Source organism: Equus przewalskii, chromosome 10, assembly GCF_037783145.1.
Source record: "Equus przewalskii isolate Varuska chromosome 10, EquPr2, whole genome shotgun sequence".
Classification (NCBI taxonomy): domain Eukaryota; kingdom Metazoa; phylum Chordata; class Mammalia; order Perissodactyla; family Equidae; genus Equus; species Equus przewalskii.
The window spans coordinates 52,744,236-52,816,324 of NC_091840.1; the positions used below are offsets into that span (position 1 = coordinate 52,744,236).

General features: G+C 39.0%; 1 protein-coding gene, 1 long non-coding RNA gene and 1 pseudogene across 2 annotated transcripts; 1 reads left to right on the plus strand and 2 right to left on the minus strand.

Moving 5' to 3' along the window:
• The first annotated feature begins 6,944 nt into the window (after positions 1-6,944).
• LOC139074154 (uncharacterized) lies at positions 6,945-37,417 on the plus strand. The gene is made up of 3 exons (XR_011523673.1): positions 6,945-7,069; positions 26,774-26,864; positions 34,779-37,417. It is a non-coding gene; the product is annotated as an uncharacterized lncRNA (long non-coding RNA).
• MYH8 (myosin heavy chain 8) lies at positions 12,480-41,432 on the minus strand. The gene is made up of 40 exons (XM_008528749.2): positions 41,369-41,432; positions 41,115-41,158; positions 39,384-39,619; positions 38,406-38,549; positions 38,160-38,316; positions 35,712-35,739; positions 35,504-35,612; positions 35,325-35,417; positions 35,130-35,193; positions 34,385-34,483; positions 34,190-34,293; positions 33,871-34,009; positions 32,557-32,675; positions 32,291-32,440; positions 30,714-30,884; positions 29,484-29,793; positions 29,307-29,374; positions 27,595-27,682; positions 27,391-27,508; positions 26,901-27,024; positions 26,667-26,803; positions 24,914-25,169; positions 22,964-23,206; positions 22,696-22,872; positions 22,471-22,616; positions 22,295-22,385; positions 21,818-22,207; positions 21,253-21,379; positions 20,535-20,653; positions 20,211-20,407; positions 18,897-19,080; positions 18,648-18,813; positions 18,426-18,550; positions 16,945-17,253; positions 16,068-16,271; positions 14,959-15,084; positions 14,700-14,870; positions 14,411-14,515; positions 13,752-13,847; positions 12,480-12,765 (listed from the first exon to the last, which is right to left on the minus strand). Exons 3-40 carry the CDS (start codon positions 39,591-39,593, stop codon positions 12,616-12,618), a joined length of 5,814 nt encoding a protein of 1,937 aa, XP_008526971.2. The 5' UTR covers positions 39,594-39,619; positions 41,115-41,158; positions 41,369-41,432; the 3' UTR covers positions 12,480-12,615.
• A 22,713-nt stretch (positions 41,433-64,145) lies between these two features.
• The window catches only part of LOC103556587 (myosin-4-like), a 20,283-nt pseudogene continuing 12,339 nt past the window's right edge, over positions 64,146-72,089 (minus strand).

Consider the following 72,089-nt stretch of genomic DNA (forward strand, 5'->3'; position numbering starts at 1 on the left):
ATTTGTGATTTTGGATGTAGGAACAGCTGTACATATAGAAGTTAGAGCCACTTACAGTAATATAACCTGACCAGTTTAAATTGTATATGATCAGTGTTTACTGAATCAAGGTTTCCCATCCAGGCTTCCAGTGGGTAGTCTCTGGTAGGTGGAGCATTTCCAAAGGAGAGTTTGTATTAGTCAAGATAAATTTGTGGGCAGAGGAGGAACAGATAGGAATAGGACTTCCACATAATGTTTTGCAAGGTAGGTTTGACAGAATGCTGATTCTGAGAGAAACTGTGAAATAAATGGTCCCATGGTTAAATGCATTTAGGAAATGTGGCAAGCTCTATTCCCTGCTGTTAGAGATTCCCTGTAAATACTAGTATGTCAAGGGATCTGACAAAGCTTTCAGTAAAGAAATATGAATAACTTCTTTGTACCTGGTGACTTGATGTTGGAACACCATCTTACTCCCTGTTCCAGAAAACAAGAAGGGAAGGCTGAAGTCTGTCACCCATATGGAAGTTGTCTCTGTTTCTCAGCACCATTTGTCCTAGAAGAAAGCAACAGAGAGATGATCAGGCATAAATCCAGCTGCTTTTATTCAAGGAACAGCCTTTTGTACATAGCAGATGCTCAATAAACGTTTGTTCTGGTGAATAAACGAGTCAAGATGATTCATGGGGAATCTGTGTTGAAAGAGGACTGAAGTGATAAGGGGGAAAGAATGGGACCAGACTCCATCTCACTTAATGGTAATAGTTTACGTTTATTAAGAACTCTCCACACGCCAGGCTTTACCCACACTGGCTCACTGAAGCTTTGTGAACAGTGCGGGGAGGTAGGTGCTGATATCATTCCCATTTCACAGTCAAGGAAATTGGGCCACTAAGAGTTTAAGTAAGCTGCCCAAGGCCACACAACTAGTAAGTGGCAGAAATGAGATTCAAAGTTCTCTGGCTCCAGTGCCTACGCCTATCACCTTTCACTTGATAAGCATGTCATTTTTGAGCACCTGCTCGGCACAGGGCTCTATGCTGGGAATAGGGAATGGGATGCGAAATAGGGTCACTGCCCCAAAGGAGCTGATAATGGACGTGGGAAGAGAGTACATAGACATGAAAAGGATAAATCACTTCTCCAAGGTTAAACTAAATGTCAAACTGCCAAAATGAGCGGGATGCACAGTGGATCAGATGTGCGCATCAGGGATTTGAAACTATACATAAAATATTATCACAATTGCTACAGATGATAACGACACTACTTTGGAAGAAAGAAGAGATCTAGAGGGGAGTGGTGACTGTGGAGATAATAACGACCTTTTTGTAGTACTTTCCAGTTTACATAGCATCTTTGTATATTTTATTATGTTTAATTTTCTCTGCAAGCCTGAGGGGTTTCTACTATTTATATTATCATTATTCCCATTGTCCAAATGGGGAAACTGAGGCCCGAGAGGCTTAAGAGATTGGCCAAATGGCCCTACAGCAATAGAGCCAGAATTGAAATCCAGGGTTTCTGATTCCAGAGCCTCACTTTTTCCTCTATCTTCTCCACTCTCTTTAAGAGGGTGGGCCTGTATATGGGTGAGAGGAACAGCGAGGGGGATCCAGTCTTGGGGAACTGAGGGATCATGGCTTTGAGACAAGACTTCCCAGGGTGTGTTTCAGGAAGGTCGACCAGGCAAGCCTGGAGTGAAGGGTTGGGGTGGGTAGGGGGCAGAATGGCGGTGAAGGCTGGAGAAGTGGGCCGGGCTTGTTTGAGATGGGCTTCCAATGCCCAGCGAAGGAGTCTGGACATTATTCTGAGATCCCTGGGGAATCACTTGAGATTTTGAGCAGAAAAGTGAACATATATATATATTTTTGAACATGACTCCAGAATTGATGATACGATATAATGAAGAGGGGAGAACCTGGGGGCCTAGAACCATTTAGCAGCTATTTAAAAATTCTTAGTATAAAACTTGTTGAGATGATCATACAGGCTCTCATGACTTGTGGGGGCAGCTAGCAGTTAGAAGGGTTAAAATTAGCTCCTGGATGCCTCTGCAAATTCAGATCTGTGTTAAAACTCTCCGGAGCACCAGAGCGCTGGCCTTCACAATGGCTGTGCCCTGTGTCTCTGAGTCCATCCTGCAGAGTCGAGGAGAAGTGCATTGTGAGGATCAAAGTTTTTCTGCCTCACTGTCCCATTTAGATGTAGCAGAAGAGAAAACTTTTAAGCCCCAGGAAGTAAAAAGACCTCTGTGAGTTGCAGGCTTATTTTCGGAGGCCCTATCTCATGTTATAACAATACCTTAAAATCCACTCAACATACATTAAAATCTACTTTCATTGAATGTAAACAATAATTGTGGTGTAAAGTGAGGAGGGCCTTGACTAAGCAAGATAGAAATGAGATTTAAGAGGAAAGGGGAAACTCAGAGATAGCCGGAATGCAGGATCCACAGGACTTTGATGACTGCCGGGTTTGAGGCGGGAGGAGGAATCAGAGAATCCTGTCGTTCATCCAGCCCTCATTTCAGCCTGGAAATCTAGGGGATGACACCAGCCCAGAGGAAATACTAAAGAGGGGAAAGACGAGTTTAGGTTTTAGATGTATTGAGGTCAAAATGATGGTAATGTTCAGCTGGTAGAGAGAGATAAGGGGTCAAAGTTTAAAGGAGAAGTCAAGGCTGAAGATGTAGGTCTGTGTGTTTTTGTGTGTGTGGAGGTGTCACCTGTATAGAGGTGACACGAACTCATTAAGGAGGTTGAGTTCTCAGAGGAAGGCTGCATGTTTAGGAGGTGGGAGGAGGGAAGGAAGGCAGAAAGAATGGGGAAAATAAAAGCTCATTCTGCAGGGAAGCAAATACCTGAGTGAGATCTTGCTGGAGCCCAAAGAGCCAAGTGGGTCCATATCTTACTTCTGCCCTTTACTGACTGTGGCTGGTCACATCACCTCTCTCAGCAACTGTGGTGTTTTCCCTTTCAGCCGCAAAGTCAGACAAATAATTCTGTTTCTGCCCAAGTCACGAGGATGGTGTGGGGGGTCAAATGAGATACTGTCTTCCCATGTATATGTGGCTGTCTCTGCATGCAGTCTGTTTCCAGCCCATGCCAAACAGTGTGTTTTGATCTATGTCATCCTTGACACAGACTTTAGCAGATAATGCATGACTGCCAAAGACGGAAGCCAGCAATGTGGACTTTACTGAAGATTTTGTATGAAGAAACATAGAAGAGGATTATATTACACACCTTGATGCTAGTGGTTCATTCCTTTCTTCCCCTGAGGTGTATCTCCCCCACTCTTACTGGCACTCAGTTGTTACTGTATTATGGGGAGCCTTTTAGCTCTGCCATAGACCTGCATTCCTATTCATCATGGTTACTCAAGAAAATAAAAGTCCTCAAGTAAAGAAGACCACTTTCATCCTTGGAAAGTTTGGTGACCACCTATTTTTACTCACATATGCCCTTTTGGGGGACTCACCTTACCCTGCCACTACCCCCTGTAGTCCACAGCTCACATCCCACACTGCCGTCCCATCTCTCTCTAACCTGAGAGGAGTTCTGTGAGTGAGGGTTTTCTCCAGGCTTGTTACAAAATTGTTTTGTCAGCTCTAAAGTGAAAGGAACTTTATTATTAGTATCAAAAGAAGTCAGGGGAAGCGATATTTTCAAGAGAGAGGACAGAATGAAGAGCACTAGAGAAGCTGGAGAAAAGGAGGATCATGAGAAGGATATTGGACTGGTCAGGGAGGTGATCTTGACATTAATGTCAGCAGGATGGTGGGGGTAGAAGCTTTGACGGCCAGGGATTAAGGAGTGAACAGCTGGTAGGGAGGAGGAAAAGTTTTCCTGATTTTCCTAGGAGCAAATCTCTCCACCAATCACGATATAAGATGCCTTCAGAGGAAGTGCAGATTCGGGTGGTGCAGAAAGACAAGGCAGTAGCAGGGCCAACGAGAGAGGACTAGGAAAAAGTGTGATCCACGTCAGTCCTCAGAGGGCTACTTGAGAAGAAAGGGCAATTAGCTGTGCTGATAGCGGGATCACACTCACCCCTCACAGCTCTCTAAGAGCTTATGTAACAGATGAAGTTTCAAAAAGCAGCAGGAAGCTCCCTCGCCAGGAACAGAAATTTCTAGGTGAAAGTCATGGGACAGGTACGTTAGTGAGCGACGTGAATTTATATTTGAATGCCTAACTAAAGATTTAAGAGAGAATATTAGATTCCAGAATGAGAGAGGGCCTTCAATATGATCTAATCTAACCCTAAACTTACAGAATCAGAAATTGAGGTTCTGGACAGGTTACCTAATTAATACTAAAGGTAGAAACAGACTCTCCTCTTCTGCTCTCAAACTCAGGAGAGCTAGTTCAGAGCTCTTTCAAACGCAACACACAATCTTCTTCACTGCTAGCATTTATACACTGAAATTTTGCAAAGCAGAAAGTTGATAGGGGATTATCAAGAGAATTATTTAAATGGACTCTTCTTAAATCTTAAAGAGGAAATAAATTTGTCAGTTTTATATGTTGGAAAACTGAGGCTTCGCAAGGTTAGGTGCCTGGTAATACAGCTAGCGAGGGGCAGAGTGAGAACTGGAAGAAACATCTTTGATTCCGAGTCTGGTTTGTCTTTTCACTACAATTCAGCTGCTTCTGGTTTTGCAAGATCCTGTAAGACACTAATGCTCTCAGAATCATACATGCATCTCAGAATTACACACAAACCAGGCGCCCTTCTCTGAAACAACTTGGAGAGATGTGTGGATGGCCTGGGAACATTATGTTCAGAGAAGAAGTCCTACCAGCTAGGTCTGCTCAATAAACTGGAGACTTCCCCGCCTGGCCCCATCACCTTGGCTGATACCTGCAAGGGTCAGAGTCTCTGTCATTTACCTTTTTTTGTCTATTAGTTGTGTTTTGGTTATTTCAGTTGCTTAAAGCCTCATTAGAACTAAGAAAAGAATAAGCAATTCCTTTTACTTACTGCTATTGGGTCTTAAAAGATGTGTCCTTAAACAAAAAAAAAGATATATCCTTTGCTGGACATAGCCAAAATATGCATTTATATTGTTAAAATTGCATGACAATGTAGTAACTAAGAATTGACCTTGACCGTCAGAATGCTGGGATTCAAATACTGACTTTACCATTTAAACTATGTGAATTTGGGTAAGTTATTTAACTTTTTGGAGCCTCAGTTTCTTCATTGATAAAATGGTGGTAATAGCGACATGAGATTCTAGTGACAACTCAGTTAATGAATGCACAACAGGGTACTATTTAGAAGTGATGTGATAGTTTGGAAAAAGGAGAGTGGGCGGGACCTGAGATTTAGAAACCAGGAGCTTTCAGTAGAGAAAGCACCAACCCCTGCCGGTGCCAGAGGGCCCCGGAAGGCAGGACAACATCTATGATGTTCTCTCATGTCTTGTTTGTTGCTGTTTGGTGAGACTGCCAGCTGACTACAGCCTGACCATGGTCCATCTGGTCCCTCCATCCTACCTGCCATGTGTAGCCAATTTCCTGTTCAGATGGCCCAGAACACTCTTAGGTCCACACCCTCACCCTGCCTGCCGATACCTCCCCCCACAACAATAAAACAAAAGGAAGATGGAGCCTGGATACCTGAAAGTAGGGTGACCAACAGTCCTAGTTTGCTTGGGACTGAAGATGTTCCTGAGACCTTTAGTTTTAAAATTGGTACAGTCCTGGGCAAACCCAGATAAGCTCCTCATTGAAAGGTTGTTGGGAATATCATGGCAAAAGCCTCAAATCTGATCAAGCCAGGGCTAGGTGAAACTAGCTTGAGATCTTTCACCAAGCTAGATGGTGAAGAAATTCACACCTCAAACTGCTAATTTTGAAGCTGTAATGCACAGAGTCAGCAACACTGATTCAATTGTTTATTCATCATTAATTGAGGGCTTACTATGCTCTGGAGGATTTTAAGTGCTGGGGAACAACACAGGCAGTCTCTCTCCTCATGAAAATTCTATTCTAGGGGGCCGGCCCTATGGTCTAGTGGTTAAGTCTGTGGCACTCCACTTTGGCAGCCTGGGTTTGGCTCCTGGGTGCCACCTACACCTCTCATTGGCAGCCATGCTGTGGCAGCGACCCACATACAAAATAGAGTAAACTGGCGCAGATGTTAGCTCAGGGTGAATCTTCCTCAAGCGACCAAAGGAAGATTGGTAATAGTTGTTAGCTCAGGGCCAACTTTCCTCAGCCAAAAAAAATTTCTATTCTAGGGTGTGTGTATATGGGGACAGACAACAAACAAACAGATATCTAATGTCAGTTAATGATAAATGCTCTGAAGGAAAGGAAAAGCAGGATAAGGAAATAGTGGTTGTGTGGTGTGTAAATAAGTTGATCAAGGAAATCTTCCTGAAGAGGTGATATTTGAAGTGAAGGAGGAAGCCATAAGACTATCAGAGGGACAGTATTCCAGGCAGGGGAAACAAATGTGAAGGCTCTGGGAGGTGAGCTGCCTGCACAGGGAAAGGAAAAAAGGCCAGTAGGGCAGGGGTGAAGGGAGCGAGGGAAACAGGAGTAGGGAATGAAGCGGCAGAAGTGGCCAGGGGCCAGATGGTCAGAGCTTTGCAAACTAAGGTAAGGACTTCAGGCCTTAAATGTCAGCTATTGGTAGAAAGGCGACTTTATTCTTCCTTATTCTGTGCTGCGTGTTGGCCCGATTATCTGCTCTTTTTCTATTCAGCTTTGCTTCATTCTGTCAGACAGAAAGAATTTACTGAGCGCCCCTCAGTTAACAGGTGGCTTATGAAGACACCGTTCCAGGCATCGTGGATAAAAAGTTGGTTTTCTCCAGCAGCTTATGATCTAGTTGGGGGTGTGCGGGTGGATCGCAGTACTGATAATGGAAGAAAGCACAGCAGTGCCCACTTGAAGGGACCCACCCAAAGTCCATTGGAAAGAAACAAAGTTTCAATTTGCCAGGGAGGGGAGGATCACTTCCGGTGCGCCCCAGGGCATCATGGGGGAAGCCAGGCTGAGGGAAGGAGAGGCCGGAAGTGCCCCGCCCAGAGCAAGACCCGCCTGGAGGCGACAGTGGGACATGGGCGGTGAGTGAGGCTGTGAGGGTTTGCGGGCGCTGAGGGCCCAGCTGGTCCCCCGGTGTTCCCTGATCCCCCGGTGTTCCCTGAGCGTAACTGCGGGAGGCAGAGGGCTGCCGGCGGCTGTGAAGCTGGCCGTGGGGCGGGAATTTGAACGCAGGCCTCTTGACGTGACCGGCCAGAAGGAGATTTTGGAAAAATTTTTAAGTCGCCAGTTTCCATTTGAAATTTTTCATTGCCTGTGTAGGCACGTGATTGTACTGTATATACGTAAACTTATATAATAGATGGTGCTCAGTCCATTTTGGGTCCTAAAATCTGTGGCTATCAATTGAATCATTTTTCAGAATCCTGGAAAAAATTATGATTCTGTTGCTCAAAAGGCACCACCTTTGCCATCCATGCTCTTATCAAAATTCCTCATAATTTGAGCCCTCGCGCTGCATCGTACCTCAGTTTCCCCAAGAGAGAGCCGTAAGCCATAGTTTCTGTGAGGAGGGGAGAAAAGAGTCCGCCCTCTTGTGAAGGTCAGGCTACTATAATCTAAGAAAATCCCCGTTTTGGGTGGGTCCCCAAGGGGAGTGTTTTCTCCTTCACCCCCGGAGAGGCTTTCTTTTTCCTTGTGGGCTCCGGAAACGGCATCTTGGTGGCCCGGGGAGCCAGGAGGGAGGAATCAGGCTGGTACATTCCAGCCTTAAGTAAGGTTCTTTCCATGTGCCCACAGCTGATTCTTCTGCTTCCCACTTAGGAAAATGTGACTGATACAGTCTGCAGCAAAGGTGCCTGGGGACACTGGCATGTGTAGCATGTGCCCGGGCCTCTGCGCGCACTGACAGCTGCCGTGTTAGCCCTGGAATGTTAATCCCCCCTGAAAGCGCAGATGAAAGGCGACAGCTTTCAGCAGCTGTGCTAATGGTTTCATCCATCAAGTGACCCTCTCCTCTTCGCCTTTCTGTTGTCACTCATGGCCATGTCTTTGATGAGGGTGGATATGAAATGTTGTTAAGAAGCAGGGTAATTTTATTTATGTATTTAAAAACTATGAGCCTTTAAAAAAATTTCAGAGGTAATGTACACGTTGTAGAAAGATTGAAAAATCTGCTGAAACATGGAAGGCAAATTTTGAATCCCTCCTAAAATTGTAGCATACATGTCATCTCTACCTACATTTTGGTTTAAGTCCTTTCTCACCTTTTTTTACATGTTTGTGAACATGTATGCAGTTTCTTTAAACACATGTTTTTAAACCGTGCACAGCTGGGATAGTTTTTTGTTCTGTCTTTAAAACTTAACAGATTATGAAAATTTTCTCATCATATGAACTCTTCTTCATCATGCGTTTTCATAGTTACATAGCCTTCCATCCTATAAATGTACCATCATTTATTTAACCAGTTTTCTATTGTTGGGCATTCAGGTTGCTTTAATTTTTTGTTCTTTTACATATTCTAGTAAACATATGTGTATGTAAATGTTTATACATGTCTTTAATTATGAAATTTATAGACTAGACTTTCTGGACAAAGGCTTATGGATGTTTTAAGATTCACAATAGTGGCGTGCCTGTTGTTGGAGTCTCCACGGGAATGATACTGCATAGGAAAACAAAAAGTATTCACTAATGATTGTGCTTATCGTCCGATGTTGTAAATATTCAATAATCAACGTAACATGACTGCAAAATAAAATGACGGATCTTGTAAAAGTTGCAGAATTTAATCAAGTTGATGAAAGTGGTATTAGAAATCTGCTTGAATTTTGCAAAGCCGTTGACCACTGTGGATGCAGCAGCGCTGAACTGGCTGAGAACAGAAGAACTGAAAATGGACAAAGATGGTGATGCAGTAAGCATTTCAAGAGAATGAGTTTCAGGATCAAAGGATGAGGAACAACTTTAAAAATATCACTGAAAATAGGGGCCGCCCTGTGGCCGAGTGGTTAAGTTCCCGAGCTCTGCTTCAGCAGCCCAGGGTTTCGCTGGTTCAAATCCTGGGCGTACATGCCACAACTAGAAGGACCCGTAACTAAAAATACACAACTGTGTACCTGGGGGCCTTTGGGAGAAAAAGGAAAAATAAAAATCTTAAAAAGAAAAATATCAGTGAAACCATCACACCCTTTTTGCAAAAAGGGACATTTTTAATGATTGCATTGCAAAAATTAAACATGAAGGATGCCGTTTCATATAAGATTGTGGGAATTATGTCTCTCTCCTCCCAACTCCCACATTAATTCATTCTCTAAGAATTAGCGGACAGTTGTAAGTATAATCTAAATCTTGTGCAATATAACGTAAAGTAAACTTATTTCAATACTTTGGCTTTATTTTTAAGATAAAATCCCAATCAGACTTTTTCCCCCCAAATTTACTATGTAATTTTGGACTTCATGGTAATTTAGATTCACTTTAAGTGGTGGTTTCCCCAGATGATGTGATTGGCCATGTAGAAAATCCCAAAGAATTTACAAAGAAACTCAGAACTATTAAGTGAGTATAGTGGGGTTTTAGGATCTAAGATAAACATACAAAAATCAATTGTATTTCTATGTGCAATATGCTAGCAATGAACATGTGGACACCAAAATTAGAAATACAGTACCATTTACAATCACTTAAAAACGAAAGGAAAGAAAGAAAAAGAAAAATTTAGATGTAAATCTAACAAAACGTGCAGGGCTGTATGCTGAAAACTACAAAATGCTGTTGAAAGAAATCAAAGATCTAAATAAATGGAGAAATATACCACATCCATAATTTGGAAGAATCAATATAGTAAATATGTTAATTTCCCCCAAACTGATAAATACATTTAATGTAATTCCTATCAAAAATTATAATTCTGGCTTTAAAGTTTGACATACAGTATTCTAATTATTATGTTCACAAAGCACTATTATTGTAGTATTTCCCACAATGAAAAATTTTAACCAGGGTTATGAAGTTATGACTGACATATAATAAGCTGCACTGTGTAAAGTGAATTAGACATATGTATACACTGTGACACCATCATCTAAATCAAGATAATGAACATGACCATTGTCCCCCAAAGTTTCCTCCTGCTCCTTTGTAATACCTCCTGCTGTGCCTCTGTGCTTCCCATAAATCCTACCTCTCCATCTCTAAGCAACCACTGGTCAGCTTTCTGTCACTATAGAATAGTTTTTATTTTCTAGATTTTTATATAAATGGGATATTAGAGTCCACACTTTTTCTTTGGTCTGGCTGCTTTCACTCTGCATAATTATTTTGAGATTCATCCATGTTTTTTTGTGTGTTGATTGTTTATTTCTTTTTATTGCTGAGTAGTATTCCATTGTATGGATTTACCACAATGTGTTTATCCATTCACCTGTTGATGGACATTTGGGTTGTTTCCAGTTTTTGGCTATTACAAATAAATATGCTGTGAATATTTGTGTACAAGTTTTTGTGTGGACATATGTTTTCATTTCTCTTGGGTAAATACCTAGGAGTGGAATAACTGGAACAAATGGATAATTTCTTAACTTTTTAAGAAATTGCCAAACTGTCTTCCAAAGTTGTTGTGCCATTTTACATTACCACTAGCAGATATGAGAAGTCCAGTTCCTCCACCTCTTGGCCAACGCTTGGACTTTTAGCGTTTGTAATAGATATGTAGTGACATCTCATTATATTTTAATTGTGTTTTCCTAATAACTCATGATGTTGAGCATTTTTCATGTGCCTGTTTGCCATCTGTAAATCTTTTTTGGGGAAATGTTTGTTTTAATTTTTTGCCTCCTTAAAAATTGGGTGATTTGTTTTCTTTTTATTGAATTTTTAGATTTCTTTATATATTCTGGACTCAAGTCCTTTATCAGGGATATAATTTGCAGATACTTCCTCTCAGTCCGTGACTTCTCATTCTCCTTAACAGTGTTTTTCAAAGATCAGAAACTTTGAAATTTGATAAAGTCCGATCTATCAATCTTCTCTTTCGTGGCTTGTGCTCCTGGTGTTGTACCTAAGAAATCTTTGCGTAAGCCAAGGTCACAAAGATTTACTCTTATGTTTACTTCTAGACATTTTTATAATTGTAGTTTTGGTTTTCACTTTGATCCAAAATTTTGTTTAGGAGAGTATTTTGAAATTTTTTTTGTTTTAAACTTTTGGTATGATTTTAGACATACTTGAGATTGTGGCCTGTATAATTTGTACTGTACAAGATTGAGGCGGGGGAGAGTGGATGCTAGAAGGTGGAAGAGGGACAGGAATGCATAAAATACAATTTTTATCTAGATTGCATTTTTGTTCTACTCCCTCCTCTCTTTCTGGAGATCAAACCCCTCATGTTTATGCTTCACCAAATCTTTCTTGTCTTATCCTTCCATTTTTCCTAACTTCTTTCTCTCTCGTCTCTCTCTTACCCACCCACCCGTCCAGTCTATCAGAAAATCCTGTGTGCGCTACCTTCATGGTACATCAAGAATCCACCTACTGATCATCTCCCAGTGCTACTTCTCTGGTCTAAGCCACTGTGGTTTTTTATCTTTTATTTTACAATAGGCTCCCAGCTGGTCTCCTGGGTTCTACCATTGCCCTTTTTGGTTTATTCACCCCACAGCAGCCACAGTGATTCTTGCAAAATGTGTGTTAGTATCACCCCTCTGCTCAAAACCCTCCTTTCCCATCTCACTCTGAGTAAAGGCAAAAGTCCTCAGGTAGCCCTTGGGCCCTATGAGAACTCTGGGCCCTCTGGTTCCTCTCCTTTGTCATAATTCTCTCTTGCTCATTCTCCTCCAGCCCTGCTGCGCTCCTTCCTGTCCTGTGACTTGCCAACCTGCCCCTGCCTCAAGGCTTTTGCGTTGTCTGTGGTTCCCTCTGCTTGGAAATGCTCTGCCCTCATGTACTCACTTGGCTTACTCCCTTGTTTCCTTCAGGTGTTTGCTCAAATGTCTTCTTATTGGAGATCCCCTCCTTCACTACTCTCCTCAGAATACGAACTGCCACCTCCTACTTTTTAATTTCCCATTAGTGCTTACCGTCTGATACATTATATAGCTTCTTATTTGTTGATTGCCTTTCTCTGCTTGTAGAACATAAGCTCCCAGAAGGCAGGAACTATGCTTTATTCACTGCTATATCCGCAGAATTTAGCACAGGGCCTGGCGTGTAGAAGATGCCCCATAACTGTTTGTGGAGCGGATAAATGAATGGGTCCTGTTTGAGGGGGCAGCCTGAGGGTGTGTTTTCCATAGGAATTCTTAACACTGCAGAGAGTTTTAATGAAAACAAATGTAGCAGAAGATAACTGTGTGTGTGTATGTGTGGATGGGAGGGGAAGATGGGAAAGGGGATGCTGGGTGGTGATGGAGGTACAAAATACTGAATGCCCTGCAAAGCCATATATAATATTAAAAAAATAATTTCTAGGTGGGAAAGTAAAAAATGACAGTCTGTTAATTTATAAGTTTACTGTAGTTTTTATTTACTCAGCATTAGGAGAAAAAGAAACATCATAAAACAAGTGGCCAAAATTAGCACATTTTGTGCATTTCTTCAGCCACTTGGCAGCACGAGGCAGCTGTGTTCACTCTGCGCTGAGTTTTGTGTGAACCTCCCGGCTCTTCACCCGCAGCTTGTTGACCTGGGACTCGGCGATGTCAGCCCGTTCCTCGGCCTCCTCCAGCTCGTGCTGGAGCTTGCGGAATTTGGCAAGGTTAGCGTTGGATTGTTCCTCCTAAGAATAGAGATAGCATTGTGAGAATTAAGCCTTGTGGTTCTCATTGCACTTGTCACCTAATGGGATTATTTCCTCAACTCAAATAGTTCCCGCTTACGGTCTGTTTGCCATATCTGACTTCAAATCTGGACAGAACTTGCTTGTAACTTCAATTACGTTTTTTACTTTTAAGAACAAAAGAAGAAACAGTTTCAAAATGGAAAGGAGAACCTTATGTCAAACCCATACTTATGTGAAATCTGTTTATGATGTATGGACTGGGGGGAAAGGAGGAGGAGACCCCTGTGCCTTCACAGTGTTTAGTAAGTGAATGTAAGGTCAAATGATAACTTTGGGAAAATCCCACCTTAAATTTTTTCCCATATATTTTGACTCTGGTAGACAGAGAAAGGGAAAAGTGGGGCTAGGAAGAAAGTACACCTCTGTTGGTTGGACTTATTACCATTTATGCCTGCCCCTTGCTTCTTGCCTACTATGTTGTGTCTGGAAGAAGGGGAAACAACCAGGAGAAGTGAAACCGGCCAGTCTTCCGGCACATCCTTATTTGCTTTAGCAGATGTGGAGAGATGAGCCACTGATGATGACATTGGTAGTGAGCCAATGAGTCAGTTGGGGAAAGATTCAAGTTTGGTTTTTGAAAACACTTGCTTTTGTGCATTTCCAGAGGGAGAGGAATTTATCATGGTGTTAAGTAGAACTTCTACTGTATATTCTTTGCAGCTATCAAGTAAGGTGGGTTATTTGGAGCTTTCTTTTTTTCCCCTCAAAACTTAGAAAATGTCTAATAATAAAAATATCTCCTCTTGAAGTCATATTTTGTAATTAGGATTTGGAGGTAAATTCGTATTTATAAAATCATCTCTCTTAAAATATGACTGGTAGATTCTTACTTTGTCTCCTTTTATCTCATTAACACATTCTCTTAATATATTTTTATCCCAAAAGAAGTTTTCTTTTTCCCTCAAAGGCTTAAAGATACTTACAGCCTCCTCTGCTTGTCTCTTGTATGATTTCACCTTTGCCTGTAATTTATCTACCAAGTCCTGCAGCCTGAGAACATTCTTGCGGTCTTCCTCAGTCTGGAAGTTGGAAAAAGTGATTTGCATTCAACACAATGCAATAAGCCTACTACAGATGGTAAAATAAATCACTTTGTTATGATGGCAGGTGGGCCTGGGGTAAACTTGGTCAACTTTGAGACTTTTTTCATAGTATTCGCAGTCTCCACTCTTGTTAAATGTCCACTATGTGCGGGTGCTGTATTAGGGAATTATACACATCTTCTCTAATCCTTACCTTCCTGCCCTGGAGAGTAGATGTTATTCTATTTTATAGGTAATGAAACTAAGGTTGAGAGTGTTAAGTAACCCACCCAAGTTCAAAAATAAGAGAGGCCAAACTAGGGCTAAAAGCCAGTTTATCTGTCTTTAAAACTTGTGTCCTTTCCCCTCTTATGCTCTCTTGTAAAGGCCTTCCTGATTTTCCAAGCTTGGTATAGGTCTGTGATAAGCAACTGTGTCATTTGCCCCTTATATGTACCAAGTTAATGTGTATCTATTTGTGGATGTGACATAAATCATCACCAGGTTTCAGTTTCCCACTGGCAGGAAGTCTGGATATTCTAGAAAGCTGTTCCCCTTACCTGGTAGGTGAGTTCCTTTACTCTTCTCTCGTGTTTCCGCAAACCTTTAACAGCCTCAGCATTGCGTTTCTGTTCACTTTCAACCTCTCCTTCAAGCTCACGTACCTACCACCAAGGAAGGTACGTGCACAGTTAGCCTTGGGGGATATTAATTAGCTCAGGACCTACTGAAGATATTGAGTGGATGTCCCCAGCCCTAGTACAAAGATGGGAGTCAGTATGTGGGAAAAGAGAAGGGTAGAGGGAGTGTCGTTTTCCCCTTCCCAGCCTGGGAGATTGAGATACCCACCCTGGCCTCCAGTTTCTGGATCTGCTTCTTCCCACCCTTCAGGGCCAGCTGCTCAGCCTCATCCAGACGGTGCTGCAGGTCCTTCACCGTCTGCTCCATGTTCTTCTTCATCCGCTCCAGGTGGGCGCTGGTGTCCTGCTCCTTCTTCAGCTCCTCAGCCATCATGGCCGCCTAATTAGCAAATAAATCAAGAAGATAAGGAAACTGGTAATGGAGGGTAGCATGTGGTATCAATAAAACAAATGCTCATCTTGCTCACATCAGTGATGGCCTTCTTGGCCTTTTCTTCTGCGTTGCGTGATTCTTGAATTACTTCTTCCACTTCGCTCTGGAGTTGTGACACATCATTTTCCAATTTCTTCTTGGTGTTGATCAGGCTGGTGTTCTGTTAAAAATAGTGGAAATTTGCAAGATTTGCAGTTTGCCCTTTGGTGTTTTATGTGTCTTCCTTGTTGGCTCGTGGCAAGGAACTAATGACAACATTTCACTAAACTTGAAATATTTGTTCAGTGCAGAATAATTATTTGCAAGGTTGGACTTCCCTCTGCCCTCGTTGCCCCAACATCCATCTGATTTATGCATAAGGACTTCTGAGGTTTAAGAATGCCTATATTAATGAATTGCTCTTTCAATTATATTTCAACCGGACATCACTAGTATTCTGTCCTTAAAAGGTTGGAAATATTCGGAAAGAATAGATGCTTTTTGTTGAGTGCCTGGCACTGGGATTTCTCAATTAGGAGGAATCTATTCTCTGTGAACTTTCATGGTTTGTTCCCTTGGGGAATGCTGAATTAGTCTTATGAAAATATTATGTTAACATATCAACTCAGTGGTTCTCAAAAAGGAAGCACTGCTGTCTCGGTCAGCATTTGGAAATGTTTGGGGGTGGATATTTTTGGTTGTCAAAATGTCTAGAGGGTGCTACTCCACTTAAAGTCCAGGCAAATCAGGGAGGTTAAATGACCTGCAAGGCACAGCGACAGCAAACACAACGATGCTAAATGCTGAAGTGCCCCTGATGGGAAACACTGCACGGAATGTTTTTGAGTTTTGGAGTATAGATATCTTCATTCAAGTTTATTTCACATGATGGTTTTCAATATAAAGAACCAAACCTTATTTTTAAATAAAAAAGTAATACCCTCTTTTTTTTTTTTTGGTAGAAAATCTAAAAAAGACAAATAGGAACACACACATAAAAACACTTATAACTCCATCCCTCTAAGATAACTGCAATTAATATTTTAGAGCACATCCCCATCCCTTTTAATATAGACATATTTATGAAAATGGAGTGCTTCTACATTTTGATTCTGATTCATCATTTAACAATACACCAGCATTTGTGTGATGTGAGGGTCTCACCTGGGTGTGCAGGAGCTGGACGCGCTCACTGGCATCCAGGAGCTCCTGTTCTGCGATTTTCCTGCTCCTCTCGGTCTGCTCCAGAGTGGCCCGCAGCTCCTCGATCTCGGCCTGCAGCAGGTTGGCTCTGCGCTCCACCATGGCCAGCTGCTCCTTCAGGTCCTCCTGGCCCCGGAGAGCATCATCCAGGTGCAGCTGGGTGTCCTGTTAAGTAGAAAAAATGTCCTTAGACACTCTGAAGAGGATGTGAACGTCCCAGGAGATGAACGGCAAGAAGTACTGGTGCCAGGAACAGGAAATGACAGGCCTGTCATTTGAAAGAACATGAAAGTGGTGATGTCACCAGCTCAAGTAAGAGAGAATTATCAGAAGGCAGCTTCTTGTTCTGTTTATGCCATTAACTGGTTAATTTTTCATGTGGGAGCCACTAATGTCTATCATTTATGGAACACTTTCCATATGCTTTACCCGGTCCTTGACATCTTTTATCTCATTTGATCCTCACAATAACCCTATGAGGTGGGTAGTTTCATTCTTATTTTGTAGAAGCAGAAACAAAGGTTCTGAGAGGTTAAATAACTTGCCTAAAATCAGGCAGCTAGTAAGTAACAAAACTGAGACTCAACCTCAGGCTTGTTGGTGCGAGTCTTGCACTTTCTCTCGTGTCATACTTTGTCTCTGGATTTCCGTTTGTTCTTTTACATAACATTTCTTTAAAAATATTATGTCCTACATGTATTTAATTTAGCTACCTCCATTCTGTGAGCTGTACAATTTGTTAAAAGAAAAAAATGGATGGTTTTACAAGAAGGTGTTTTGAGGAGTGGAAGACAGGTAACCTGCCTGACTGATCCGGGCCGTTAAATGTGGACTTTACCTTGAGGATGCCTTGGGTGTTCCTGTAGTTCCTCAAGGTCTCTGCTGCCAAGCGGTTGGCGTGGTTCAGCTGGATTTCCATTTCATTCAGATCTCCCTCCATCTTCTTCTTGACTCTCAGAGCATCATTCCTGCTTCTGATCTCGGCATCCAGGGTGCTTTGCATAGTCTCCACGACTCTAATGTGGTTTCTCTTCAGCTGGTCAATTTCCTCATCCTTTTCAGCAATTTTCCTGTCAACTTCAGACTTGACTTGGTTCAACTCAAGCTGGATGCGCAGGATCTTTCCCTCTTCATGTTCAAGAGATGCCTTAACAAAACAGTGATCAATTAATAATGAAAAATAGTGTGAATTTTTGGAGTATGTTCTCTTGTGAGCCAAACTCTTATTAATATCAGCTTGTGTGGGGCTGGCCCCGTGGCCGAGTGGTTAAGTTCGCACGTTCTGCTTCAGCGGACCAGGGTTTCGCCGGTCCTGATCCTGGGCACGGACATGGCACCGCTCATCAGGCCATCCTGTGGCGGTGTCCCACATGGCACAACTAGAAGGACCCACAACTAAAAATACACAGCTATGTGCCGGGGGACTTTGAGGAGAAAAAGGAAAAATAAAATCTTTAAAAAAAAATCAGCTTGTATAATTTAACAAAGCACAATATAGTAGTTCCAGAAGCCTGCTAGCTAAATCATTCTTTTGTTTATTCGGTCATGGGTTATAAAGGCAGCTCTGTAATAAAGGTGCTTTGTAAAATATAAAGTGCTATGCAAATATTATTCATATATGTACTAACAAAAGTGATATGATTAAACTTGTGTAGTAAACATGAACTCTCAGTCTGTTTTATAAATTAAAATGTTCATGTATCATATACTAATTCCTGTTGTAGAAATTCTCAGTTTTAAAGCATATATATTTTTTGTGACTATGAAATACGTGTTCACTGTAGAACTTGGGGGCAATATATAAAAACAGAGAAAAATCCTCCTGTTGTGTCCTCACTCAGAGATCACCATTTTAATGTGGTGTGTTTTTTCTAGTTTTTTTCTTGTTTATGTACGTTTCTACATAATAAAATTATATTGTATATGCAATTGTGTATATTGCTTTAAAAATTACTGTCTACTATAAATATTTCCACATATTAATTACATTTAATCTCTATATAAAATTGTAACATATAGGTGTTGCGTAATTTTCTTAATCTTGTTCTTGGACTGGACATCTTTGTGCTTAAAACTTTACCTCCACTTACGATTATTTTGTTGGAATAGATTCTTAGAAATAGAATTGATGAGTCATAGTGTTTACATTTTTAGGGCTCTTGGTAACTGTTGCCCATTGCCCTTCCTAAACGTTATATGAGTTTGAATTCTCACCAGGTCTGTAATAGTGTATCCATTTTACAGTATCATTGCACACTGTGAGTGTTTTCACCGATGTCTGTCTTTGATTTTTTTCCCTCACAACCTAATAATGTGTACCTCTGCTTCTTCTAAGGCAGCCTGAATGTCACATTTCTCTTGTTCCACTTGCTTCTTTATTTTCTCCAATTCATGGATTTGCTTCCCACCCTCAGCAATCTGCTCTGTGAGGTCAGAAATCTCCTCTGTGGGTGAACAGACAAGAGAGAAGAGGTCAGCTGATGGTGACATGGAAATGTCCTGCCAGGGCTGTATGAGGTAGGGAAGTTCTAGAGGACTCACGCTGCAAGTTCTTATTCTCTCGCTTTAGCGTTTCAAGTTGATCCAGGGATTCCTCGTAGGCATTCTTGACCTTGAACAGCTCAGTACTGAGAGAACGGGACTCCTTCTGGGAGGCCTCCAGTTCAGCCTGAGTTTCCTCATACTTCTGTTTCCATTCTGATAGGACCTGAAAAGCAGTAAATCGTCAGCCAGTGCAAGGAGAAAGGGAGACCAAGTAAAACATTGGTAATGTTAAGCAGTCTGGGCCACCTTGTCAAAGTTCCTTTGCTTCTTATCAAGAGCTGCGCAGGCAGCATTAGATCTCTCCACGTCCAGCATGAGGTCCTCCACTTCGTTCTGGAGCCGCTGCTTGGTCTTCTCAAGAGAAGCACATTTGGCGTTCACAGCTTCTACATGTTCCTCAGCTTCCTGCAGACGCTGGGCCAGCTTCTTCCTGAAAAGTGAGCCAGGCGGGTAAGGAGAGTGGTCAAGAATGGGAGCAAGTGATAACCTCCTTGGCCCCCTTTCACAATCCTGTTTCCATAATGGCAAATAACATGGTTTTCAAACCTTGTAGCCAGAACTGCTTTCTAGATTGAAACTGCACGAAAGGTCCAAAGTGGTGGACGATTGGATTCAAGTCCTTGGTATGTTGTTAAATTCTTAGAGGCACTGTTAGTGCTCTGCTGTGTGTGTCTCGTCGCATATGTAATTCAGAATTTTCAGGACTTCTGATTGAGTATGGTTGTGGAGAATGAATGGCCAGGACAATTTTATTAATTGATTTATGTATCTCATCTCATTCCAAAAAGGACTTGAGGCTAACCAGATATTTTTAGTAGGAAAAAATATACTGAGCATATTAATTTGCTTTCTCAGACTCTCTGTTTCATTTTGTGTACTTTCTCCCTAGAGAACAATAGCCAGTTTCTTCTAATCATATAGAGTTGGACAATCTCATGAGAGAAAAACTGATGAATAAATCAAGACAATTCATCCAGTTTAAGCAAAGGCAGGTTTTTTTTTTCTTCTTCTGAATCACCTACATTCTTTGTTCCCAATTGCATGCCTACTGTAAGGTACAGAACAGCCTTTAGCCCTAATGCCCAAGAAGACCTGCTTGAAGGTTCCCTTTGGTCTCTACACAGACTAAGGCTTCACTTTATTTAGACTGATCCTGAACATTATGTATGATTTCGGGGCCTCCAACATGACTTTTAAGAGCAATCTCTTTCTACTGTGATGCTTTAGCTGGGCTCTGGAAGCAGAATGTCTGGTGTAATCCCAGCTGCACCATTTATTAACCACGTGCCCTTGGCTTAGTTGGTTAACCTCTCACAGCCCTCAATTTCCTCATCTCTAAAATAGAGATAAGAATAATAATAACAAAATGTCCTATGAAAACTACATGAGCTAATGTGTGTATAGTACTTGACACATAGTATGCAGTCAGTAACTGTTAGCTTCTGCTCTTATTACTGTGTTGTCATCATTGTCAACATCATCACAGTTGCTTCCAGGAGTTGTTGAGTCGGGCAGCTAAGAAACGTGTCATTTTCCTCCCCCTGAGTTCAAAGCACATACTTGGCCTCCTCCAGCTCCTCCGTGCGCTGGATGGCGTCCGTCTCGTACTTGGTCCTCCACTGGGCAACCTCGCTGTTGGCCTTGGACAGCGCCCTCTGCAGCTCGGCCTTGCCTTCCTGCTCCTCCTCGTACTGTTCCCGCAGGAGGTCACAGTCGTGGCGGGAGGACTGCAGGGCGTGGGCCAGGGCGTTCTTGGCCTGCAGAAGTACCAGTTCAGTGACTTAAATTCATTTATTCAGTGATATTTAATTCACACACCCAAAGTAGAACCTAACTGGACATGTTTAGATTTCATTAGCCAAGAAGGTCTTTGGTAAAACTCACTTTAGTTTCTTCCTCTAGTTGACGTTTCAGCTCCTCAATCTGCTGGGTAAATGCTTGTTTGCTCCTTGAAAGCTGAGAGACTAAAGCATCTTTCTCATCTAATTGTCGGGAGTATTCACCTAAGAATAATAGAAGTAAAGGAATTTGTTAATGGCACCAAAAATAAGCCTAGGGGCCAGCTGAGTGGCATAGTGGTTAAGTTCATGCACTTCACTTTGGTGGTCTGGGGTTCACTGGTTTGGATCCTGGGTGCGGACCTACACACTGCTCATCAAGCCATGCTGTGGCAGCATCCCACATATAAAGTAGAGGAAGATGGGCACAGATGTTAGCTCAGGGCCAATCTTCCTCAGCAAAAAGAAGGAGATTGGTTGCGGATGTTAGCTCAGGGCTCATCTTCCTCATAAAAAAAAATAAGTGTAAAGCTTTTATACTTATATATATGTGCATGTAGACATGTATATATATCAAATATATACTGTATCCTCTTCTAAATATTATTATAGAACTGGTTAGAACTGGAGATTAAAAAGCAGAGTTGCCATAGACGTGTAAGGAGTAAACTTGCTTGCTGACTTGCTTTTTTTCTTTCTGACCTGCTCAGCAAATTCTGATGGTTTGTTTATCCCCCTCTAAAATGAGAGCATTACTGTTGTTGAGAAGCCCTGGAGGTGCATTTATCTGGTACACAGTTGCAGGCCTCAGAGAGAGGGCCCACCTGCTTCCGTCTGCAGGCGCGCTCTCTGTGCTGTCAGGTCGTTGATCAGCCGCTGCTGCTCTTCCTCCTTTGTCTTCAGTTCACTCAGCTGATCCTCTAGTGTTCGGCACATCTTTTCAAGGTTTGCCTACAGGACATGTGACGATGAAGGATGACACATTACATGCAGTAAAAAAGAAAAGTTAAAACTTGATTCTTAAAATATTTTTAGAGTGAATAAATTTATGTCAAGTGGGAGTTGAAAGTTTTGGCACCAACTCTGGAACGTGCTAGGATTCAAGCATAATGCTTAATGAGTGAGTGAGTGCATAATGTCCCTGAAGCCGTCATTGTTGGAGCCCATTCCTTTATCCTAAGGAGACTGATACTTGCTTAAAGTGGATTTTGAAATAATCTTAATGGGTCATAACTCAGCATTTAAAAGAAATGAAATAAAATGGAATATATTAGAATAGAAAATATTAGCTCAGTGCTATAAACTGCCTGCAAACAATGTTTAATGGCAGAGAACAATGGTATTCTTGCAGGTTATTAACTACTCTCATTTAGAGGTGGTATTGTGTACCTTGGCTTTGGAAATGGCCTCTGCATTACTGCTAAGGTCATCGATCTCCATCTTCATTTCGCTCTTCTCCTTCTCCAGTTTCTGCTTGACCCTCTGCAGGTTGTCTATCTGCTCCCCGAGCTCGGCCACACTGTCCGCGTGCTTCTTCCGCAGAGCGGCCGCCGTGGCTTCATGCTGCAGGGTGGCCTCCTCCAGGTCCCTGCGCATTTTCTGGAACTCAGTCTCCCGCTTCTTGTTCATCTCAATCTGGGCTGAAGTCGCCCCACCGGCTTCTTCGAGCCTCTCGCTGATCTCCTCCAGTTCCCGGGAGAGGTCGGAGCGCTGCTTCTCTGCTTTGGCCCGGGAGGCGCGCTCTGCCTCGATTTCCTCCTCCAGCTCCTCGATGCGGGCCTGAGAATGACACAAGCACATTAACATAAACTTGTCTCAATTTCAAGTTTTTTGGGGTGCAGAAAAAACAGAGGTGAGATGACTTGCCTGTAACTCTTTGATCTTCTTCTGTAGTTGAATTTCTACTGCCTGCTCATCTTCAATTTTGCTTAGCAGATTGCTAATTTCAAATTCTTTCCTTCAGACAGAAGAACAAGACATATTAGAAGTACCCATATGAACTGAAAGGTGCTATCACATAGAATTTTTTCTGGAGTTCCTACTTTTTCAGTTTTTCATCAAGTTGCTGTTTGTCATTTTCTATGTCCATTGTGGATTCTTGGGCCAGTTTTAGGTCACCCTCCAGTTTCCTCTTTGCTCTTTCTAGATCCATTCGAAGTTTCTTTTCTTGTTCTAGAGACCCTTCAAGCTAATGAGAAAGTAAAATTTGTTAAAAATTGAAAGTATATCAAAAAAATCTTTCAAGTGAATATTAAAAATACACTTACATCATCCACTTGCTGCTCTAGCTTGGTTTTAGCTTTGGTCAGGGTGCTGACTTTGTCCTCTTCTGTCTGCAGGTCATCCAGGGTCTGCTGGTGGGCCTCTTGGAGGGCCTTCTTCTCCTTGGTCAGCTTAGCAATGGTTTCGTCCAGACCTGCCATCTCCTCTGTGAGGTTTTTCACCTTGGAAAATTGAGAAGAAATGGTCTCTGCAATAAAGCAGCTTCACTGGATGGCAGAACCTCTATATGATGGAGCAGATTATGATTCATACCTTATTTTCTGTGGCATGTTTCTCCTTTTCAACCTTGGCCAGTGTCAGCTCAAGGTCATCAATGTCCTTCTTGAGCTCTGAGCATTCGTCCTCCAGTTTCCTCTTCTTGGCCGTCAGCTCAGCGTTGATCTCTTCCTCATCCTCAGCTCTCTCAGTCGCCTCCTTGATTTTGGCCTCCAGCTGGATTTTGTTTTTAATTAGTTGCTCACACCTTTCCTCTGCATCAGCCAGGGCGTCAGCTTCCTGTAGAGAGATTCATTGGGATATTTAGAGAATTTGTTACTTATTTTGAACTTGTTCTTTGCACAAAATAGTAGTGTTTACTGAATTCTGATGAATTTCTCAGCATGAATATAAATTAAAGTTAATTGAACATTATTACATGACTTGGAGAAATGCAGCTAATTAGAAGTGAGACTATAGATTTAGAAGCAAATTAGTGTGAAAAATGATTGTATTGAAGCAATCGACTATTTTAAAAAGTAGTGTGTAGAAGAGTGGAAGGATCAAAGGAAGCCTGGGTTCTTGCCCCAAATTTGCCTGCAAATGTACAACCTTGGGCAAATTGCTTTATTCCTCTTACTTTCAATCATCTTATATGTAAGGAAGGGGGTTGGAATACATGATTGCTAAGAGCATTTCAGCTGTAATATTCAAAGATTTTCACTTAGTCAATTGGTTGGTTTTGGTTTTGATCATTCCTCACTCACCTCAAACAACTAGTTGCTAGATTAAATTTAAAACAGAAAGGAAAAAGAACTTAAGTAATTTTATGCCTATGAGTACATTTCCATGCAGGAATTTTTAATACACTCAAAACCTTCCTGATAGTCCACAACAGTGCTATAATTGTCCAAAATTTCCAATTTAAGCATTACCTATTAGTCTCAAAATGAATTTTAAAATATAAAGTACATGTAATTTTGAGAAAATATATAGCTCCATAAAGTTTTTATAAGTGACTAAAGGACTCAGATAAAAATCAGTTCAGCCACTAACTTATTAGATTACTCTGGCCTGGGGAATTTCTGTAACTTCTCAGTGTTTGTTTTGTTCATATCTTGAGTTTTTAAAATGCTTAAATGGATGATAATGGGGGATCTCCCAAAGTCCCTTTGCTTTTGTTTTCAATAGTGATACACTCAACAGATATTACTCACTGACTGATGATACACCTATGAAAAGAGGTTAAGATCAAGAGGCTGTGATCCTATGCTTTTGGGAAAATGAAACCTTTGTATAAGTGAAATTAGAAGGAAAAGTTGAAAATAGCTTAAAAAGTTTAGGAAAATTATCCTTTTCACGGGTTTCTTCATGACGGTCGGTGTTGGGCTTGTTGGACCGAGAAATGGGAGGTTGTGTTTGGCCAGAGCGCTGCTGCCAAACCTCCTGCAGATTCTGATGACAGCTCCTTCCTGAACCAATAAACAGAGGCCTTAAGAACTTGGGATCTGTGTCAAAGGAAGACTCACAGAGGCACTTCGCTCTGCCTCACAGCCTGCTGGTGCAGTTCGGGTAACTGCAAATAAATTTACTGAGCTGAAACTCAGGGGTTGGGGAAAGGGGATACAGAGAGGAATAAGAATAACTGGCTTTCTTGATTTTAAGTACAGTCTCATTCACTTGGATTCAGAAAAGATGACTATCCCTTTAAGGATGGGATGGAGTTGGCAAGGCAAACTGAGTTTTGGGGACCTGCCTTTAAATGTCTCCCTTCACGACTGGAAAGTCGTGATGTCGTTAAATACATTCTTCAGCCTTCCTCCTCTATTTGTAATTTGGAAGTGATTGTGCCTTACTTCCTCATAGGCATGTTGAAAGTTAAGTGAACTCGTAAAAAAAGCAACTCGAGATTTTCTTTTTCAAGAAAAGGCCTTTTGTAAATTCAAAGTGTCTGTGAATTCTAGAAAAGCTCTGTAACATGGTGCATTGAGAATACAGTGCACTCACTGATTGAACCTGGAGTTGCAGGTCATTTTTTTCTTTCAAGAGAGTGACCATTTTCTCCTCCAGTTCCTTCCTTTTTGCCTCTGACTTGGCGAGTTCGTCTTTGGTTTTCTGAAACTCCTCCTTCATGGTGGCCATCTCCTTCTCAGTCTCCGCACTCTTGAGGAGCGGCTTAATCTTGAAGAAGAGTTTCATCCAGGGCCAGTGCTTGACGTTCATGAAGGCTCGTACATTATACTGGATGCAGAAGAGGGCTTCTCTAAAATGACGTAAAAGCATGAGTGCAGGATGATCCATTAGAGACAATGTCATTGCTATGGTTATTTTTTTACACGCAAACTCCCCTTTTAGTGACTCCCCTACTGTAACCGATATGTCAGATTTTGTATATGTTAGATGCAGGCTTTATGCACACACACGTCCTCACACTCACACTCAGTAGTCCTCAGTGTAACCACTTTGCTGATGTATACTGCTCATATTGAACAATTCTGTGTTCTCAAGTTCCTATCAAACCAGCAAAGACGTTGACTTTAGGGGGAATGCTTGGCACGTATGAGCGACACATACCATTTTAAGATCATTTGAAATATTGCAGTATTAGTGGTTTTGGAGTGGATGTGGCAGTTGTAAGTTGATTGTAATGCTTGGCCGTGGGCATACAGATATGAACTGTGAAATGGCGTAGGTTGCTTTCTGAATTGCCCCATCTAAATTGAGCTTATGATTTATTGTGTTTTCCTTGAAGCCTTTCCTCTTACTTTAATCACCCCTGAATTATCCACTTTATAAACTCATTTTGTTAGCTTCTTCAGATAATATACTGGCTTTTCTCAAATTACTTCAAATGCCTCATTCTTACCTGCTCAATTAGTTTGTTAATATTCACAGGGCGTTCAGCATGGGTTGAGCTCCAAAATTTGTTTATTTAAATAAAATTTAAAAATGGTAATAAAAGATAACCCTTCTGCAAACTATAGCAATGGACTGGCAAGGTTTGACCTTGTAGCGATATGTACGTCTCTTCAAGCTTGCTAAACTGGAAATTCTATTTCTATACATCTAATTTATAAGAACCGTAACTCTGAGAAGGCAGATACCATGACACAAACTATGATGTAGGTACATGGAAAAGACTTAGGAACACTTATAACGCAGACCTAAATAAGTAAAGATGAGCAAAATGAATGCAAAATCTGTGTGTAATGACAGGGAATGCAGTAGTACAGGGTGGATAGAGCTTAATTAGAGAAAGGATGAGGTTAATTAGAGAAAGGAGAAAAGGAAATTTTGAATTTGTAAATAGATAAATTAGGATGAGAGGAGAGAGCTTATGCAAACATGAAAATGGGAGATAAGCAAATTGTTTAGCTTGCCTGGGAAAGTCTGTGTGGTTGGAAATGATAAATGAGGTGGGGAATAGAGAGGGCCTTGACAGCCGTGCAAGACAACTTGGACTTGACGTGGGAGACCAGGGGGAACCACAAACTGAACTATGGTGATGAAAATAGTGCTTACTGCAAGTTATTCCTGCAGCTGTATGTGAGATGGATGGAAAGGGAGAAATTGGAGAGAAGAGGGAAGTTTTGGAGGGAATCCATGTGTAAGGGGTTGAGCAAAGGCTGCTGGGTTGTAGGACTGAGTTCTGAACTGGGTGAGAGGCACATTTTAGCTATAAAATGAAAGAGTCAATGAGGAAGGCTGATTTATAGTCCCTAAGGGACACTACAATTCTGATATGTTGCATGGTTGTTACCTCCTTTGCAACATCTTCTGATATTCTACCCTCATTAGGAATCCCCTACAGACGGCTTGAGTTCTTGTTATAATCTGGGCCAACTTTTCATCTCTCATTTCTTCCAGGAGACCCAGAAGGCCAGCTTTGAAGAAAACCTGCAGAAAGGGAGAGTCACAAGTCATTCCTATACTACAGGAGACACAGAAATGACAGAAGGTACTTGGATCAGGTGTAAATAAATAATAGCTATACCTTTGTATGTCCAAATTTATACTGGGTGTGATCAATATCAATAGAGGCAAGAAGTTTCTCAGAAGCCTTCTTGCTGTCGATGAACTGTCCCTCTGGAATAGCACTTGCATTTAAAAGTTTGTATCTGTTCAGTCAAAGAAAGGAAGAATGATTAGGAAGATGTGAACATCTGTGAAAGTCAAATGATACCCAAAAGAAACATTAATAAAAATCTCAGAGAAAAAGTAGAAGTAGAAGATCCAACTGTCCTTTAAGTTCAGTTAGTAAAACAATATGATTTTTTTGTGGTCTAATGCATGCTCCTTCATATTTTTAAGAAATGCCATCTTTTCTAGCCTGTTATTCTGTTCTACCGTCACAAGACTATATTATTTGACTTCTTAATGTTATAATATTTACTAAGCAAGATACATGAAATACAATGAACAGGGGACGACAATTACGATGATTAAATATTCACAGCATTCAGTGAAATACAACAGAGACTGGCCTTTGTTTAAAATCCCCATATAAGATCCTGCTTGGGAATCCTTTCCTGCAGATGCGGATGCCTTCCAGCACACCATTGCACCTCAGCTGGTGCAGGACAAGTTCATGCTCCATGGCCCCTAAAAATATATCAGAGGGCTTACTGCTGGGCACTGAGTTTACAAGACTTGTGCCTGTTTGGCTATTTCATGCTCTTATATCTTACCAGGAGTTTTGGTTTCATTGGGAATGATACACCGTACGAAGTGAGGGTGTGTGCTCCTCAGATTGGTCATCAGTTTATTTAAATTTTCCTAGAAAACCAGATAAAAGGGAATTGATGAGAAAGTTCTATTTCAGATTGCTTTTTTTGTAATTACATGGAACAAACCTAGGCACTCCGTTAACCGTTAGGTATAAGTCTGTGAGGCTTCAGTTGCTTTGTATTTTAAAGATCTTAGGAGTTCCAGCATGCCAATGAACCAAAAGGCCAAAGTGCTGGGACCAACTGCAGCTCTCCAGGGTATTCATTTATAACCCCTAGGATCTATGCTGTAAACAAACTGCACATTCAGTAGCCTTGAAGCGCAGGAAGTCTTCTCCACCAGGAATCAAAAGACCAAAGACTGCGGTCTCGCTGTGCCGCTCATGAGCTGCTTGACTCTGAAATCCCGTTTGTCTCTCCAGGCCTCGTCTGAAAATAGTTGAGATTACCTCTGAGGTCTCTTACATCTCTCTCAGTGCTAATACTTTTCACAGTAGTAATTCGGTAACCTAGGTTAGCAATTGTGCCAACTTTTGCCATTCCTTCCTCAAGTTTGTTATTCTCTGGGACTTGTAACCTCTTGTTTTGTATTGTCTTTTGAAGAGTCTAAAATCATGAGACTGTACAACTTTGTGCGGGTGGATCTTGTGTACCTGAGAATGATCCACAGTCTGAAGTATCTGGGGGGAGTTACTCCAGAAATAGAGTCAGTGTTTATGACAGATGATGATGTTTTACTTTACCGTAGAAAGCTCACATGTAAATGTTTCTCAGTATTTCTTAGGTATACTCTTTGAGAAGGCAGAGATTTGTTTGAGGTTTTTTTCACATCTCAGTTACCCATTAGGAAATAAACAAAACAAGTGATGTGAGTTTCTAATCTTGAAAACATATACAAGGATAAGTTGATGAAACTAGAGTCTATTTGGTGAGATAATGCAAATTGGTAGTGAGACAGGAAAAGAACAGGGCAGTTTTCCTGTTTAGGTCATAGGTCATATGTGCATTTTAGTTTTAAAAGGAATGGGACTTAGCCATACAAATTCTGACAAAGCAGCTGTTAGTCCAGACATTTTGTACACTCCCCTTTAGACGAGCTAGTTTTTAAGCCACCTAAGAAAATCAGATTATTTTTAATAAAATTATTATTATTATTTCAACATCAAGAAATACTTTCTAGCTTAATCATCCATCTAAATCACTAGGCCTGGCTTTAGATGATTTTCGGCTATTACAAACAATTAAATCCACCTCAGAGGACAAAGATGTGTTTTGGTGGAAGGGTGTCCTAAAGAGTGTGTCTGAACCTCATTGTCAAAGAGGAGCTCAGGAACATTCTCAAAAGGCAACATTAGAGGGATAACGATATGGCTTTCCACAGGGATAGTCTTGAAGTTCAGCTAAACTTCTTTAAAAATCAGGCTTATTATATAATAAGCAAGCTTCTGAGGACATTTTGGCAGTCCTGAGTGCATTAGATGATCGTAATAAGGAATAATGGGTGAAGCATCGGACCCTACAGGAGAAGTATTGCTTCGGCTGTACCCTGACAAGAATGAATATTTAAAGTGATTCCTATTAACATTCCGTTCCCTCCTAATTTATTCCAAATGCAATAATTATGATAATTCATAGAAACTGAATAGGTTTTTCAAATTAAATTTGTACTTTACCCTGAAAAGGGCTGACACAGTCTGGAAAGAAGAGCCCTTCTTCTTAGCACCTTTCTTTGCGCTGCTGTCTGAGGTAAAAAGAAAACCCATCAATTAAAGTAGAATCCCAGGGGTTGGAATGGTATGTGAACATTCTGTGGGAACAGGTTTAATTTAGATTAAGGGCACAGAAAGTACCTGCTTCAGCACTAGCATATGTGGAAAAGAGACTGGCCAGAGTCTTCATTGCAGACTTCTGGTACAGCCCAACCACGGTGTCATTCAGGGGGTCCTTATTCTTATCAAGCCAGCCAGTAATGTTGTAGTCCACAGTGCCGGCATAGTGGATCAGCGAGAAGTGGGCCTCAGCTTTGCCTTTAACAACCTTGGGCTTCTGGAAGTTGGCAGACTTGCCCAGGTGCTGGTCATACAGCTTGTTCTTGAAGGAGGTGTCTGTGGCCTTGGGGAACATGCACTCCTCTTCCAGGATGGAGAAGATGCCCAGTGGCTGAATTCAGAAAAGTAAACATTGGTGGCAACCTACCTTTTCTCAAAAGATATACATAGGGGCTGTCATTTGATCAAATTATGAAACAGTAATTTTCTAATTTGTTCTGATATCAATTAAATATATTTGTAAAGTAAACCAGGGTCACAGCTCAAAGAAGCCCTTTTGTTATCACTAGAATGACTTTTTCACCCTTTTTTCTCATATTCAGTCCACAGCATCATTTTCAATGAAGAGAATAGACAGATACAAACTCCAAATGTCAGCACAGCATGTGGGGGCGATTTGTTAAAATGTTCTGTATTTATTGCACTTTTTCCCTATTGAGTGAATTAATTTATTGTTAAAGTTCTCGTTTACTATGAAAAGGACTTGCTGACTTAGAATGATGTTTACTTTATATGCAATAATTAAACAGTATAAATAACCCAAACCTTATTTAAGGCATTTTGTGTATTTAATCTCCTTAAAGACAGATTATGAAGAAGCATAAGCAATTTGACTTCTTGACTTCAAGATTATCTTTTATATAAGCCCCAGTTGTGTTACAAGTGCATTCATTTTTATTTAGAAAAAAGACTATTTCTGATGCTGACACTTTGATCATAATGGAGATGGATTTAGAACTAATGAGATAGTTCTTCTAGTGAACGGGACCATCTCAATAGAATTTTCAGTGCTGCTTTAAAATTAGATTTGAGTCAGTGTTAGAACAAAACGGGTTAGAACAAAATGAAACTAAACATTCTCTCATCCTTCTTATGTAAAAGTTGAAAGGAGAAGGTTAATTCTAAACAGTCATTTTCTAATTTTTTCTGATATCAATCTATGAAAGATTACAGTAATACTTTCTGGAGTTGCTTAAGACACTCGGAAGAGTTATCCTTATGATTCATCCTTTCTTTAGAAGTCAGACAGACCTTCTCGATGAGCTCAATGCAGGCAGCCAGGTCCATGCCGAAGTCGATGAACGTCCACTCGATGCCCTCCTTCTTGTACTCCTCCTGCTCCAGCACGAACATGTGGTGGTTGAAAAACTGTTGCAGTTTCTCGTTGGTGAAGTTGATGCACAGCTGCTCCAGGCTGTTGAACTGCACAAAACAAAATTTCCAACATTAAATGGATTTTTTTGTTCAGTAAGGAAGATTGGCTCTGAGCTAACATCTGTTCCAATCTTCCTCTTTTTGCTTGAGGAAGATTGTCACTGAGCTAACATCTGTACCAGTCTTCCTCTATTTTGTATGTGGGACGCTGCCACAGCATGGCTTGTAGGTCTGCACCCAGGATTTGAACCGGTGAACCCGAGGCTGTCAAAACGGAGCATGTAAACCTAACCACTATGCCACCGGGGTGGCCCCTTAAATGGATTTTTATTGAAGTAAATTCATTACTGAAAAAATATTTTGTTGAAAAAATGTGGAATATAGTAATAAAATAAATTTTAATTTAGTTCTTTCAAAAATCCCAGGGGAAAAAATGATTATTTTTGACATGACCCTTTTTCATGAATTCTGGGCATTATTTAAGGGCACAGGTGTCAATCACACAGCAAGAGTTCTGGTAGAATCCACCTCCTACCACCTCTAAGATTGCATGGGCATTAATATACATTAAAAGTACAATCTTGATCTTCTGAGTTATGGTTCAGCTTTAAGGGTGAAAGTAATTTATGGGAAAGCCTCACTTCTTTTATTACCCCCACTCCCTAATTCAAGATGAAATTTCACATTTTCACTTTTGGCTGTCGCGTTATTAAGGAAAGCTTATCTTAAGACCTTTAATTGACGTTAAGTAAAGCTTATCTTCAGGATAAGTTAAGGAAATATTACGTTATTAAGGAAATGTCACGTTATTAAGGAAAGCTTATCTTAACACCTTTAATTGACGTACAACGTGAGGTCTGTGAAAATAGAGACCTGATGTGGTCTAGCAGTTGAAGATCTGAAAGAATCTTTGTAATAATTTCCGTCCTCATTTCATAGATGATGAAGTTGATGCCCTGGCAGGGAAATGGTGTGTATCAGGTGAACCAGGAAAAGAGGAAAGACTGTGAACTGTGTCTATGCTTCTACCTTTAGGCCCTTTCTCCTACGTGGGGTGTGTGGACCAAAAGCTACAGATCTGGGTTCCTGTCCTGGCTTTGTCTTCTATGGTGGTAGGATCTTTAGCAAGTGTTTTGATTTTCCTGCACCTCAATTTCTCCACATGTAATTAGCAGTAATAGTAATTACTCCTTTATGGGTTGTTTTGAAGATTAAATGAGGTAATATTTTGAAGTACTTAGTATGGTGCCAGAAATACACTGACTTCTTGATAAATGTTAGCTATTATTATATTCTGTTATATCATAGATATTTTGGAGGTAACTCTTGTTCTAGGTGCAGTGTTGGAGAAAGCAATGTGGACACTACAAATGTAAATGAATCATGATTATGTCTAGTATATCAAAGCCCAGATTGCCTTCCTCCCACTTTTTATGAATATGAAGATAACTCACATCAAAGATCTCAAAGCCAGCAATGTCCAAGACCCCGATGAAGTACTGCCTGGGCTGCTTGGTGTCCAGCTGCTGGTTGATGCGGGTGACCATCCAGAGGAACATCTTCTCATACACAGCTTTGGCCAGAGCACCGACTGCGTTGTACACCTTCATAGACAGAGTAACGTTTGTTGGTGTTAGTAAAGGCATTATTAATGGAATAATGTTTGTTGGCACTGTTAAAGGCCTGGGAGGTGTGTGATTCATTGAGGTCGTGCACTTACCTGCTGCACAGTCTGGCCTTTGGTGACATACTCATTGCCGACCTTGACCCTGGGGTAGCAGAGAGCTTTGAGCAGGTCAGCAGAGTTCAGACTCTGGAGATAGGCAGCCTTGTCAGCAACTGCAGAGACACAATTCAAGAAATGTTTAATGGCGGATGTCCTCCTTAACCTAATCTTTCCATTTTCCTCCAATCCATTTTCTTTATTATTTAAATTAAAATCTTTAAATAATTCTATAGAAGATCAGGTGAGGCTTTCTCTACATTAGAGCATATACTTGCTGATAAATGGTTAATCTGTTACACTGGCTTTTGGTGATTTATTACAATCTGCTTTTGGGAAATTCATCAACAATAAACATATGTTCAGCATTTATGGAAACACTTTATGTAAGGCAAAAGCCATAGTCCCTGTTCTTAAGACCCATTAGTTGTAGTTGGAAGGATAGGATAAATACATCTTAATGTTCACTCTTAGGGTCAGGGAAAAGTCAGAGTGTTTGGATTCTTATCTCAGTTTTGTTCCTCCCAATTTCACCTCATTGGATCAGTTTCTTTATCTGCAAATGTGGGGATTAAATTTCACTGCATGATCCCTACAGAGTCCCTTTCTAGAATTCTGTCAGTGACTGTAATGTAAATGTCACATGTCAGGTACAAAAGTAACTGCTAAAAAGTTTAGAGGTGGGAGAGAGAACTTCAAGCTGAGGAGGCCAGGAGCAGAACTTCAAGGAACAGATAATTTAGCTTCCGTGGTAGGTCCTATACGTTCCTTGTTCTTTCCATACATACAGTATGTGATTTTTGTTTCTTAGTTCCTTTTTAATCTTGCTTGCTAGACTGTCTACACATTTATATATAGACAACACACACGTGCCTACAGATGTCTAGAGACATCCTTCACCCCCAGCACTGTGTTTGGGCGGATCCTGTGTTACCAGCCACAAGGTTTACCTCGCTAGTGCTGAAATAGACCAATATGCCAAGTTATCGTATCTGCCTACCTGCCATTGCCAAGGTGAAGCAGGAACACTGTTCCATCTCATTCTCTCTCTAATGCTCAGGCCCTAGGTTGTGCTCTTTTAGGTATCTCCTTGTTAGTGGCTATTAGGGTTCATTTTAACTTATTTGGGATGGGTAGAAATGATGGAGATATGGAGATGCAAGGAAAGAAAAGGGGTGAGGAAAGCATGCAATGCGTGTACCTGTGTATTTGCCTTCAGAAGTCTAGCTACAAAAGAGATGAGAGTTTAGAATAGGTTTTTTTCCTTGTCATATTCTCTAATTCAAACCCAGATGGAGGTTCATTTGGTACCTTCGGTGCCATCTGGCTCAGCTTGCTCTTCACGCTGCTTTTGCTTGAATTTCATGTTCCCATAATGCATCACGGCCCCTGTGAGCTTATAGATGGATACTTTCTCTTCAGGAGTAAAGCCCAGGATGTCAATGGCACTCTGTCAGGGGAAATGATAGGACAAAGGTTAGGGCAGAAGGGACTAATTTATTTAGGAGAATTTACACTATATCCTAAAGTAACCACACCTACAGTGGATTATTACTGTCATTCCCCTACAAAATTGATTTTTACAAAAGTGTGTGTGTGTGTGTGTGTGGAGAGAGAGAGAGAGACTTACGTCAGTGGCCATCAGCTCTTCTTGGTCATCAATGCTGGGGACTGTGATCTCCCCTTGACTGATGAAGGCATAATCATATGGATTGGTGGTGATCAGGAGCATTTCTGGGTACATAGAATTCAGGGTATATGTCTTACATTAGAAGATGTTAGTAAAAATACTAATGTTCATCTGTGAATTTAAATTCTTTCTTACCAATCAGATCTGGCTTCTTATTGGAAGTGATCTGATAAAAAATATGGTAGCTTCTCTCCGCCTTTAGCTGGAAAGTAACTCTAGACTTTTCTAAAAGATCTGGAAGGAGAGGGAAATAGATATTAAACTGGAAAAAAAGAAATCAATGCTGCTGAGATTTTAGATGAACCTCAGTGTCTTTGCTAAAATTGGGGACATTACGTTCGACTCCATTGAGATTTCACCTTGATGATTGATCCTCTTGGTGCTACATGTAAAAATTCCAAATACACATGACAGTTGCCCGAGGTTCTCACCATTTAAGCATACTTACTCTAGTAAAAATAAACTTTTCATATGGGAGACTTGTGACCTCTGTATTGTAATTGATTCTTAATATCCCCTCCTTCCTCAGACTCTGGCGAGGAGCCACCTTGGAAACACCTACCAAAGCTCAGATCAAGAGCAAATCACAGAGAGGTATTGTAAACCTATAGGTAACTCATAAGAACCCATACGTAGCGCTAGTGTTTGTCCTGGAAAAACATGTCACAATTGCTTCTGAGGCAGGAATTCCAGAATGTGCTACAGAACCATCAATCTGAGATTGAGGTAAATGGAGCACACAGTGGGTTATGGATAAGTCTGGCATTAGCTCACGGGCAACACTGGCAGCAGACTCAACACTCACCAGGTGTTGCAGAATCTCCCTGCAAATGAAATCACTTGTCTCTCTGTTTTGGTTTTTAATGGTCCTACTACTCACATGTTTCAATATCTGCAGAAGCCAGCTTCCCTGTCGTACCAAAGTGGATTCTAATGAATTTACCCTTGAAGAAAGGAAACATTTAGTATTAGAAGATTGAAGCACACAGAGAGATGCAATCGAAATGATAATTCGGACATGGCTTCTCTGGCACTTGAGGGCAGGGAAGACCCATCTTGTGACCGAGAGACTTACAAAGCGAGAGGAGTTGTCATTCCTCACGGTCTTGGCGTTGCCAAAGGCCTCCAGTAGGGGGTTGGCACTGATGATCTGATCTTCCAGAGTCCCCTGCAAAGGCGAGAGCAGACCTCACATCTGGGCTCGGGAGCTTCTTCCCTGAGAGCCCAGAGTCAGAGCATGGCCGTCAGACCCACCTGCATTTTGCCAGGTTCCTCCTTCTTCTTCTCCCCAGTAACTGCAATTGTTGCAAAGTACTGGATGACACGCTTGGTGTTCACAGTCTTCCCGGCACCAGATTCTCCACTGCCAAATAGAAACCACAGAAGAGATGAAGACTGCAGCTCACATTGTCAACTTCTAAGACAGTCACCACAAACCAGAGGAGAAGGAAAAATCACATACGTGATCAGGATGGACTGGTTCTCACGATCTGTGGAAGAGAAATCAAGACTGTCAGGTGAAAAAAAAATACACATTCAATATGAAGATTCTTGAATCAGGTCAGTTCAAACATAGCTTGTTCTTATTTTTTTTGTGAGGAAGATTGGCCCTCAGCAAACACTTGTTGCCAATCTCCCTCTTTTTGTTTGAGGAAGATTGTCACTGAGCTAACGTCTGTGTGCCAATCTTCCTCTATTTTATGTGGAATGCCACTACAGCATGGCTTGATGAGCAGTGCTAAGTCCATGCCTGGGATCCAAACCTGTGAACCCTGGGCTACTGAAGTGGAGCATGCGAACTTAACCACTATGCCACCGGCCTGGCCCGAGCTTGTTGTTTTTAAGATTTTGAAGATGTCACCCATGATTTTGGTTTGGGGTTTAGCCCCAAATAGCACTTGCCTCTTGGAGTAAAATCTGTGAAAATGAGAGGCAAAGAATCATCTCTCTTTGTATTTTATTAATTTTTTAGACTTTGTTATGGGAAATTTCAAACACATACAAAAGTAGAGACAATAATATAAATAGCCCCCATGTACCCATCACATAGCTTCAACAGTTATCATTTGGCCAATTTAATATAATCTATATCCCCATCCTGGTCTCACTGGATTAGTTTAAGGAAAATCCTGGGCATCTTATCATTCATCTGTAAATACTTCAGTAAGAATCATGTAATTTTGAAGTTTTATTTAACAGATAAAGAAACTGAGACCCAGAAAGGAGTAAATGACTTTTCAAATAATTACATAGCTTGTTAAGATCAAAGATATTCAGGTATTTTGACTTCCAGTTTATATAGTTTTCTGCTACCCGGCCTCCCCCTAGTGCTTGATATCATTAAATTGGCTGCTGGTAATATTAAATAAGGAAAGGATCTGGAATTAGAAATGTTTGTGTTCATTTACTTTTATTTTCCTTTTATATACATTTCTAAAACATTTCTAAAACCAAAATTGTTACTAGTTATGTGAGCGATATGTTGGATTTATACCAATTTTCTGATTTGTGAAATCTCTCATTATTATAGTGATAGATTATAGAATTTAGAGAGTTCTCGAGTCTAAAAATCTATTCAGAGAATTGATACAAATATGGATGTTATTCAGCTGTAGGTTTAGACTTCAGAGAACTTTAAAGTTCTATTCAGGGAAGTAGATACAGATTTTGGAACTTAGATTAATTTTTTTTCCTATAGAAGAAAAATCATGAAAGATCATAGTGCGTCTAGTGAGAGCATAGATAAGAAAACAACGTTCTTGTCTCTTTTGGCAATGTTAAAATAACATTAACCAGGTTAAATGCCACCGTTTTGCATGTTTTTTTATAAAAATCATGTTTGGGAGCCCTAAGTAGCCTTGAATTTGGAGCAGCCCCGAAGCCTCGGGAATGGAGACCTTGGTGGGGGCGGTGGTGCACAAAGCACTGTAAATGTGGCTGCTGAGTATTAAATTCTCTGAAAAGAGCCAGCATCTGGGTAATTTCTGGAAGGCAGCTAGCTGCTGTTGACAACCAAAGAACAGTTTACTGTCATGAAATCCTGGTAGAACCGCTGGCCAATCTGTAATAGAAGATTCCTACTTTATTCCTCTCTCCTCTCTCTTCTTTAAAAACGATTTAAAAACAAGTGCAACAAAACCAGCAAATAAAAAACAAGAAAGAACAAAACCCTCTCAGTTTCCAAAATCCCATGGAAAACAGGAAACTCAGGAATTTAGAATATTTCCAAAGGCAGTACATTTGGTATGTGAAGATAAAAGATTTTAATGCTGTATTTGGGCCTATAATTCCTATCAAAGCTGTTTGTTTATGCTTTGATAAGGCAGATTTGATATAATTTTTAAAAAATATTTTCAAAGAAAAGATCTTTATTTTCTTCTGTTCTAATAGGAAAATGCTTCAAAATCTTCGGGAGGAAAGTCAGAGCTCTTTCTTCACTCGGGTTCTACCCCAAAGACTGGCAATATTAGCTGTGTTATTTAAAGATAAAGATTCCACAAAGCTTTCCAGCTATGGCTGGTAACCATTTTTCTTCATTGCTGTGGATGTGGGTATTTACAGAACTCTATTCGAACCTTTTTTTTCTATCCGAATTAGAATGTAAAAAATATAGGAAAGCAACAAATACGTTTACAGAGGTCTGCTAATTGTTTCAACTAGGCTTCCAGTTGCTAGCTGGCTTAGCTTGAGCTGGTCAGTGAACTCAGCGAGCTTCACTTTACTCATCAATAAAATGGAGATGGTTAGTAGGACAAATATATAACATACTACCGCTCTGAAAGTTCTTCGAAAGCAGTGAAGCCCCATGTGACTGCAATGTATTATTGTAATCAAGGCCCAGGCAAAGTCTGTTTGTTTGTTTAAAGATTCTACTTCCACATTTCTGTAAATAGATGCATCACTCACTCACCAGTCAGCATGAACTGATAGGCGTTGTCAGAGATGGAGAAGATGTGGGGCGGGGCCTCCTGGCGCTTTTTGCCTCGGTAGGCAGCCACCACCTCAGGGTTATACACCGGCAGCCACTTGTAGGGGTTGACGGTGACACAGAAGAGGCCTGAGTAGGTCTAAGAAAATCAAAATAGGCAACATGTGGATCTTGTTTTTACTCAGAGAGATAAATGGAATAAAGAGACCAATGCTGAAGGGCACTCACATAGATCATCCAGGCTGCATAGCGCTCTTTGAGGTTGTACAGCACTCCAGGCTCGTGTAGATGGGTCATCATGGCCATGTCCTCAATTTTGTCATATTTCGGAGGGTTCATAGGGAAGACTTGATCTTCCCTGACAGTAAGAGTCTGGCAAGTAAAGTAAGAGACCAGTTTGTATTAATGGTTGGAGGTAGGGTTTGTGTTTGTCTATTTGTTTTGGTTATAAAACTACAATTACAGACTCTTTCTGTTATGTTATTCAATATCCTTTAAATAAAGGCATGAAAATATGTTTGTTTCAGAGTTTGATGCTAAGAAATCTGTTTCCTATGATGAACTAGGATACTCTTTTTTTTAAAGGTTTTTTCCTCCCACATTCCCATCTCAGGTTTATTTATCAGTTTATATCCTTTTACTCTTATTTTAATAGTTTAAATTTTTTATTTTTCCTTGCCATTCATTATAGAAAACTTCAGTTTGGAGGAAAGTAATGGAGATATTAATACATTATTTAACTAAGTAAATAATAATTCTTCTGATAGGAGAAGCTTTTTTGTTTTAAAATTCCAAGAACAATTTATTCTGCTAAAAGCCAGTGTGATAAACTTGTCTGAGCTGTTAAACTTACTGATGGCTGAAAAGGGCAAGGTAGGGATGACATTTACAGTTAAGTAGATTCTTTTCAGAGAAGCTAGTTTTTCCTTCCCCCAAGTTTGGGGGTGCAGACTAGGAAGTGGGGAATTGAAGGCAAGCCGTGGAGGCCGATACTAGTGGGTTAAAGTCCTGCGGGTGGTTGGGAAGGAGAGAAATGAAGCTACTGCTGAGGTTTCTTTTGGCTTCCACATCTGATGTCCATGAGCAGACCATAAGGGTGCTTATATTAGCGATAGGCTCGGAGAATCCCAGCAAGTAAGACTTCAACTCCAAGTGAGGAGACAGAGAAATATAATGGGAGTATTTTCTCCTTATGTTTTTACTTACTGCTCCACCCTCTGTCTTTACAGTTATTCTCCCTCCTTCCTTGCTTTGTATGGTGCTCTTTACGTAGGATTCCTTGGGCTCCGTGACAAAGACCGATGTTTTAGCATCGAAGGGCTTGTTTTGGGCCTCAATCCGCTCCTTTTCCGATTTTCGAAGGTAGGGAGCGGCTTCGCCAAAAACAGCCATCTCAGCGTCCGAACTAGCACTCATGGCTGAGATTTATTTAGCAGAGGATTCTGCCTTGGGGAAAAATGGGGGAGAGGCAGAAATAGAAAGCAGAAGTTATACACGTGAGCTGGAATTTGACATGAAAGAAATGTTGAGTGTCCATTGCCTGGGCCGTAACTCTTCGTGCAAGCTGTCCTTTACCAGTGTTCTGACACAGGAACGCCAGCATGGGACTGGTGTGGAATGAGATTGTAGTTTGAGGCTTCATTTTAGGACTTTGAAAATTTCCTTCCCATATTGCATATATCTTGATCCTCAGGACTAGGGTACCTACAATTGAGTGAGAATCTTTGCCCGTTTTAATCTCTACACTGTAACAATATCAGTAGCTAAAACTGTTGATGGATTGTTTTCTAGCAACTGTCATTCTTCAATCCCCACTTTTCTTTCTGCCTAACATTTGCATTTGCCATTTGCTAGAACAGTCATATAGTTAGGAAGGAAAGTTTGTCTTGTGCAAATGAAGGTGGATATTTTCAAAGCTATCAAAAACATCTTTGCCTTTTAGATGGCCAATTTTTTTAATCATAAGCCGAATAATTGTTTTTAACATTTACTTTATGTTAATATTTGGTGTTATGTTTCTCGGTGGGTCATTAAAAGAACCTCGTAATAAATTTTTAGTACTCTGGATTGTTTGTCGTTCGGTTTGTTACTGAGAGACTTAGCATTGCCTTAATTCCAGAATCTCTTTCAACACTCCCCTTTTGGTGTTAGAGATTTCACTGGTCAGTTAACAGATCTAAGCACAGAGAAGTAAGAGCTTCAGCATGAAGAAGGCCCTTCTTCCTACATAAATTCCACAGGCTTCTTTTCTTTCCATCCAGAAAAAGAAAAGAGACAAAAATTTAAGAGTTGGTCACACGCATGTAAGCCGTTGTCCTCTGATTGATAGATATACTCTGCAACATTGGCGTGATAAATTGGTTGACTCTTTCCTTTACTTTCAGGTAGTGGATTACTTGGGGAAGGACTAGGGTCTCTTCTAAATTAGATGCGATTTTAGCAGTCTGTGGGTGTAATACTTGTGACTTTTAAAGCCGACAATAATGAATCTTTCTAAAAAAACGTAGCAGTGAATCATCAAAAAGTAGCTAAAGTATTATGGTTTTAACAAGATTTTTGTGTTTACATTTTTAGATAAGAATTTTTTGGGATTGTTTAAAAAATATCAGTCAAATGTCTGTTCAGTGCTTGGCAGTAGAGGAATGCTGGCTTGAAATAGTCTGTTACCCCAGACGCTTCTAAGTGCAGCTGAGAACGCACGGTCACAGTTCATTCTGTCCTAAACGGTCCTTTAATCCTGAAACTCAAATGAGGGTGGTCTCTGAGAATAAGGCATTTTGAAAAAATGACTTCCCAGCATTTATAAGCAGTCATTTGGAAGCACCATCTACTCACATAACTGCAAAAACCTGGAAATGGTGTACAATTAAGAGTTGTTCCCAGCTTCATTAAACTAAATCCCCTTTGTCATCATAAATGAATAAAGCTGAGTCTTACCTCTGGTTTTCCAGATGAAAATGCAGGTTCAGAAGTGTCTAACACTGTAAAACAGCAAGTTTCTTATTAGTGAAGCTCTGAAATTCCAGTAAGATAGTTACAGAATTAAACTTTCTCTGGTCTAAAGATTGGCTCTGTGAAAATAAAAGGCAAAGTTGGGAGGAAGAGTTTCGTGCTCAGAGATGTGTTCAGAGATGGGGTGAGTTCTTTCTGCCCGCTGGGCTCCTTCAAGTCCCAAGGCCCCCATCACTTACCTCTGGGTTCTTGATGGAGATAAGACAGGAGGGACCGTGGTGCTTATATAGGGACTAAAGTGCTGAGGCTGCAGCTATCTTCTCTTTGTTAAGGCAAGACATTTGGCAACATGAACCCTCAGCGTAATTTGTACTGACATTTGGCATGTTTGGATATAATTAGAAGTATTCATGTCATTTTGAGTATGTGAACCAATCTCCTATAAATAATTTGACAGGGACCAATCTGCCAGCAGAGAATGCTTTCTAGTATGCTGGGAAGGTAATCTTTGACAGTGCCTCGTGGGGCCTCACAGTAAGTTCCTACCAACTGTATTCAATTTGGCAAACTCTTTCATGCATGCCTGTGGTAACCCAATGATCAGCGACACACTGCTCTCAGGGCCCTGACCACTTTTCCTTATTTTTTGCCACATAAACCCCCCACTGCATTCTCTTGGGTCACTGCCGGGGCCCACCCTGGGGGCCTGGGCTTGGGTAGCAGAGCCAAGGTGAGGGGAGAGTCTACACCGAGTCTCCACCATTTGGCCAGTACCCACCCACCCAACATTGAAAAAAACATTTTATTAGAAAACAATACGCATTTATGATAGGAAAAAATACAGGTAAGCAAAGAGAGAAAAAAGTCTATAATCCCAATATGCAGAGATAAAATAAGATATAGACCTAAAAGTGGGATCATACTATATGCATATATAAATATAGTACATATATGTCTTATAATATACTTTCAAAACTGTAGGTAATTTTCGTATTGCTAGTGTAATTCACATCCTTATTCTTTAAACAAATTACATTGCAATCATTCTTTTTAAACTAAAATCTTTCCTTTTTAAAAGATCAGTTATACAGCAAAATTTACTCATTTTAAGTGACAGTTGTATGAGATTTTTTTGCCTTTTTCTTGTTGTTGTTGAGGAAGATTGTCCCTGAGCTAACATCTGTTGCCAGTCTTCCTCTTTTTGGTTGAGGAAGATTGTCCCTGAGCTCACATCCATGCCAGTCTTCTTCTACTTTGTATATGAGACACGACCACAGCGTGGCTTGGTGAGGGGTGTATATGTCTGTGCCCAGGTTCCAAACCTGCAAGCCTTGGGCCGCCGCAGCAGAGCGCTTGAACTTAACCACTATGCCACTGGGCCAGCCCTGATTTTTGCGCTATTTTAAAAATGTTTAAACTTTGCAGTAAAATTCACTTCTTTTATTGTGTAGTTCTATGAGTTTTTGAATGTGCATTAATTCCTATAACCACTGCCACAGACGGGATGCAGAACAATTCTATTTATGTGAGTTTTGATAAATATGTACACTTGTGTAACGTCTACATTCTAGTTGCATGAAAAAATTAAAGCCTTATAGATTAGGCTAAAATTCCCCTTTGAAGAACACTCACAATGGAAGTGACCCCTTCTCTCTAGAGGTAATCACCAATACCCGTTTACTGTGTAATATTCCAGATCTTTTCTGTGCATTTACCAATTCATATTTAAAACATATAGATTAGTGAAACTGGCCTAAGAAAATCGGCTATAGAAAATATATAATTAGATGTTTAAAATATATTATAAACAGTATCATAGTTTGCATATTTACCAACTTGGTTTTTTCATTCTACAGTCTTGGATCATATTCCATGTTAGTACATAAATTAAAATATGGAAAAATTTGAAACATATACATAAGTGGAGAAAATGGTATATTGAACTCATTGTACTCTTCATCTAGTATCAATAATTATCAGTTCATGGTCAATCTTATTTCATATATACTCCTACTCATTCCCTCCATCCCTGGATTATTTTGATGTTACTCATTTAAAAATATCTGTGTAGAATTCTCTATGTTCTAGATTGTAATCATTTCTTTTTTATACAAGTTGTAAAAGGTTTCTCCTGGTCTAATAATGACTTGGACTGTGCTATGGCATCTCAGTTTTATAGATGTTTTTAAATTTTTTGTAGTTAAAGTTATAAAAAAGTTTAGGTTTATGCTTTTTTTGTGTGTATTGTAGCAGGCCTCCTCTATCTCAAGGACTCAGGGTCATAAATATGTTCTTCTACATTTTCAATCTAATTTGTAACTTAGCTGTATTTGTGTGTGTGTGCGCATGTGTGTTTGAATGTAATCTGTTTCTCGATTCCATATTTTGTACTATATTTCTGTGCCAATAGCATATATGTTTTGATACCTAGTAGGGCAAATTTTCCCTGGTTATTCATTTATCCTAACTGGCAAACCCTGGGCCACCAAAGCAAATGCATGAACTTAACCGCTCCACCATGGGGCCAGCCCCTGTGTCTTCTTTCTTTTGTAATTTATACATTATTATTATTTTTTTCCTTCTCTTATTGCATTGCCTAAAACATTTAGAACAATGCTAAATAGTAATACTAGGATACTTGTATACATATCCTATACAAGGTAAGTGATCTTTATCTTGTTCCTGACTTTAATTGTATTACATCTAATGTTTCATCAAGTTTTATACTTTTTATCTAGTTTTCCAATAATTTTAATCATAAAAATGAATTAAAGTATTCCATTCCTAGGTATATGACCAAGAGAATTGAAAACACATGCTTATACAAAAAGTTGTACACAAATGTTCCTAGCAGCATTTTGCATAATAGCCAAAATGTGGAAACAAACCAAATGCCCATCAACAGACAAATGGATAAACAAAATGGGGTATATCCATAAAATGGAGTGTTATTCAGCTGTAAAAAGGAATGAAGTACTGATACATGCTACGACATGGATGAACCTTGAAAACCTACACTAAGTGAAAGAAGTCAGACATGAGGCACTCATATGTGATGATTCTGTTTATATAAAATGTTGAGAATAGGCAAACGGATAGAGACAGAAAGTAGGTCAGTAGTTGCCAAAGGGTGGTCTGGCGAGGGGGGATTGGAGAATGACTGCTGCTGGGGTTCTTTTTGAGGCAATGAAAATGTTCTGGAATTAGATATTGGTGATAGCTGCATAACTTTGTGAACCCTCTAAAATCACTGAGTTGTACATTTAAACGATGAATTGTATGGTATGTGAATTATATCTAAAAAAAAGTTAGATGTTGTCAGTGTTTCTTCCTGCATCTATTGAGATTATTTTTCCTCCTCTAACTTGTTAGTGTAGTGAATTACGTGGTAGATTTTCTCACTTTTGTCAATCTAGAATTCATGAAATGAAACCTATTGATATAATATTGTTTAATTCTCTGCTGCTGTAAGTTTACTAATTTTTTAATGTGGGATATCTGTATCTGAGTTCATATGGGACTGGGCCACAGTTTTCTTTTCTGGTTTTGATATCAGGATCATGCTAGTCTTGTAAAATGAGTAGCTTCCCATTTGTTTCTATTTTCTGCTATAGTGTGTTTAGAATGTGAATAATCTGTTCCATGAAGGTTTGGTAGAGTTCCTTTATAGAACTCTTTGGGCCGGTAGCCTCTTTGGAAGAGAAATCTTTTAGTCTTATTTAAGTTTTTTCATGACTGTTTAGTCTGTTCAGAGTTTCTACTTGTTTTTTGTGGCTCTTTTGGAAAATTTATCTTTTCCTAGATAATTGCCCATTTCATGTGAGGTTTTTTTTTTTCACTTTTTTTGTGCATGTCTTTTTTTTTTTTTTTTTTTAAAGATTTTATTTTTTCCTTTTTCTCCCCAAAGCCCCCCGGTACATAGTTGTGTATTCTTCGTTGTGGGTTCTTCTAGTTGTGGCATGTGGGACGCTGCCTCAGCGTGGTCTGATGAGCAGTGCCATGTCCGCGCCCAGGATTCGAACTAACGAAACACTGGGCCGCCTGCAGCGGAGCGCTCAAACTTAACCACTCGGCCACGGGGCCAGCCCCTGTGCATGTCTTTTTATAATTTAAAAACTCCTGTGCAGTCATCTTTTCCTTTTTATTATTTACATATTGTAATTTTATTCTTTTTATTTTAAGTTTTATTTGCCAAAGTTTTCTCTTTTGTGTTGGTCTTTTTAATTTAGATTTACCAATTAACTGTTTTTCCCTATTTTATTATATTCTGTTTTTAGTCTTATTCATTCCTTTCTTTTATTTCTTTAGGTTTATTTTATTGGTCTGTATCTAGCACCTTGAATTGGAAGCTTACTTCATTTATTTTCATTCTTTCTTGTGATCTTACAAGTTTATTTATGGTTCTAAATTTTCTTTGGGGTACTACTTTGGCTGAATCCCACAGGTTGATATGTAGTACTCTGATTGTCCTTCGATTATGATTATTTTAAAGTTTCTGTTTCCGTTCCAATCCCCAAATTATCTAAAGAATGTTTGTTTCCACAACTGGGAAGTGAACCTGGGCTGCAGAGGAGGAGAGCACGGAACTGTAACCACTGACCATCAGGGCTGGCCCCTATTCTACTTTTAACAGCTTTATTCAGGTAGAATTTCATATGCTTAAAAGTCATCCATTTCAAGTATACAGTCAATGAGTTTTAGTAAATTTATGCAGTTGTGCAACCATCACCACAATCCAGTTTTATAGCAATCTCATCAACTCAAAAAGTTCCCTTGTGCCCATTTGCAGTCAGTTCCCATTCCAACCCTAAACCCCAGGCAACCAACCACTTATCTGCTTTCTGTCTCTATAGTTTTGCCTTTTCTAGAAATTTCGTTTAAATGGAATCCTACAATGTGCAGTCTTTAATGTCTGGCTTCTTTTCCTTAGCCTGTTTTGGAGTTCATCCATGTTGTTGCATGTATCAGGAGTTCATTCATTTTTATTGCTGAGTAATAGTCCATTGTATAGATATGCTATGTTTTTTGTTTATCCATTCACCAGTTGATACATATTTGAATCGTTTCTGGTTTTTGGCTGTTATGATTAATACTGTTAATACTATTCCGTATAAGTCACTTTGTGGACATTGGTTTTCGTTTCTCTTGGTAGATAACTAGGAGTTGAATTGCTAGGTTGTGTATGTTTAACTTTTCAAAAAACTGCCAAATTCTTTTCCACAGTAGCTATCAGTGATATGAAGGTTCCATTTTCTTTACATTCTCACCTATACTTGTATTATCCTTTTTGATTATAGCCATCCTAGTGAGTGTAAAGTGGTATCTCATTGTGGTTTTAATTAACATTTCCTTAATGGATAATGATTTTGGTTATTTTTCACGTGCTTATTTGCCGCTCATATATTTTCTTTAGGTGAAGTGTCTGTCTATCCAGATCTTTAGCCCATTTAAATAAATTGGATCATCTTATTATTTACTACTTATAGCTCTCTCTATATATATGTTTATAAACATATATACAGATGTTTTTGATACAAGTCCTTTATCAGATATATGATTAACTACTATTTTCTTCCAGTTGTGGAACAACTGTGTAATGTTTGTATTACAAATAGTTGTGTAACAACTGTTTTCTTCCAGTTTTGTGGCTTGTCTTTTCATTTTCTTAATGGTGCCTTTTGAAGAGCAAAAGTTTAAATTTTGATGAAGTCCAATTTATCAATATTTTCTTTTATGGATCATGCTTTTGGTGTGATATCTTATAAATATTTCCTAGTGCAAAGTCAAAAACATTTTTATTCTACATGTTTTATGCTATATTTATAGCTTTATAATTAGGTCTATATTCCATTTCATGTTAATTTTTATGTATTATGCGAAGGAAGAGTCTAGGTTCGCTTGTTTTTACATATATATATCCAATTGTTTCCGTGCCATTTGTTGAAAAGACTATCCTTATCCCACTAAATTACCTTGGTAATTTTGCCAAAAATCTTTAATGATTTTTCTTATTTTGAAATTGAAACTATTTGCTTTTCATGTAGCTTATACATTTACATGCTTCAAAATTTCAGAAGCACAGAAGAATATACAATGAAAACTTTTTCTCACCCTATTTAGTGTGAGAAAACTATTTAGTTTTCCTCCTCACGGTCAATAACAGTTAGCAATTCTTTTTTTCCTTCTCCATGGCTTAATTTTTGCGAATGTCTTAGATTAGTTTTGAAACATTTTTTTATTATTGCCCACTGAAGACACAAAATTAATTACATTAATTAAGTGTAATTTCTCTCTAAGAAATGAAATACTAAGCAATAAGATTTTAATGGAATAAATTTAATTTAATGTCTCCCTAACAAGGGAAATTAAGCAGTAAGATTTTTTCAGGTAGGGTTGAGCTCGGGAGAGGGAGGCACAAACTACTATAATATCTAAGATATTTTTTGCTCCCCTAACAATTAATTTTCCCTTTCTAGGGAGCAATATCACCTCGATTGAAAAATGCATATATTAGGTATTTGAAAAGCATGTATATCCCCTCATTGTTGGCTACAAAATTTGATATTTATCTTTACAATTGAGCTTGTTATTTGTGCTGTTCAAATCACCTGTGTTTTAGTTTTGTCTACTTGTTCTGTGATTTTTCTAGTAGATGTAAGTTAAAATCCTCCACTATGATTGTTCTCAGATCTTTCAGATTTTTGTTTGTATAATTCAAAGATAGTTGCTAACTCCATAGAAATTTATGATCACTTTATCTTTCTGATAGATTATATCTTTCAAAAATAAAATATGAACTATCTTTGCTGCTTTTAAATTACTTTGCCTTGAATTTTATTTTGGCTAATATTTTGCTATATTTGTTTTTACTTTTTGGTAGCATATATATGGGTTATCTTTTCCCATACCTTTATTTTTGACCTTTCTGAGTTATTTTGTTTTGCACCTAACTTTTAAAAAACAAGTGACTACTTTAAAAATCCGTTATGAGAGTTTCTTTTAATAGGTAAGTTTTAGAGGCAGTAAACTGGCTGAGATGCTTTTTATGGTGTGCACAATGTTTTAAATATCAAGGAAACTAGCCAGATGTTATTTTGTATGATTTTAGGCAAGTCATGTAACCTCTGTAAGCCTCAGTTTGTTCATCCGTTAAAAGAAAATAGTAATAATTTCCCACACCTCACAGGATTAATATGAGTATTCAATGAGAAATATACATAAAGCATGTAGCATAGTATCAGCAGCACAGAAAGTATTTACTAAATATTGTCTATTATCACTCTATTTAAAATCATGTAAAAGATAGGGCTGTATCACTGTGAGTCATGGGATTACCGGAGTCTTTTAAACAAGGAACTGGCGTCATGAGATTTGTGTTGTGAACACAGTTATGGTAGCAGCATGGAAGATGGATTGGAGGAGTGAAAGAGATAAAGAACCCACTTAAGCAGTTGTTGTACTATTTTAGGAAAGAGTTGAGAACCCGAACTAAACCAGTTGCTCTTGGAAAAGGAAGGAGGGGGATGAAAGCAAGAGGTATTTAGGTTGTAGACTTGACTGTGCTTGCTGCTGGTAAAATAGAAATAATTTGAGGTGCTCAGGAATCATTTAAATTTATTCTACTCCAAGACAACCGTAAACTGAATCTCCTAAGATTGAGGGAATGTTTTTCATGGAGAGGGAACAGACTTGGAAGTAATAGACGAAGGCTGGAGATATAACTTGATGGAGAATTGCAATTTTACAGTTTGTAGTTCCAGGAATAATACGTTTTCACTGGACAATGAGGTAATAAGCCACCCTCCTTGACATCAAACATACTTTAGAAATATGGCGATTAAAATTGTAAAATTAGTGTAGATGAAGACAGATCGGTAAAGATAATATAGTCCAAAAATGGGCTCTTACATGTATGGCAATTTAGTATATGAAAAGGTGGCATTGCAAGTCACTGGGGGAAGGGAGAGGAATTCAGTGAATGGGGTTGAGACTTAGTATTTGAAAACAAATTAAATTAGGTCCTTGCCCGAAGCCATTTATAAAAGTAAGTTCTAGATGAATTAGTTAGAAAATAAGTTCTAGATGAAGTCAAGCATTAAAATAAAGCAAAACTATAAAAGTATAGAAGATTTTATATATATATAAATATATATATTTACTTAATCTTCAAATCAAGAAGAAAGGGAGATAAAAGCAAATAGAAAAAATAGTCAAAAGATGTAAATAGACAGTTCATGGAAGAGGCAATACAAATAGCCAATAAACTTGAGAACATGCTCAACCTTAGGAGGTGCAAGATCAAATATAACAGCTAGTACATCTCACAAAGCAGGTTGATAAAGATGAAAAAACTTTGATAGTAGCAAACTGTGGTATGGGGGAGTGGATGCTTGCATATGCTGTGGCTAAGGGTTTAAAATTTCAGGGCAATTTGTTGCATCTTTTGACATTTAAAATTGCAGTAATTTCCCTTCTTACTCTTTTTCTCACAGAAGCACAGAGGAACACGGTCTGTCAAAGCTCTGCATTTAACATTTTTTCTAATAGCAAAACTTTGGAAACAATTCAAACGTCCATTCAGTTACTTTGTAATTTAATTAAGTGGCCACCTGTTAAATGCTGGTGCTCTGATTATGGTTGAAACCTGACACTTTAATCTGGGATTTGGATCAACATAACATATTTTCCGTTTGCTTTCTTTGAGATGTAACCCTGATTTCAAATAACAATAAACAATGAAGTAGAGAGTTTTGATGGGGAATACGTATGAGAAAACTAAACTGTGAGATATATTTTGCTAAAGCCTATTTATTGGTATATTCCAAACCTTCTCCAACGTGCAGATATCTTTTATACAACTCTTGTGTGACAACTCATTTCTTTTAATTTAGAGTAAAACCTCCTCCAGGGTCTGGCTCATATCCCTTGTCCTTGCTCTTCCTGCTAGTATCTGCTTACAATTAAGCCCGGGACCAGCATTATGTTACCGTATCTAATGATCCTTCTGCTCTAAGAGTCTCTGCCAGAAATTAGCTTACAATTCCTAAGATTCCCTTTGCACTAAGAATTTCTCTGTTCTCTCTCTCCAGTGAGGAAAAGTGGAGGAATTATAGCCACTTAAGGCATCTTTACCTTTTCTAATATGAAACTCTGTAATTATCTCATCTTCAACCAAAGAAAAAAAAACATTTGCCTTTCACAACACCCCTGCCGAAGAGGAATTTATTAAGATTCCTCTATGTTCTTGCTTGTAGTTCGTTTCTTTCTCTTGGTGAGTAGTATGCTATTGTGAGGATATACCGTATTTTGTTCATCTATTCTCTTGCTTGATGGATGTTCTTCTTGTCTTTTTGTGGACATATCTTTCATTTCTTATGGTTAAATTCCAGTGAGTGGAATTGATAGATCTAAAAGTATATAGGTGTGTATTTAAGAAACGGCCAAACAATTTCAAAAATAATTGTTGAACCATGTTGCATCCTCACTGGCAATATATGAGAGATGTAGTTGTTCAGCATCCTTGCCAACATTTGTCACTGTCAGTCTTTATAATTTTAGCCATTATTATGGATGTGTAATGGAATCTCCCTGTGGTTGTAATCGTTATTCTCCAGACCAGTGATATTGAGCATCTTTTAATGTGGTTATTGGACCTTCAGATATCAGCTTTTTGAAAATGTCTGTCAAAGTCTTTTGCCCATTTTTATTGTTTTCTTTTTATTGTTGTTTTGTATGTGTTATTTATATACAATAAAGTTGTTTGTTGCATATATGTGTTGCATTATTTTCTCCCAGCCTGAGGTTTGCCTTTTCACATTCTTAACACTTGTCTTGGTGAGCAGTTGTTTTAATTTTGAAGAGGACAAGTTTATCATTTTTTTTTGTATTTAGTCCTTATTGTGTTCTGTTTAAGAATTTTTGCCCAAGATCACAAAGATATTCTCCTATATTTTTAGAAGGTTTATAATTTTAGGATTTGCATTTAGGTTTGTTATCCTTGTTGAGTTAATTTTGTATATAGTGTGATTTATTATTTTTTCCATACAGATATGTAATTGATCCAGCATCATTTGTTGCAAAGACTTCTTTCCACATTGAACTGCATCGGCAACTTAGTAAAAAGTCATTTGACTGTATATATAGTGGGCTTATCTCCCAATTCTCTGTTCCTCTCTATTCTGTTCCATCTGTCTATATTTTTCTTACCCTTAGGCTAATATCACACTGTCTTAATTACTATAGCTTTATAACAAGCTTAAAAATCCATTGAGTAAGTCCTCAAACTTTGTATTTCTTCTTTTTCGAGGTTGCATTGGCTGTTCTAGGTGTTTGATATTTCCATATGCACTTTAATATAAGCTTGCCAATTTGTCTAAAAAAAAATTGCCTGATGGGATTTTGATTTCAGTTACATTAAATATTTATATCAATTTTGAGAGAATTGACAACTTGGAGAGATTGACAGAGAATTGACAATATTGAGTCTTCCAGTCCAATAAAATGGTGTCCCTCTCTCCCTCTTTACTTTTCTCTATCTTTTGTATACATACGTGTGTGTATAATTTATTTAGATCTTTACTTTCCCTCAGCAATGGTTTATAGTTTTCAACACAGAGGCATTTTTTACATTTTTTGTTAAGTTTGTTCCTAGACTATTTTGTGGTTTCTTTGGTGCTATTGTGTATGATATTGATCTTTAAAATTTCATTTTCCAAGTGTTTGCTCTTAATATAAAAATACAACTTATTTTTTTTTTTATTTTTTCTGAGGAAGATTGGCCCTGAGCTAACATCTGTTGCCAATCTTCCTCTTTTTGCTTGAGGAAGATCGTCACTGAGCTAGCATCTGTGCCAATCTTCCTCTATTTTGTATGTGGGATGCCACCACAGCATGGCTTGATGAGTGGTATGTAGGTCTGCACCTGGGATCCAAACCCACAAACCCCACGCTGCCAAAGGAGAGTGTGTGAACTTAACCGCTATGCCACAGAGCCAGCCTCAAAATACCACTTATTTTTATATGTTGACCTTATAATTTGACACATACTCAATTTACTTATTGGATTAAGATTAAGTAGTTTTTTTATAGACACTTAAATATTCTATATATGCAAATTTATCATCTGCAGATAAAGACAATTTTACTTTTTCCCCTCGATCTTTATGTCTTTTATTTCCTCATCTTGCCTTATTGCGTTAGCTAGGCCCTCCAGTGTAGTTTGATAGAAGTGTTGAAAGTGGATATTCTTTCCTTGGTCCCAATCTTCAGCAGAAAGTCTTCATTATTTTATCATTAAGCAATCATCATCATCATCAAATCATATATTGTTAGCTACTGTTAAATTTCATCTGCCAATATTTTGTTAAGGACTTTTGCATTCTTGAGTGATTTGGACTGTAATTTTCTGTATTGTTTTTCTGTTGTCCATTTCATTAATTTCCATTCTGATCTTTTTTATTTTCCTCCTTCTGCTTGCTTTAGATTTAACTTGCTCTTCTTTTTCCATTGAGTTAGGGTGGAAGTTTAGGTATTGATTAGAGATCTTTCTTTTTTCTTAATGTAGGCATTTACGGCTATAAATTTCCCTCTAAGCACTGCTTTGTCTACATCCCATAAGTTTTGGTTGTGTCTTTATTTTCATTCATCTCAAAATATTTTCTGGTTTTTCTTTTGATTTCTTCTTTGACCGATTGATTATTTACTTTCCAGGTATTTGTGAGTTTCCCGTTTTTTTCCTACTATTGATTTCTAATTTCATTCTTTTTTGACCAGAGAACATACTTTGTATCATTTTTATCCTTTTAAATTTGCTGAGATTTGTTTTCTAGCCTGGCATATGGTCCATACAGGAGAATGTTCCATGTGCACTTGAGAAGAATGTGTATTTTGTTGTTGGCTGAAGTGTTCTATAGATATGTGTTAGGTCTGGTTGGTTTATAGTGTTGTTCAAGTCTTCTGTTTTCTTGTTGATCTATTGTTCTATCCATTATTGAAGATGGGGTATCCAAGTCTCCAACTATCATTATTGAATTGTGTTTTTCTCCCTTTATTTCTGTCAGTTTTTGCTTCATTTGTTTTGGTGCTCTGTTATTAGGTGCAAATATGTATATAAGCATTATATCTTCCTGATGGATTTATTCTTTTATCATTATAAAATGTCCCTCTGTATCTCTAGTAACATTTTTTTTGTTTTAAAATCTGTTTTGTCTTCTATCAGTATAGCTACTCCCAGCTTTCTTAGGGTTGTTGTTTCCATGATATATCTTTTTCCATCCTTTTATATTCAATTTGTTTGTATCTTTTGATCCAAAGTAGGACTCTGGTAGACAGAATATAGTTGGATCATGCTTTTTATCCAGTCTGACAATCTCTGCCTTTTGACTGGATTGTTTAATCCATTCATATTTAATGCTATTATTGTTATACTTGAAATTATGTCTTCATTTTAATTTTTTCTGTGTGTCTCATCCCTTTTTTCCTTCCTTTATTCTTCCTTTACTGCTTTCTTTTGCACCAAATTTTATGTATTTTCTAATGTAGCATTTTTACTTCTTTAATGATTTTTTCACATAATTTTTTAAATCATTACTCTAGGGTTTTTCATAAGCACCTTAACTTATCAGAATCAGTTTCAGATATACTTGTTTAATTCCAGTGACATATAGAAAGGTTACTCCTAAATAGCTCAATTCCCTTTTCCCTCTTTTTGTCACATTATTGCAATATATATTACCCCTCTTAATCTTGCAAACCCAATAATACATTGTTATGATTTTTACTTTACTATCTGTAGTCATTTCTTTAGCCTAATATAGCTTTGCTCCCACACAGCTCCTTTGTGTCGTATTGGCCAATCTATTACACATACCTTTCATTTCTCTTTTTCTTTTTTTTAAGTGAAGATGAATTTATTACTTACTGCAGTAAGGGAGAAAACCACCTATGGGTGGCTATTTAAGGAGTTTTTGGGTTTAGTTTAAGGTGAGTTTTTAATGCAGGGATCTGAGTAGGATTGTGCAAAGCTTAAAAAACTTTTTTTTAAATTGAGATATGATACATAACATTGTATTAGTTTTAGATGTACAACATAATGATTTGATACATGTATACATTGCAAAATAATTACCACAATAAGTTTAGTTAACATCCATTCTCACACATAGTTACAAAAATTTCTTTCTTGTGATGAGAACTTTCAAGATTTACTCTTTTAGAAACTTTAAATACATAATACAGTATTGTTAACCATAGTCACCATGCTGTTTGTTATATTCCCTAGGACCTATTCGTCTTATAACTGGAAGTTTGTACCTTTTGACCACCTTCACCCATTTTGCTCTCCCCTCATTGCCTGTGTCTGTCAACCACAGTCTGTTCTCCGTATCTGAGGGGTTTTTTTTAGATTCCACATATAGGTGATATCATACGGTATTTATCTTTCTGTCTGACTTTTTCGACTTAGGGTAAAGCCCTCAAGACCCTTGCATGTCACTGCAAATGGTGGGATATCCTTTTTTATGGCTGAATAATATTCCATTCCATATATATATGTATATATATCACATTTTCTTTATCCATTCATCTCTTGATGGACACTTAGGTTGTTTTCATGTCTTGGCTATTGTAAATAATGTTTCAGTGAACATGGGGGTGCAGACATCTTTTTGAGATAGTAATTTCATTTCTTTCAGATACTCAGAAGTGGAATTGTTGGATCATATGATAGTTCTATTTTTAATTTTGGAGGAACCTTCGTACTGTTTTCCATATGAAGTAAATTGATATTTTACATTCTCACCAAGAGTGCACAAAGGTTTTCTTTTCTCTACTTCCTTGTCAACACGTATCTCTTGTCTTTTTGATAATAGCTATCCTAACAGAGGTGAGGTGATATCTCATTTTGGTTTTGATTTGCATGTCCTTGATGATTAGTGATGTTGAGTGTCTTTTCATGTATCTGTTGGCCATTTGTATGTCTTCTATGGAAAAATATCTATTCAGATCCTCTTCCCATTTTTAAATTGGATTTTTTTCCCTGTTGAATTATATGAGTTCTTCATTATTTTAGATTTAGCCCCTTATCAGATATATGATCTGCAAATATTTTCTCCCATTCTGTGGGTTGCCTTTTCATTTTGTTGATGGTTTCCTTTGCTATACAGACATATATTATATATTTTTGTCATTGTCCCAACAATACATTTTGTAAGTATCATTTTATACAATTGTTCTTTAAATCAGTTAAGAGACGAAAGAAGAAAAATATGCAGTTATATTGTCTTTTATAATTACATACTTACCTTTGCAAGTGTTGTTTTTTTTTTTAAAGATTGGCACCTGAGCTAACATCTGTTTCCAATCCTTTTCTTCTTCTTCTTCTTCTCCCCAAAGCCCCCCAGTACGTAGTTTATATTCTAGTTGTGAGTGCCTCTGATTGTGGCATGTGGGACGCCGCCTCAGCATGGCCTGATGAGCAGTGCTGTGTCCATGCCCAGGATCTGAACTGGCAAAATCCTCGGCTGCCAAAGCAGAGCATGTAAACTTAATCACTTGGCCACGGGGCCAGCCCCGCCAGTATGTTTTTTTCTGCAGGTTTGAATTGCTGACTGCAGTCACTTGCTTTCAGCTTGAAGAACTTCCTTTAGTATTTTTTGTAAGGCAAGTCTATTAGCAAATCTTCTAAGTTTTTGTTTATTTGAGAAAATCTTTATTTAACCTTTTTGAAAGATAGCTTTGATGGATATAGGATTCTTGGTTGACAGTTGTTTTTTTTGAGCATTTTGAATATAGTTTTCTACCACCTGCTGGCCTCTATTGCTTCTACTGTAAGAACTCAGCTGTTAATTTTATTGTTTTCTTGTAAGTAACAAATCATTTTTCTCTTGCTGATTTTAAGATTTTTCTCCTTGTCTTTGATTTTCAGCATTTTTACTATGATGTATCTGTTTGCAGATGTATTTGTGTGTATACTACTTCAAGTTCGTTGAGCTTCCTGGATGTGTCGGGGTTTTTTTTCCCAATAAATACCAGGAGTTTTCAACTATTATATCTTTGAATAGGTTTTCTGCCCCATTCTCTCTCCTCTCTTGGTACTCCCATTACACAGATACTGGTGTGTTTAATGGTGTCTCACATTTCTCTGAGACTTTCTTCATTTTTCTTCATTATTTTTTTCTCTCTGTTCTTAGGCTTGCATAATCTTTGTCAGTCTGTCTTCAACTTTGCTTATTTTTTCTTCTGTCAGTTCAAATATACTGTTAAGCCCCTCTAATGAATTTTTTTATTTCAGTTATTGTACTTTTCCACTCCAGAATTCCATTTGATTCTTTTAAAATAATTTCTGTCTTTTTATTGATGTGAAGTGGTCACCATGCCTTTCTTTACTTCTTTCATCATGATTTCCTTTACTTCTGTGAACATGTTTATAACGGCTACTTTGATGTCTTTTTCTGTTAAATCCAACATTTGGTTACTGTCACAGGCAGTTTCTGTTGCCCGCTCTTTTCAGTGTATGAGTCATAATTGTTTCTCTGTATGCCTCATAATTTTTTGTTGGAAACTGGACATTTTAGATAATATACCGTAGCAACTCTCAGTACTGACACTCTTCTCAGGGCTTGTTAGTTTTATTTGCTTGTTTATTTGTTTTTAACTGGCTGGCTTATTTTAGTGAAGTTTATTTCCCACCCATGATCTTAAGCCTCTGATGTCACTCCTCAGGGGGGTGCAGCTTTGGTATGCCCACAGTCACCTTGAAAGATAGTAGTCTTTGTGGGACTCTCTTCTTCTCTTTCCCTGAGAACATCCAGCTGTTAGACTCCAGCTGGCTAATTGCTTTATTGTTTTTAATAATGCGCTTAGACATAAATTGCTCTACAAATGAATCCAACCAAATTCTGACCCTTTTGAAAAAGTAGTTTCTAAGGTTAGTGTTTGATTTGTGTTCTCACCCCAGGAGGGCTCCTCTTAGCTATCTTATTCCCTGGTTTTCTCCTGAATACCAGCTGGCCTACAGTTTAGCCTGTATCTTGAGTCTCTCCCAATTTCCTTTCACCACAATTTCTACTGTCCTTGAGAGTGAACTTAGACTTGAAATTCTCTTCCCTATGTTGAAAGTGAAATCAATTTGTTCAGGAGATTAGGGGCTCTCTGTTTTATGACCTGCTAGTCCCTCCAGGCAAAATCTCTGAGCCAGGGCTCTGGAACTGGTGGTGGGACAATTGTAAACTTCTCTCTGAGTGACACCCTTACTCAAGGAGATGAGCACTTAGTGGTTGTGGGGAGCAGGCTGAGGTCCTCTTGGCTTGGTTCTCCTGGTCTGGAACCACCACCTCATGAGCCAAGTGAAGATTTGATCAGGGCCCCAATATTCTAAGCACACTATATCCAATGAATGGTGGCTCTTCCGTGAATGGTGGCTAGGGAGAGGAGAACCCCCATCTCTTGACCACACTTGCCCAGAACTTAACCTCAGAAACAGGTAGCTGGGGGCAGAATGAGAAATACTGATGTCTTGCTCTTCCTGGGAAGAAAGTCCTCTGGCTTGGAGTAGGAGGAAGAGAGAGCTCTGTGTCCTTGGCTATAGTAATCTGGAGTGGAGTCCTTGTTTCTCTTGAGCTGGGAGGGTGGGAGAGAGGAAGGAATTTTGCCTCAAATAGCACAGACCCTTACCTTTCTAACAGAATATTCATAGATTTTCTTGATAGATGTTACTTCATTTGCTGTTTTTCTTTAGGACCATTTCTAGAGGCTTTAAATGTTGTTGTTTTAAAAATAATTTTCACTAATTTCACTGGGCAAAGGGTCATTGGAGCTCTTCAGGCTGTCTTGCTGGAAGTCAGTCCTTCCAGTATTTTCCTTGTATTTTGTGTGTGTGTGTATGAGTGTATGTGTGTGTTTCTTTGCACGTAATTTTTTGTGGATGCTCTAGGTATGTATATATAAAACTTATCATCGTCTTCTTTGTTGTCGTGTTATCAGTTCAAGTGAAGCATGGAAACTTCCCTTCCTTTAAGTCTGTTTACTCTCCCCCATTTATAATTGTCCTAGATATTTCCTCTTAATATATTTAGAGCTACATCAGATAGTGATAGAATTTTTGCTTCAGTCATCAAACATAATTTAGAAAACTCAAGAAGAGAAAGCCTATTGTATCTACTCCTATTTTTGATTACTGTTTTTTTCTTTTTGATATTCCAAGATTCCTTCCTTTATTGTTTCCTTTCTGTTTAGAGAACTTTCTTTAGTTATTCTTTTAAGGTATATCTATAATGATCATTTTCTTAGTTTTCATTCATCTGAGAATGTCTTGATTTCCCTTTTATTCCTGAAGCACAGTTTTTCTGGGTACAGGATTCTGGGTTGACAATTCTTTTCTTTCAGCACCTGAAAAAAAATCATACCACTTCTTTCTGGCCTCTATAGTTTCTGGTGAGAAATCCTCTGTCATTTGAATATTTTTTCTCCTATAGGTAAGATGTTATTTTTCTCTGGCTGCTTCCAGGATATTTTTCTTTGCCTTTAGTATTCAGAAATTTATGATCTGTCTTGCTATGGATTTCTTTGGGTTTTTCCTATTTGGATAAACTCCCTATTGAATCTGTAGGTTATGTCTTTTGCCACATTTAGAACTTTTCAGCCATTATTTTTTGAGTACTTTTCCAGTCCTACTCTCTTCTTCCTCTTCTTCTGGGACTCTGATAACATAAATGCTAGATTTTTTGTTGTAGAGCCACAGAGCTTTCAGGCTTTGTACACTTTTTTTTTTCCCCATCCACCTTCTTTTAGTTGTTCAGATTGGTTTATTTCGGTTGTTCTGTATTCCAATTCACTGACTCTTTCCTCTGTTCCCTCCGTTTTCCATTGAGTTCATCCACACAACTTTTTCAGTTATTGTATTTTTCATTTCTAAAATTTCCATTTGTTCTTTTTTGTATCTTCTACTTCTTTGCTGAGACTTTATATTTTTTCATTTGTTTCAAGCATGTTCATAGTTTCTCCCTGAAGCATTTTTATTATGGATGATTACAATCTTTGTCAAATAATTCTAACATCTCTGTCATGTTGGTTTTGGCTTTTTCCATTCATGTGTCTTTTTTCATTCAGTGTGAAATCTTCTTGATGTGATGAATAATTTTCAATTGAATCCTGGACATTTTGTATTATGTTCTGAGACTCTGGACCTGATTTAAACCTTTTAGTTGGTTTTCTGTGACACTGCTCTGTCAAGGGAAGGGGGTAGTGCCACTTCATTACTGCCAGGTGGAGGGACAAGTCCAAGTTTCTTTCTCTTGACTCCTAAGAGAGAGGTCTGCTCATTACTCCTGGGTGGAGATGGGAGTTCTGTGTCCCCATATGGTTTCCTCAGACACCACAGTTTCTTGGAGGTGCTCATTACCACTGGGCAATGGTGCTGCCTTTCCACAAGACCTCCTCTGACAGTGAGAAGGACAAGAGGTGCCTTGTTACTGCCAGGTGGTTGGGAGTCAAGGATCCCCATGTTGTCTCTACTGACAATTTGTCTGGTTCCATTACTGGCCAGTAGGTATGAAAGTCTCATCTTCCTACTTGGCCTCCCTGATACCACCCCAGTGGGGATGTTGGGGGCACTTCATTACAGCCTCATAAGGGAGAAAGTATAGACTTCCCACTTGGCTTTTGCTGGTGATGGGGTGGTACTGTGTTTTTTTCTATGTTGTTTGGTGGGAGTAGAGAAGTTATTATTTAAAAGTTTCCTCTCTTGCTAGGGTGCCCATTACTCTGTCCTTTGGTTAGAGGGAAAAGGCTTTTGTTGGGGCTTTTTTGGTCTGCATTCATTGGTGTTTCTGTGTTGTCTGCTTCTTCAGCTCCAAGTCTGGGGCAAAGGAGGCAAAAAGAAAACCCAAGGAACTTACCTAGCTGATCTATCTTCTTCTCTCCACCTTTCAAAATCTCTTATGTTATATTTACATATATAACGTCCAGTGATTTTAGTTGTACCTAGTGAGAGGAACAGAGAAAAGTAGGTTGACTCCATCTTCCTGGAAACAAAAGTTTCCTTCCTGATTTTTTTAGTTCTATCAATTACTGAGAAAGGGGCCTTAATATATCCTCTGCTTTAGGATTTATTTTTGGATGATACAAGTAAAATACTTAGCACAGTGCACAGCATAGATTAAGTTCTTATTCAATTATCATTCGTTCCACAAATATTTCTTGAGCATTTTTTAGGTAACAGGCAGTGTTCAACTCATCGGACATTCAGCTGTGAACAAAACAAAGTCCTGCCCTTGTAGAGCTTATATTTTAGCAGAGGGAGACAGATATTAAACAAATAAATTAATAGTCAAGTGGTGATTAATTTCATGGACAGATTTAAAGCAAATCAAAGGGATAAGAAGTATAATTGGCAGGGCAGAGAGAAAGGCTTGCCTTTTGGTACTGAGTAGCCAGGGAAGGCCTCTCTAATAAAGCATAACATGACCAGCATTCTACACATATGAAGGAGCAAGCCATATGGCTATCCAGGTGAAGAGCAGAGACACTTCCTCTCCTCTACAAATTACTGGCCTTGTTTCTATGGGAGAATGTCCTCAGAATCTTTCCCTGGTCAGGCCAGGGCAAAAGTCTAGGACAGTGTGTTACTTCCAGGATGAAGAGTTAGGCGGTCTTGGTCTGGGTCTGGCTCTTTTATTAGTTATACAACTTTTGACAAACCACTATCCTCTTTGTACTTCAGTTTCCAAAAGGATTCTGTCTATCTCACATCGTTGTGAATATCCAGTGACTGAAAAATTGTATGTGGAAGCATTTTGCAAATAAAACAAGTCGCCCTAGAGATGTAAGATATTATAATTGTATTATTATTACAGACAGTGCTGTCCAACTCGGACTCAAAGGCATTTAGATTGGCTTTTAGCATTATTTAGCTCAACTTCCTCATTGTACAGGTGAAGAAACTGGGGCCCAGAGAGGTTTAGCTGAATTTATAGGTGTAAACATGGTGCGATAGAATATTGTATGCAATTCCTTTGTGAAAGATTTGGTGATAATGTAGAGCTTTGGTTTTCAGAGTGTGGTCCCTGTGCTAGCAGCATCGGCATCACCTGGGAACTTGTTAGAAATGCAAATTTCTGGGCCCCAACCTAGACCTACTGAATTAGAAACTCTGGAGGTGGGGCCCAACAATTTGTGTGCTAACAAGCCCTCCAGATGATTCTGATACATGCTAAATTTGAGAACCACTGATGGAGAGGTTCACATAATCGCTAGACCCATGAAGAATGCTGCTGGAAGCCTTAATACTCAAGGTCAGCCCTCAGCAAAATTGTGAGTAAATGGCTTTTATGGAGGCATTTTCTTGTCTCCTTCTTTTCCCTCTCTCAGAGTTGCCTTCCCTTCAGGCATATCTCAAGAGACCTCTTTCTTCAGGTGCTGTCTTAGTTGGTTAACCAATAATTCTAGCTAGGGTGTTAGTTGAAATTAGTATGTTTTCAATTCAAGAGATTAAATAAAGTGAACATTCTCCAGGATGCCAAGGATTTTGTCTCTAGTAGTAGGAGATTTAGTTATAAGATATATATAAGATAGATAGAAGGGGAAGTAATGTTTTGGAGTAGAGGGATCTTGAGATTTCGTCTGTTCTTGATATCTGTTTGGTTATTGGAACACTTATGAATTGAGTTGAGGGAAAAGGATTCATGATATTTACAAGTATTAGTATGTCAGCGGTCCCAGAATTCACTTTCAGTAACTATGGTCTTCAAGTTGTTAGAACATACAGAAGTAAAGAAACCAGCCTATTACAAATTCCTAGCAGATTTTATTAGTATATTTATGCCTGGCTGGATACCGAAAACGCTAGGGGCATTGTCATCTCTGCCTAGTTCTCTATGTGTACGGTTTAAGTAGGTTTATCTATATGTTAGAGGAAAATGTCCCTTGCCCTTTGTAACAGTTCGCAATCGTCTTCCCATCTGAATTTCTTTCCATCACAGTACGTCTTAGTGCTACTATCAGGGAGGAACCAGACTTAAACTGCCTCCATCGTTCCTCATTCAGAGTTGATCTTGCAGACAGCTTCCCGCCCTCTCCTTGTATGCATCCTGTTTGGGTTCTCATATCCAGTGTTAGTAGGTTATAAACAGTCCCCAGATCTCAATGATCCCTCATATTAATTAAAAAAAAGACAAAAATAATTATCAGCATTTCTAGATTATCATGTGTAGTTTTGTTGTAAGAGATGAGGAAAGAAGTCTATAAATCACTTAATCTGTGAGGAAGATGAGGAAGAATATGAACCAGAATAGCTGTGACTCTAGATCCTTGCTGCTTTAGTCAGGGACTCCAGAATAACTGACCCATATCTAGTGAAATCCACTCTAAACTCTCTACAGAAGAAATTATTCAGATAGTTAGGAGACAGAGTAATAAAGCAATAGCCCAGTGCTTTTGAGGTCAATAGGTTAACTCTACAGAGTTTAATTAAAATTTGATAATAAAGGCCTACTCGAGGCAGGATATTTCATTAGTCTTCATCATGGCCTTGGTGAACTATTCCTCATAATTATTTTCTACCCCTTTTAAATCCTCTTCTAATGAAGCAGGTTTCTCATTACTAATTAGGATTTCCACACTGGGGAAGAAAATTTCCCAAAGCAGCCTCCTCATTGAAAGAGATCTCCACCGCTGTGAAAGAATAAATTGGTATTCTCTTATCTTATTTTTTAAATGTCCACGCAATGAAGCCAAATTGTAAGCTTAAAAAAGTATCCAAAAAAATCACTCTGGCAATGGCTATGATAAAATTTCAGTCACATTCTTTTCTATATTAAGAAATAAATTCCCTTTCTGGTTCCTCCCTAAAATATATATGGTACGGAGAAAATCAGGTACCTTTATAAGCAGAATTGTATGCAGAAATTAGAAGGCCAACAGAAAGATTTATCTGAAAAATTCTGTCCTTTTTCTTGGAGATGGAGGTTCAGAGGAAAAGAATTTCCCCCAAAAGGAAATAAAATCTATAACCATAGAGTAACTGGGAAGTTTGAATGCATTGAAACTGTTTAACTTCCTCAGTGCTCTCCCAGTCCTTTCTTTAGACAAGTCTTAGAATCCTGCCTTCATTCTGCATTCTCGTTCATTTCCATCACTGTTATCTCTAAGTTGGACCATTTTAATAGCCTTAACAGTCTTCCCAGGCTCTGGTCTTCCCATCTGACTCCATCCTCCATAATACTGCCAGAATTGTGTCGACTCCCCTCCTTGTGAAGTCTCACCAGTTGGAGGCATGTCGTAATTCCTCAACACTGCCTATGAGGCTAGACCCTTCACAGTAGGTCTTAACTTCTGTCTCTGGCTTCATCTGATGTCTTTCGCTCATGGAGCCCATGCTTAAACTCTTCTGAAATCTCATGCTTGTTTTATCGTCTTAGAATGATCATCTCCTTTTCTTTTTCACCTGATAACTATCTACTAATCTTTTAGGAGCTTGCTCACAGTCTCCTTAGAGAATCCTTTCTGGACTGCTTAGGTGAGCAGCCCACTCTGTTTTATTGTCCCACTTTGTTGTCATACTTCTGTCAGAATATGCATGTTGTACCATAATCTGTTTGAATTGCTGTCTCTCCTGCTGGCTTGAGCTCCTCAGTGGCAGGGATGATTGTCATATGCTTGGTGCCCATTTCTGTACAGGCACACACTTGGTACTCAGTAAAACTGGTTGAATGGAATTGAGCGTGCATTAACCATCTTTGTGTTTTCTCAGAGCACTTCATTTCTTTTGCCTTCTGTTAAAGTTGGTTCACTGACCACATCCATTTCTGTCATCATCTCTGCACGCAGTAGGGGCTTAACAAATGCTGAATAACTGAATTAGTTCTAATAGCACTATGGAGCTTGTAATTAAGAGACACATGTATTTTTAGATTGCAAAATTCTCTGCAGATTTTATTTCCTTGACATTACAGTGACATATGACAGTGACAAAGAACTTCACATTTTGTGCATTTCTTTGGTCACTTTTAGCACTTGGATAAATTACTCTTCACTAATGACTTTTGTGTGAACCTCCCGGCTCTTCACCCGCAGCTTATTGACCTGGGACTCGGCGATGTCAGCCCGTTCCTTGGCCTCCTCCAGCTCATGCTGGAGCTTGTGGAATTTGGAGAGGTTGACGTTAGACCGTTCCTCCTGAGAAAAGAAATGCATTTGAGAGAACAGGAAAACTTGACATTTTCTGGTTCTTATTGCCTTTGTTACTAGAAGTAGCTACGAGGTTTGCTTCATGAATGAGAAAGCAAAAGAAAAACCTTAAGGAAGTTTTCAGAATTAACAGGATGAGAAAGATAGCTGCAGCCAAATGAAAAAGAAATGTTCTGAGATGGATTTATTATGAAGTTAAATAAGACTTGGACATCAGAGCCCTCATTTGCACAGCCCCTATGAGTGCTGGGAATTGCTGGGAGTTGTAGAGTGTTCTAGATAGGGAGGGAAGTGGGTTGTACCAAGAAGCATTTCTGGACTAACGTGTCTGGAAAATTGCTTAAAGAGGTCTCAGAAGAAATGAACCTGAATCTCTAAGGCTCCAGTAATTAGTAGTAACATTTTTCATTCTAAATAAATATTCATTTTCATACCTAATTTTGTATTCCCAATTTTGTGTTCTTTGCCTTAAAGAAAGCCTCTTAAATTCTAGAAACTTCAGACTGCACAAAACCTAGACCTGCTCCTGAACCTTAATTTTTAATACCAAACATACTTGATTATTGTTAGTGTCTGCTTGTAAGTATAAAGCACAAGCCCTACCCCAAGAATATTTAAGGTGCTCTACCATGTGCCACCACATGGCTCATGAAAAATGGGTTATTAATTTTTGGTTGCTTATTTACATTTGTTGGCTCTATATTTTAAGTGCATAAATAGCATCATTATTGATACAAAAATGAGCCAAGAATCTTTCATTTTTGGGAATTTGACAGTATTTGAAATACTCTCTGTGAAGATACTCACAGCCTCTTCAGCTTGTCTCTTATAAGCTTTAACTTTGGTTTGTAATTTGTCCACCAAGTCCTGCAGCCTGAGAACATTCTTACGGTCCTCCTCAGTCTGAAATGAAAGAGGTAGCAAATAGATACTGTCATTATTCGAAAACTCGTGAAAATAAAATATGGAAAACCTAAAAGGCTGGTCACCTGGTAAGTGAGTTCCTTTACTCTTTCTCTCATGTTTGCGCAGACCCTTGACAGCCTCAACATTGCGCTTCTGTTCACTTTCAACCTCATTTTCAAGCTCCCTCACCTGGAAGAGAACAAAGGAGTTTAACAATTGGCTGTAACTAGCTGCGTGAACAGGCCAGGAATTGAATGAAGTGGTGGAGACCCACCCTGGCCTCCAGTTTCTGGATCTGCTTCTTCCCACCCTTCAGGGCCAGCTGCTCGGCCTCATCCAGACGCTGCTGCAGGTCCTTCACCGTCTGCTCCAGGTTCTTCTTCATCCGCTCCAGGTGGGCGCTGGTGTCCTGCTCCTTCTTCAGCTCCTCAGCCGTCATGGCCGCCTAATTCACAGTAAAACAAGATCAGTTGAGGCAGCTGAGATAGCACATCAAGATTCAAGTTTGACCACCACTGCGTTGCCCTCTGCTCACATCGGTGATGGCCTTCTTGGCCTTCTCTTCTGCGTTGCGAGCTTCCTGGACAATGTCCTCCACCTCTCCCTGCAGCTGGGAAATGTCTGTCTCCAGCTTCTTCTTGGTGTTGATCAAGCTGGTGTTCTGTTTCAAGTTAATAAAAAAGAAGAAAAGCAAATTTCATTATAACTATTTACATTTTCATTTTTACTAGTGTACACAGGCATAAATTATTGATCGTTAGAAATAATTCAGAATAAAAACCAAGTCAAAAGTTGATTCTAAGTATATGCCTTCTCTTCCTTCTACCCACATCTCTGTTAATAAAAGTTCTCTTAAATTCTTCCAGATAAAATTTAATTTTTAATACCAAACACATTTGACTGTTGTCAGTGTCTGCTTGTAAGCATAAAGCACAAACCCTACCCCAAGAAAATATTTGAAGTGCTTCACCATGTGGCACCCCACGGCTCATGAAAAATAGATTATTAATTTTTGGTTGTTTATTTACATTTCTTGGCTCTATATTTTAAGTGGATAAATAGCATCATTATTGATACAAAAACAAGCCAAGAGTCTTTCATTTTTGGAAAGTTGACAGGATTTGAAATATTCAGTCAGTTCAAGGATACTAATAATGAAAAAGAAAACTGCTACATTTTAACTTGATTTTAAAATTATTTGTAGTATCTGATTTTAACTTTTTCATGATGGCTATTTCCATATATTATAACTTTAAAAAGTATACATTAATATATGTTTATTGTAAAAAAATAGAACATGCAAATTTGTAAAAAAAGAGACAGTAATTATTGTACTCTCACCACCCAGAGGTAATCATTGATAACACTTTTCTTTGTCCTTCTAGATGTTTCCTGTATATTTTTAACAAAGAGGATCATACTTTATATATCATTTTTAAGTTGCTTTTTTTACTTACTGTGTTGTGAACATCTTTCCATGGCAACAAATGGCTGTATTTTCGCCACTGTGAGGCTATACCACCATTTATTTAACAAGTCCATTATAAACAACAAATGCTGACTAGCAGTAATGATGGCCTCTATGAATTTGAACATAAGAGCTTCTTTTTATATCCCATGAAGTTAGCTTTATGTGCATACACAATATGTAATTATTACCTGTGGCTTATTCTTTCTCCTGTATTTTATTCGCTTAGCTATTTGTAGCTTAGAGTTGCAAAAGACAAGATGGCCACCAATGTTGTGTATATAGTTATTAGTAGGGGGTCTTTGTGCTTTTTTACAAAAGCTTCTAGAACTCTAAATTATTTCAAATCAACATGATTATGTCAGTCCATAAATATACTTGTGAATCAGCTAGGCCTCAGTATGTACTTACCGATGTACATTTTCCAGAACTTCAGCAAGGGACCCTTGCCAAGATTACTTCTTACTTTATAACAAGCTTATCCTCTCAAATTGTCTTCAACTACAGGGAGTGCATTTGCTCAACCATAGCCCTGAACCTCACCTGGGTGTGCAAGAGTTGCACACGCTCACTAGCATCCAGAAGCTCTTGCTCTGCCACTCTCCTGCTCCTCTCAGTCTGTTCCAGGGATGCCCTCAGCTCTTTAATCTGTGCCTGCATCAGGTTAGCTCTGCGCTCAACCATTGCCAGTTGTTCTTTAAGATCATCTTGGCCTCTGATGGCATCATCCAAATGTAGCTGAATGTCCTACACAGAAAGAGAAAATGACTCTTACTCATGCTCCAATTAAAGCAAATGCAAATTTAGGGTCATGGACACATGTTGATCTTAATAACTTAGAGTATGATTAGATAGGAAAAACTTGCAAGTCCCTTTAATGACAAATTTTTTGTAGCTGAGGATAGCAGTTCTACCCTAAAGAACATGATGTTATATTATTTTAGATCCTGAATCATAAAAGAATACCATGGCTAAAACTACAAAATTTTGGATCAGGAAAGTATCCTTAGAGATGAGCTACTCTAATGGTGTTATTATATATATTTATATATTAAACAAATATAGATATATGTATTTTATAGATATTTATATATTATATTATAAATAGATTATATATAAATAGGTTATATTATAAATAGATATTTATATACATCACATAAATGGAGAGATCTGTGCAGTGGCCTCTTTCATCACTTCCTCTGTCTCCCCACCCCACTTCTCTTCACTTGAAAGTATAAACTCTGTCCTGGGCTTTCCAGAGTTAAGCTATTTTTCAGCTGTGTACATAAAATTTTCAACTGATTACCATATTACTTAGATGATTTATGGCAAATAGTCCTCCTAAAATTTAAAATTGGAGTTACACAATTACACACAGACTGTGTGACACCGTGTGTGTTTGTCCAATGTACCTTCAGTATTCCTTGTGTGTTTCTAAGATTCCTCATTGCCTCAGTAGCCTGGCGGTTGGCGTGGTTCAGCTGAATTTCCATTTCATTAAAGTCTCCCTCCATCTTCTTCTTGATCCTCAGGGCATCATTTCTGCTTCTGATCTCAGCATCTAGGGTGCTCTGCATTGATTCCACAACTCTGAGATGGTTCCCCTTTAGCTGATCGATTTCTTCATCTTTTTCAGAAATTTTCCGGTAAATCTCAGATTTCACCTGATTTAACTCAAGTTGAATGTGAAGGATTTTGCCTTCTTCATGCTCAAGAGATGCCTTTCAAAAAAGCAACATTGAAGTTAACTAAAGAGCTTTTTTTCCTTTTGTACATTATGGTGATTTGTCCAAGAAGGTATTAAAAAAACTCATGAAGTTTCATACATTTTAATTTTGCCTATTCTGCATTTCCAAGGTACAATTCAGTATTTCTCACTGAATTACATGAGTTATCCCTTAAAGGCTTGCAACACAATACACCTGAGTTGCTATTAATTTTTCCATTTATTTATGATGTGTAGCTGAGTAAACGGAACACGTACCTCTGCCTCCTCTAGGGCAGCCTGTAGTTCGTTCTTCTCTTGATCTATTTGTTTCTTCACTTTCTCCAATTCATGGATATGCTTTCCTCCCTCTGCAATTTGCTCGGTCAGGTCAGAAATCTCCTCTATGGTTTAATAATAAAATACCAAATTCAGTCGAGAAAAAGGAAAAATTGAAAAGATCCCTCCATACCATTTTTGAAATAGAATGATTACAAAGACTCACACTGCAAGTTCTTATTCTCTCGCTTTAGCGTTTCAAGTTGGTCCAGGGATTCCTCGTAGGCATTCTTCACCTTGAACAGCTCAGTGCTGAGAGAACGGGACTCCTTCTGGGAGGCCTCCAGTTCAGCCTGAGTTTCTTCATTTTTCTGTTTCCATTCTGATAGGACCTGGAAGGACATCAGAACTAAGCTTCTGTAACCAAGAATCATGCCAGTTTCCCCATAGGAAGCTGGTCACTGTGGACCACCTTGTCAAAGTTCCTCTGCTTCTTATCGAGGGCTGCGCAGGCGGCATTAGATCTCTCCACGTCAATCATGAGGTCCTCCACTTCATTCTGGAGCCGCTGCTTTGTCTTTTCTAGAGAAGCGCATTTGGAATTCACGGCTTCCACATGTTCCTCAGCATCCTGCAGACGCTGGGCCAGCTTCTTCCTGAAAAGTTGGTCAGTGTGAGTGACCAAGAGTGGATTCAAAGTTACCACAGTGAACTTTAGAAAGCTGCTGACTAGGAAAGCATGCTTTCCCCAAGAGTTTTTGCTCCTATGTCCACAAGTTAAGATTTTCTAAAATATCTTCTCAGTAGCCATTTTATCTGTTCTAGAATTCTGTTTTCTCTAGTGAATTCTTATTTATATCTCAGGAGTTGTCAAATATATTGTTGAGGCCATTTTTTGTGTGTGTGGTGGTGGTGGTGTGTGTGTGAGAGAGAGATTGATTATGAGTACGCACTTTAGCTGAGTGAGCAATGTGAGGATGTGAGGATGTGAGAGTGAGGAAGAAGTCACAGCCAGGAACAGGAGGCATATCATCAAAGAATGTTAGCATTGAATAGGATCCTTAAACATTTTCTAGTATAGTCCTCTTTACAAAGAGGAAACTGTGGCCCAGAATGACGGGTCCAAGGTCATAGAAGTAGTCAGTTACTTTCTGGGTTTGGTCACCCCAGACAATAAATATTATTCCATGATTATTACACTTCCCAGATATCATCCAAAGTCTTACTGCTCTCTTCCCCACCCCACCTAATTCATGACCTCGCCAGCCCACACGCTTATCCAGAGTGCACCCTCTGCACATGCTTGCCAAACCCTCTCATTCTGTTTCATTCTAACAACTACTGAGATAAATCAAATTTAGGGAAGCTTCCTTCACAGGAAAGATAATGGTTATTTTCCTTCGACGTGTAACTCCCATGAGTTTTATTCCACAAAAAGTGTGTTATTAGTGAATAAGTTCATTGATACTGGTTGTTAGTTAAATGATGACAGAGTATAATAGTTTTATTCTGGACTTCCAATACTCCAGGTAGGAATAAACTGATTATCATTAATTAAAATATTCATAATAATGTGCCAGATAGTCTCCATGTCTCCATTTTTCCTTGTGTTAAATGAAATTAGTTCTACTTAATTCATAAAGGGTATGCTGATAATTATTAATTCATTTTGGTGGAAAGAAATTTGAGACACATTTGTAACAGACCAGAAGGAGAAGAGGGCTCTGGTCTTGGCCCATTCTCCAATAGGCATACACTGGGCTGTAAGAAGGATAATATACTTAATTAGAGTATATTTGATTGTATTTGAATACATTTGATTGTAGAGTGGGAATACAATAAAATAGGATGAAATCCTTTACTTATCTCCATGCCTCGATTATTCTGTCTTTTATTTTGCCTTTGCTGTTTTTTTCTGGGGGGAGGGGTGAGGAAGATTGGCCCTGAGCCAACCTCTGTTGCCAATCCTCCTCTTTTTTTGCTTAAGGAAGATTGTCACTGATCTAACATCTGTGGCAATCTTCCTTTATTTTATGTGAGATGCCACCAAAGCATGGTTTGACGAGCAGTACTAGGTCTGCCCCTGGGATCCGAACCTGTGAACCTCCAGCCACTGAAGCGGAGCGCCCGAACTTAACAACTATGCCACCAGGCTGGCCTCCCATGTTCTGTTTTTTAACTTTTATTTCTTTCTGCCCTCCTCACTAAGAGCTCGTACTTGGCCTCCTCCAGCTCCTCTGTGCGCTGGATGGCGTCCGTCTCGTATTTGGTCCTCCATTGGGCAGCCTCACTATTGGCCTTAGACATTGACCTCTGCAGCTCAGCCTTGGCTTCCTGCTCCTCCTCATACTGTTCCCGCAGCAGGTCACAGTCATGGCGGGAGGACTGCAGGGCGTGGGCCAGAGCACTCTTGGCCTGGACCAAGCAAAAAGTGTGCAATCTAAGTTTACATACTGATCATTGATATTCTCTATGTGACGTTCAATAGGTATGTCATGCTGCAAAGCTCAAGTGATTGAAAGTATCAACAGAAAATTCTCACCTTAGACTCCTCTTCTAGCTGCCTCTTTAATTCCTCGATCTGTTGTGCAAATGCTTGTTTGCCTCGGGATAGCTGAGAAACCAGAGCATCTTTCTCATCTAGCTGTCGTGAAAATTCACCTGTGAAAGATAAAACATGAGTGATTCAGTTCTGTTGTCTAGGTGAAGAACAATTTAAAGAATGAAATAACATTAGAACTCTTTTATTTCACATGATGAAAAGAATAAGCGAAGAGCTCTGGTGCTGTTGAGAAGGTTACTTCTTGCTTTTTCAAAAAAGTGTGAACTTTCTTTGATATTTTAGGATTTGGGCATTTTTTTTTGAGTAATCCTGAGCCAACAAAAATCTCCTCAGTTCAGGGAGCTTAATTTTTTTCCAATTACAGCTTAAATCATTCTTTTCACCATCTCACAATAAAAAGATGAAGGAATAACTAATCAATGATAAATGGGTGTACATGGCCCGAGAAGTGGTTTGCGTTTGATAGGTAAACACAGGTGGCGGCTCGCCTTTCATTCTCCACCTCTCTGCGGGCTGCTTATATTCATTTACTGACCTGATTCTGTCTGTAAACGTGCCTTCTGCGCTGACAAGTCATTGATTAAGCGTTGCTGCTCCTCTTCCTTCGTTTTCACTTCACTAAGCTGGTCCTCTAGCGTGCGGCACATTTTCTCGAGGTTTCCCTGTGGTGGGAAATAGAAAACAGGAAAAGATGATATATTTCTCTTTGTACCTCTGGGATTTGAAGGTCTGTAACTACTTGTGGAAAGGGGCTGAGTTTTATTTACTTTTCTATCTACCTCAAAGCCCTGCTTCAGTGCCTTGGATGTAGAGGCACATAATTTTGGCTAAATGAATAAATAAATGATTGTGAAAATT

Bases quoted from the DNA above. Each gene is read 5' to 3' on its own strand.
- MYH8 (XM_008528749.2), bottom strand. From the start codon at position 39,593: ATGAGTGCTAGTTCGGACGCTGAGATGGCTGTTTTTGGCGAAGCCGCT. The intron at 34,010-34,189 runs GTAAGTCTCTCT...TTCCCCTGACAG, and splicing joins AAGAGCTGATGGCCACTGAC to AGTGCCATTGACATCCTGGG. The intron at 13,848-14,410 runs GTAAGGGGAACA...TCCAACTTCCAG, and splicing joins TAAAGGAACTCACCTACCAG to ACTGAGGAAGACCGCAAGAA.